This window comes from Centroberyx affinis, unplaced genomic scaffold (genome assembly GCF_046629955.1).
Source record: "Centroberyx affinis isolate AG114_WGS23_722 - 3 ecotype Tasmania unplaced genomic scaffold, CSIRO-AGI_Caff_v1 ptg001989l_1, whole genome shotgun sequence".
Lineage (NCBI taxonomy): Eukaryota > Metazoa > Chordata > Actinopteri > Beryciformes > Berycidae > Centroberyx > Centroberyx affinis.
The window spans coordinates 94,014-166,102 of NW_027280334.1; the positions used below are offsets into that span (position 1 = coordinate 94,014).

The 72,089-nt window shown below is 41.1% G+C and overlaps 2 protein-coding genes across 2 annotated transcripts; both read right to left on the bottom strand.

Annotated features, from left to right (window-relative positions):
* Positions 1-9,823: 9,823 nt before the first annotated feature.
* Positions 9,824-26,099, bottom strand: cnpy1 (canopy FGF signaling regulator 1). Its single transcript, XM_071530862.1, has 6 exons — positions 25,905-26,099; positions 22,104-22,206; positions 21,780-21,895; positions 12,873-13,085; positions 11,295-11,395; positions 9,824-9,998 (listed from the first exon to the last, which is right to left on the bottom strand). The coding sequence occupies exons 2-5, from the start codon at positions 22,195-22,197 to the stop codon at positions 11,360-11,362; spliced, it is 459 nt and encodes a 152-aa protein (XP_071386963.1). The 5' UTR covers positions 22,198-22,206; positions 25,905-26,099; the 3' UTR covers positions 9,824-9,998; positions 11,295-11,359.
* A 32,594-nt stretch (positions 26,100-58,693) lies between these two features.
* Positions 58,694-64,943, bottom strand: shhb (sonic hedgehog signaling molecule b). The gene is made up of 4 exons (XM_071530860.1): positions 64,927-64,943; positions 61,966-62,251; positions 59,953-60,214; positions 58,694-59,370 (listed from the first exon to the last, which is right to left on the bottom strand). Exons 1-4 carry the CDS (start codon positions 64,941-64,943, stop codon positions 58,694-58,696), a joined length of 1,242 nt encoding a protein of 413 aa, XP_071386961.1.
* Positions 64,944-72,089: the final 7,146 nt, after the last annotated feature.

A 72,089-nucleotide genomic window follows, 5' to 3' on the forward strand; every position in this document is an offset into this window, starting at 1 on the left:
GGCCAGTATTTGTTTGTTCAGCCAAAAACTCATGATCCTTCGCCAAATACATAATCATCTCAATGATGTATAGGTACTTAGGAACAGCTGGATTTATATTTAATCTAATGTTGGTTAACAGTGTAGTCTAAAGTGCATTGTGACACATTACAACCAGATTACAAGCCCATTAGAAGCATAAATCAACTTTTCTAACAATATAATCATCAGATAAACATGAGTAACATCACAAAATTACATTCAAATTAATCATATTCCATTAACTATAGAATTTCCCCATAACATATTCATTTTTTGCATCTTGTGTGTATTATATTATGCTGATTATAATAATTAATATGCACTCACAATATGCGTATAATATACTTATGATGCCTTATAATGCCAAAACCACTTTTTTTGGTTGACATACTGTAAATCTTTATGACCAATATTCATAGTATACATCACAGTAAGTAGTACCAAACTGCTGGAAGTTATATGAATATGGGGTCTTTGAAGGGGATAAAACATAAATGAATGCATTTCTGGAAATATAATTTATTTTTATATCGGTGGTTGTTTTGCTTATGATGATCACTGATCGGAGGTCATAGTTTACCCTCCTTTTTAATTACCAATTTACCACTAATACACTACTGGTTATAAATTGCATGAAAGTAGAGTCAGGTCGAGTTCAAATCAACAGATGAAGGATTACAGATTAAACACACATTTAAAACCATGTGTAAGGATCTGGCTCAGCAGTAGGCGAACCTCAAGTATGACCACAATTGGTTAAACATTGTGCTCCCAGTTGGGTCTAGTAGTGGGACCAGAGCATGTCCCCAGTTGTGAGCCATTGGGAAGCTCTTGGCCAACTTCACACATGAGAGGCCGTTGAGCATATAGGTACTGGTGACAGTAGCAGTATTATTATGGATGACTACCCCTCTATAAAAGCTGCTGACACGGTTTGCACCATGGACTTGATGTAAAAAAATTTTGAAAAATTTTTGTTCATGTTGTTTTTCAATCATCTATCTAACACGATGAATATGGGACTTCCCTAGAGATTTTATCAGATTTTCCCTGTCTGGAATACACCTCTCTAAATTCCATGATATTCCAGGAATTCCATGACCAGTGGGAACCCTGGACTATGACAGTTTTCCCTCTTTATTTTTTGATTGGAGACAAGAAATCGGGATATGACATGTCATTGCATGGTTGCACCTGATATTACTGTGAGGATGCTCTCTTTTTATGTAGTCAATGACATCCAATTATTTATTGAGGATTTTACCAACCCCAAACATAGGCAACTTCCTGATTGACCACTACTTTGCCACTAAATGGGTAGCCAGACCTTTTTGTGAATGCTGTTTCTTAAAGGGGGACTTGGATATAACTTCTCCTTTAAAATCCTAGTTTTGGTGAATTCTGTTTGACTACACCAACACAGTCTGAAAAAACAAACTGGAATAAGGCCAGAATGAAGACCCTAGAATGAATAGGGATCACTGGTTCCAATGAATAATAATTAGCAGTGAGTTGATGTCAAGCTCTACTGTAAAGATACTGTGTACTACCAGCAGCTCCCTTAGGCCAAGACTCTAATGGAAAAAGTGCAAATATTAGCAACAAAAACTGAAGGTTGTACACTTTAATGTCAGCAAACATAAACTTAATGCCCTGACACCCTAAAAAAACTTTAAAAGATTTAAAAGTTGTCGTGACTCAGTCAGGCAATGAACCTTGATAACTCTCTTCTAGTTGCACATTCTAGAAAAACAAACCAATTTACTAATCATGGGGAAAACGACACTGTGAGCCTTCATTATAAAATCAGATTTTTTTTGTTCTATGTATTGAATGGTGCCCTATAAAGTCATGAACTGGCTTTTCAAAGAAACTATTATTTGGAACATTTTAAGAGTGCAGGATCAACACTCAATGCTAGTAAAAGTTCCTGTCTGCAAGTCAAAAGCAACACCAACACCAGCCAAATGCTGCTAGGTCTGTCTACTCCACCAGCACTTGATTAACCATCATTTGGAAATTCTATTCTATTCTAAACATCATGAAAATGGCAGGTGAATGTTGGACACCACCAGCCACTTGGCCATTGGCTAGAAAAGTTAGCTTTCTACCCTGGATGGAAGTATCTTTGCTTCAGATTCATAGCCAGTTCATCCAATCAAGTTCACAAGTCATCTTAGAAAGGACTGCAACACAGCAGACCGCAAAACAATTCATTCAGTAGCTTTAACTCTTCAAAATACACAACAAACATGACTTCCTTCAACAAAGATCTAGCTGGATGTAAGGCCAAATCAGTCTGCACACATTTGCCATATTCAGGAAATACTGTACACTGAATAAATGTTCAGTAGATCATACTAGTTCAAACTTCAAATCCCAAATTATCTTGCAAACACAAACACCCTCCCCTTTCACTATAAGACGTGTTCAAGTGGCAGCAGCCAAATGAACCAAGTCCACCTACAGCGTACCTTAGAACGCATCAAAAGATAATCACGCACCTAAAAGATAATACCAGAAAAATCTCAGGAATCCCAGAAATTCAAGCACACGTCCATCCATTCCTAGGTCCGCTATTTACCTGATCATCTGAAAGAGGCGGAGGAACAGTCTGGGAAAAACAACAACAAGAGGAAAGCAAGGGAAATGCAGAGAGAAAACAGAGGAGGGATCCGTGGACAAAAGGGCAGAGAGTTATCTGTGAGGACTCTTCCATTGGCAGCAGCAGCAGCATTGACCTGGGCTCTTTGAATGGGCTGCAGAAGCCCTCATCTGCATTTCCTTTCTTAGCTGGCTTGTATGTGGAAGTAACGCCCAACGGTCACTGACTTGATGAGCTGAGCTACTCTTGGCTTGGGAGAGGAAGAGGAAAAAAAAAAAAAAAAAAAAAAAAAGCTACTAGCTGCGTTTCTGTGCACAGTCTGGGGCTGTTTGGAAGAGGCTTTCAGTCAGGGAGGTGGCGGGGGGGATGCAGGGGGGGCGGGAGGGGGGTATAATGGCCGGAGAACCTGGACGAAGGTCAAAAGGCTTTGGGTGTCCATGCACATAGCAGCAGGTGACGACACTTCGGCCAAGATCGGCGACAAATGTACGTCTGTTCCTCATTGGATCCCACTGTGGCCCTGATGTGACTTTTCCACGCCTTTCCAAGACTAAGTCGGAGCTCTTTCATTGGTTCCTACCATGACTCTGATGTGAAATTCCATAACTTTTCTATATGTAGGCTATATATATTTTTCTAAATGCGGACAAATTTCCCAAACTTTTCTCGACGTCTCCAACCCTGGCCCAGATGAAAATTCCATGACTTTTACATGACTTTCCATAAATTAGTCGGAGTGCTTCCGTGATCTAAAAATTTGGACAAAGTTCCCAAACTTTTCTCAACATCTCCAACCCTGGCCAAGATGAAAATTCCATGACTTTCCGTAAATAAGTTGGAGTGCTTCCGTGATCTAAAAATTTGGACAAATTTCCCAAACTTCTTTTTCTCAATGTATCCACTGTGGCCCTGAAGTAAAATTTCAAGACTCTCCATGACTAAAATCAGAGGTCTTCCATGACTTAAAAATGTTCTTCCTTCCTGGTTTGTTGACATTGTTTTTCTAAGAGGAATGAACAGTGTGGTTGCCACTACAGTTAGAGAATGCAAGTTAGAAAATACGTTCTGCTATTGACCTATCTGTATCATTCCCTGACTTTCCCACATAATTTAGCAAACTCCCTGACTTTCACTGTATGGAATACACCTCTCAAAACTAGATGACTTAAAGGGGAGATGCGTCCATTTCAGTTCCTGTCCTTTTTATACTTTCACAAACTTTTGATACACAAGTTGAAAAATATATTACCTGACTCCAAAGGGGGTAAAATAGTGTCTGGACCACAAGTCGAATTAATCCTTCCATTAGCTCATACAATACTGATGCTAGGTGGCTGAACTGTGCCACACCATCCTACGCTACACTTCTTCATTCGTGATCAGGAAAATATCTCCCTTTTCTGAATGAATGTTGTCTTAACTGCTGGAGGTATCACACCAACCCAGTCAGTAGCCTAACTGAGACCTCCTTAGGACACTGTAAGTCAGATGGCATAAGAATAACAAAAAGAAAAAGAATATACTGCCATTTCTGAATGAATATGCTTCCTCCCCTATATGCTACCAGTAACGTCAATCATTGAAACTGCAGTCATATTGCTCCCTTTGTACTTCTGCTGCTTTCCCTAAAGTTATGCAATCTTGAGAGGCATGAAGGCTGCATGCAAAAAGGAAATTGCTGTAGACATTAGTAACTTTGATAGAAATAGTGGGCAAGTATAGCAACCTGTGGGATAGCATTCGCTGTTCGTTTCACTTCAACATCAGTGTGTTGGTTGGCATGTAAACATTGTCATGAAATCATTTTGGGCAGCAAGCACCAAGATGCTTTCTTTGGATATGCATGCACTTCAGTTACAAGGTCTGTCATTTTGCCCATAAACAACTACATACCATATCATATCCTAGGCAAAAACATTGCAGTCCTTCATTATAAAATCTTATTTTTTTGTTCTGCTATGTACTAAATGTATAAAGTCACAAACTGGCTTTTCAAGGAAACGCTTTGAGGGATTATTTGGAACATTTTAAGAGTGCTGTATCAACACTCAAGTGCAAGTAAAAGTTGGAAATTCTATTCTAAAATCGTGTTGGGTGATAAAATGGTGAATGTTGGATGCCACCAGCCACTTGGCCATCGGTTATAAAAGTTAGCTTTCTACCCTGGATGAGAATCTTTGTTTCAGATTCATAGCCAGTTCATCCAATCAAGTTCACAAGTCATCTTAGAAAGGATTGCAACACAGCAGACCGCAAAACAATTAATTCAGTGGCTTAACACAACTTAAAATACACAACAAACGTGACTTCCTTCAACAAAGATTTCCCTGGATGTAAGGCCAAATCAATCAAGCACCCATTTGTCACACTGAAAACATGCAGGAAATATTGAGGAAACTTCCATACTTACATTTCTCAAAGGAGTGCAGTATCAGCACTCCATGCAAGTTAAAGTGTCCTGTTCGCCTGTTAAAAATACAAACAAGTCTGCCTATTCATTTCGGCTACAAGTCCTGTCATTTTTGCCTATAAACAAACAGAATATCAAAAGGGGGGAAAAAAAACTCATAAAAACATCTTATTTACCATAAGTTCACACATCCCCTTGTCATAAACTTAACCCCTCCAACAGGCAGAGGCAAAGGGCAGACGAGCAGAGAAAAGAAAAGTACATATCAGAAAAGTACTGATGTCCCCTGTGTCTCCGTCGGACAAAAGAGGGCCCATCCTGTCCCCCTTCCCCCCATTGAGTAATTTAGCCATAGTTCTCTAAAACGCTTCCTAGTCAAACTTGGAATATGGAATGAAGGGGACGGGGGCTTTGTGGCGGAAATATAATTACGGCCGCTGAAAGCTGGGGAAGGTGGAGAATGGGGGATGACATCAGACCAATTTCACACCCGGGCCTCGGATGGCCGGGCCAAGCCTGGGCCTCGCCGCGCTACGCTGATCAAAGCCTGCTGCAGCCGCCCCAAAAGGCAAAAAAAAGGGGAGACTTAACTATGCTAATCTCCAGGACAAATATATTTTAATCTTGTTAGAATACAAGTTAATGCCGCAGCTCAGTGACCAAACTTTATGGTATAAGAGTATAAGGATATAAGATACAAAAATCCCACTTTCTCTCAAATTGTTTTGCTATTCACCGAGCTTTGCCTGCATCAGTGCGCGTTGGGTGTAAGAAAAATAAGAGCTGGAGAATTATCTATAGCAGTCATGCCTCCTTCGTTAGCTTCTGAAGGCAGGGGGTATCATCCAAAGACAAAATCACAGAAAAAAAATCTTGAAAGATCAGTAGACTTGTAGAAGTCAAAGTATAGATGCTAAAATTGTTTGGCAAACCTCGCTGTAGCATATATTAAGTCCACAGATAATGCCTTAATGTTGTAAACCTGTAGAAATCCATAGTGTCCAGTGTTTTCATCATCATGATCCAACAATCTGCAGGTTTTCATTGCAGCCAAACCTTTAGCCTCTTGGGTCACATATGATTGAAAAACACTGTTCTGGACCATAATCAATAGGTAGTTTGTAGTTTAGTACTACAGACACTTCTCAGAGGCAGAGCTGCCCCGGAGGCAGAAATGATCTGACTCAACCACAGTTTTTCAGAGCGCAAGTTGGCTAACTGGCAAACTTGAATGGCAAAGAAGGGACTCTAGGCAAAATATAAATAACAGTGAGTTATTTTTTTCATTCATTCATGTCTATGGCATTCAGGATTTTAGGTCAGCAGCTAGCTAACTATCTTACCGAGACAGCTATAGGCTAGTATGGCTAGTTTAAACTTGAAAGGTCAGCTAGGCTAACTAGCTAACCTACATAAATTGGATTTAGTAGCAAGAGTGCTAGGCATTATAATATTACCTTCCTCCTCTCTTACAGTGGAGGAAGAAGTACTGAGATCTTTTACTTAAGTAAAAGTAGCAATACAACAATGTAAAGATACTCCATTACAAGTAAAAGTCCTGCATTCAAAATCTTAAGTAAAAGTACATAAGTATTGGCAGCAAAATGTACTTAGAGTATCAAAGTAAACATACTCAAACTGTCCCCATTTAGAGAGTTATATTTTTCATAAATTATTGGAATATTAATACTGATTTATTGACATACATGTACATGTAAGCAGCATTTTAAAGTTGTCAACGTGAAGCTAATCTTAACAATTTAGCTATACTTTTGGGTAGTCTAATCTATAACAATGCTATTTTATAGTTATTTTATAAAGATGATCAAATGTTTTAAATGTAAAATATTGATCTGAAAAGTAACTAGTAACTATAGCTGTGACATAAATGTAATGGAGTAAAAAGTACAATATTTCCCTCTAAAATGTAGTGGAGTATAAGTACAAAGTAGCATAAAATGGAAATACTCAAGTAAAGTACAAGTACCTCAAAATTGTACTTAAGTACAGTACTTGAGTAAATGTATGTAGTTACTTTCCATCACTGCTCTCTTACCTCTTGTCTTTTTCACTGGGCCTCAGCCTCAACATTACATACCCAGAAAAACTGTGGCTCTTTGGCTCCGCCCACTGAGGTTTAACGCGACCAACGAGATTATTTCTGCCTCCAGAGCCGCTCTGCCTCTGAGAAATGTTTGTTAAACTAAAACTCCAATCTGCAATCAATATGCTGTGGGGAAATTAGCATTTAGCGGGGCTGAGGGTTGTCTGTCACCCGGTAGCCAACCAGCACCTTGGTAACCCTTGATCTGTCAGGGGTGTAAGCTGGGGTGCCTGACATTTTGAGACAGGCAGCTACACAATGGGCTCCTACGGGTCCTACTGCTGCCTCATTCCCTGGTCAGAGAGGAAACTCAGCAGTCGGGGTAGGAGGGAGGGAGACACTCGGGGAGTTTTCTATGGGTGTAGTAATAGGAAAATGGGATAAGGGAAGGTTCAAAGTGGTCATCCAGAGCCATATTTATACAGGTTTCTTTCCAACCAAACAGTACAGCAGGTGATCTAAGTGATTAGTTCCTCCTTTCTGGTTGAAGGTGTGTTCATATTAATCAGTAAAATCAGTCACAGTAGCGTTCAGTTGGAATGAAAACCTATAGACTCTTGAATCACGGTGACAGATGGCAGAATCACTGGTCTAGAACATGAATTTGAAATGTATACAACATAAACGCATTAACTATGAACTTAATATATTAGAGCTAGGTTGGTCAGGCTATTTTAGTAGCGGTACTTCTACTAGAGTTCCACGGCTATGGGTTTTTAAAGTCTGCACCGATACCAACATTTTTGGATTCACAATATTTTCTGCTGTTTCTTTAAATTTGACCATTTTCATGGCCAAGTTTTCAGTGTTTCCCCCCCCCCTAATTTTTCTTTTGTCAGGGTGGAAAAGCCTCTGAAACAGCTTTTTAGACCATCATGGGACACTAAAACTCTCCATTGAAAGCCAGACTAATGAAATTCCTTTAGGTGGGTTAGCAACTCTGGCAGGGTGAGGCAGATTTCACCCCAACACCCCCTGAAGCTGTTGAGGAAAATCAGATCCTCATCTCCATCATACTGGCATTGGGCAACATTGACTGGCTGATATTCATTGAAAGGCCAATATCGTCTGATATATCATCAAAGTGATATATTGGTCTAACCCTAACTTCTACTCCTGGAAAGGAGGGTTTTTTTCCCCATCAGTTTGTTTTTGGATGATATTCCCATCTTTTAGCAGGCAATGAAGGAAGCCTTTGTAGGAGTAGGCAATTCATCCACATTATAGGGTTTGCTACTCTTTATTGGGCAGTTGAGAAAAATCAAACCAAAGATGACAGCAAAATAGGAAGAACCTCCAAGGAGATTCAGACCAACATACATAATGGTGCTCTAAAACAGGGGTTCATGTCAAGGAACCCCACTTTATAAAATTTAGTCCCAGGGACCCAGGAAGACTTAAGTTGTTGTTGATTTAGCATCAAATTGTATAACTATCTTGTAGAACTGTATAACTATGATCACAAAAGTCATTCTTATACATTCTATAATTGGGATTATTTCTTGTGGATTAAATTATAGTGAAATTAAACTTTTCCTCATTTTGCTGGGGGCCATCTGGAAACCCCTCAACAACCCCTGGGGGTCACCGGAAACCCACTTTGAGAGCCACTGCTCTAAATACGAATTGTTTTCTATATTATTACCAGCAAAGAACTGCTTTCGGGATCCACATAGATCTCTGGATATCAAAAGCAACTGGGAAGAATGGGCAGTACACCTTCCTTAGGCAACAATTGGATGAAAAAAAAAGTGGTCCAGTCAGTAGAAATCTTCTGGGTTTGAGTTGGAGTTTCAGTATGTGTTAAAATCCCACTGCTACATAACTTCCCTGCCATGTGGGAGCGCAGCCTTTAGCATATCAATAAACTCTCTGCAGATCTCTGGGGTGTTCTGGCCAATCGTCAACAAGCAGCTGTAATATCTGGTCCAATCAGACAACAGCTTCTTCGGCATTTTGTCCAACCAAACATGCTCTTCTGTAACACTTGATATTTTGTATGAGAAGACACTTGTCTGACATTCACCACGTGTGTATAACTGTAGGTTGTCTTGCACAGACTAATGAGACAGTTTTGAAATAATGCAGCATAGCACGACATCAAACCCAAATACATACTGTATATGCCAAGGTCATAAAGAGTTTTTTTGTTTTTCTATCTTTTTTCACTTAAATATTCCACTGTGTTGTCTTTATATTTGTCCGATTCACAAATCTTCATCCCCCCACAACATATTCCGCATATTTATTGGCTCAAAAGCTGCTTATGTATGACCTTTAGAATACAAGCAGTTGGTCCATTTTCATACTGCACACTTGCAAAAATATTACAATTCTGATATCCAAATGCTACTTTCATCTTTCGTGAATGACCATGTTAATAAAAATTGCAACACTTGTATCATTATGTCGTAGGATGCCATCTTATGATATTTCTATTTTCTCTTCAGCTCAATACTATGAATCCACGCCAACTAACAGTATGTAAACAGTTTGTGAAAATGTAATAATTGCTGCAAAAACATGCTCAGTTTTCAGCTTTGATTATGATCAGCCTAAAACCAAATAGTCGTTAATGTTAACAAAAAAAGTAATATAAGAACCAATAGCTACACAATATCCTTCTTGACATCAGAGAATGGTATGCCCGAATAAAAAAAAAACATGTACAAAATGTGTGTTTTCGATAAGACAGTTTATTTAAAAAGAATTCATTTATTCATTTCCAAAATATCATTTGTTTAAGGCCTCTTTTTTTTTTCAAACGTGTGTAACAATGCTGGTCCCATCTTCTTCTACTGAAAATATAAAATACTATTACAACTATAACTCCTCCTTCGTGGCGCCTTTACAGTAGTCTGAAATTGAAAGCAGGGAGAAAGAAATATTAGCTAAGTCTACTACTAACTCTGTCCAGGTTAATGAACTATCTGTTAATAAATAAGCAAATAAATAGATAAAAGAAATAACGTTAAGCTCGTGTGATGTTAAGGACGTTTAAGATTTGCCGGCAAAAAAACGAGGATTTCAGTTGCAAATTGTGTATTTGTTGCTTTAATTTGAGAAAATGTGACATTGTGGCGGAACTGAACACTAAATATTTGTAAAGCCACTTGCTCACCCTGAGGCAGTTTGTATGTTATAATAAATATCTCAGTCCATTTCGATCTTTGGAATAAACCTGCCTAACGAGACCGGCGTGTCGTACTTCTGCACAGCCAGTGGCTTTCAGCTGGTTCAGTGATTCTGACAAAATGGCGCCCTTCATCCACTTCTGCTATTACATAATGGTGTGGAAGCCAAAACTGCTGGCAGGCGAACGCGCGGGTTTATCGCAGCTTAGCTCATCTTTGCATGCCTTAAGCCGAGGTGTAGAAACCCCAAATCTCCAATATGATGCCAACCTAAAAGTGGTATCGCTTATGAATCTCCTCTGCAATAGAGCGCATGCGGTTACATGTTGAGGGATTATATCAACGTAATAAATATATCTCAATGGTTGGCATAGAACCGTTTTCATTCATTCATTCATTCATTTATTTAGCCGGTTACTCGATTAAGTGCCTATGAATGCGTCACTTTTTTTTTTTATTAAATGTAAAGCAATTCCCCTAATTGATTCCACTTAAATTTGTGCATTGATGCGAGTGGTAATAGATATCTTGTAGGGAAAGGGGGGGGAGGAGAGGGGATAAAAAGGGCGTTATAGAGCAGTGATTCTCAACCTTTTTCATATCAAGGACCCTAATTTAGTCCACATTAGAGCCACGGACCCCCGTGTGATGAGATTTTGTCTCTCAGACCCAAATCTGAGATTATTTTTATTGTCAGATATGATTTTGTCCAGAACTCATCTGTATTGTAGGTAGAGAGATAACAGAGAAACTATGATCAAAACAGTCATTCTTCTACATTCCCTAATTGTGTTCACTTCTTGTAAATGAAATAATGCTTAAATTTAATAATTCATCAATTTGCTGCGGACCCCCTGGAACCCCCTCAAGGACCCCTGGTGGTCCCCGGACCGCACGTTGAGAACCACTGTTCTAGAGAAAGCAGAAGAAACTGCCGCATCACGTCTGTGGTAGAAAATATATAAATAAGTACAAAAAAAAAAAGAAAAAAAAAAAAAAAAAAAGCCAAAGCCGGACTACCTGAGACTCGGTTGCATAACTCCTCCACCACATGTTCTGCATTCTGGCTGAAGAGAGAGATGATATCATCCTCCAGCTCCTCCCTCCACTATGGTTTCACACTGGTAGAAAAACACAAATGAATATATATAAAAAAAAAAAAAAAAAAAAAAAAAAAAGAGACTTGGCCAGGGGTGGGTGAGGGGGGAAAAAAAAGAGGACAGAAGGGTCAGCCATGCATACAGAACAGATATATGTTCGTCATGTGTTTTTCACACAATGGTGGGCACGGCGCTTCCAGGGCGGTGGCCATTTTTTTTCTCCCCCCCCCCCTCCCCCTTCTTGTTTGCCAAACCGTGCAGCCATCTTGTCACTCGGCGGCCCACACTGCTCGTCGCTACTTTCGCCCAGCGGATCAGCTGGAAGCCTTACCTTAAAATCCCTGACAGTAGCACAGATTTTGCGTATTTTATTTTCATCTTTATTTCTCCTCGCGGTCTCGTTGAGAATTCAAAAAAAAAAAATCTCATTTTTCGAGAGACGTGGCCAAGAACGCTGCATCCTGGCAAACGTAAATATATAAAATAATGTATAGAGGCTAAAATTATCACGGCTGATTGTAAACGCGAAGCCAGAATTCACTATATGAACAGTAGCAGAGCAGCAGCAGCCTTTATAGATCGATAAACAAAGCATAGAAAACTCACTTTTCAGTCTGTCTTAAGACCATTCATAATCATTTTACACTCACTAACAGCTTTATTGTTGCTTTTAAGTAATTTTGCAATGGCTGGACCTTCAGGACATTTAGCAAGGGACAGATAAAGTGACTATGAACCTTATGTGTCCCAACAAACCCAAATAAAATGAGAAAAGAAGGAGTTATTTGTCCTTTCCTTGGTTTGATATTTTAGTAAGTAACCCACCTAAAGAGCTGATCACAACACTGTATGAATCCAGACATTATTAGCAATAAGTTACAGGAGGAGTAAATGACATATTATGGATGTTATACAGGTTATGGTGACTACAGTATGAATAAAATGACAGTAGCACTTTCATTACGTAGAGTTTAGACATATAAATGAACACTGCACTCGGATGCTAATTCATATGATATGATCTGTAATGTTAGTGCGAAATTGCACTAACTTGCATGAAGATATGATAATGTACAATTCTGATTGTGAAATTGAAAATTTTGACGATTTAAAAAAAAAAATAATAACATGATCCAGGGCCATTTGCATGTTATATCCCAACTAAAAACAGAACCCAGATTTCAGTCCCATTCAGGAAAACACTGCTCCTGCTTTAGTCACATGACACAACATGGCATAATTTGGCAAAAGCTACCAGGGCAAATGTAAGCATTGCAGCTGCATCCGACCTAAAAATGTCCCCAAAATTTAATTACAAATGCAGTTAAATAGAGTTATTCTCATTTAAGATGTTATTAAGTAATACAAAAAATGGCTAAATGTAGAACAAACACCTCTTAACTTTTGAATCATGCAAGTCTGAAAATGAGATAATGTATATTTATATTGGGGAAAAAAATCCAAAGCGAAACTGTGTGATTCACTTGCACATGCTCACCGCAAATTTCAAGACGCTGGACGCCTCTGGCCCGTCGAATTGGAAGTTTTTAAAGTCGGGGAAGTCTCCGGTGTCCCCGGTGCCCCTGGGAGCGAACCTCCGGTACCCTTTCTGCTGGGTGTCGGGGTCAACGTGGAGGGCGTAGTCGCTCATGCTGCCGCACACTCCGTCCAGCAGCTCGCTGAGGTGAGTCTCGGACCGAGCGAAAGGGACCTGGCCGGGTAACCGAAAGAATAAAAAAAAAAATATAGATATATATATGAAAAAGAAACCTTGGGGTGTCGTGGTTAAGGCATGTACCATGTACCCACGATGTTGTGGGTTCCAATCCGGCCTGGGACATTTGTTGCATGTCATTCCAATCTTTCCTGTCTCAACTATCAAATAAAGCAACACTATGAAAAGAAATCTTCAAAAAAAAACCAAAAAACCCCCAGGAAATTTCAAAAATACTCCTCAGAAGTGGCCAAGCAGCTGGGTAAACTCAGGTGAGCCTCAGACCGAAGAGGGAACACAAGGTCTTGGGTTCCAATTCAGCCTGGGACCATTTGTGTGTCATCCCCCTCTCTCTCTCTCTCTCCATAACTTCCCTGTCTCTCTCTACAGTGAACTAGAAAATAAAGCAAAAATGCCCCCCCCCCCCAAAAAAAAACACAAAAAACATGAACCAGACAAAAAAAATACCCTCTGAATCTGACGTGGCTGAGCAGCTGGGTAAACTCAGACGAACCTAGGACCAATCAGGAGGGAACATATCCAATAAAATCTACTATCTACCTACAACGTCCTTGGTTCGAATCCGGCCTGGGACCTTTGTTGTAGGTCAACCTCGTCTCTCTCCCAATCAAAAAAAAAAAAAAGCTACCCTCCAAACCTAAAAAAACAGAACCACAGAAATCTCAAAAAATGCCCCTCTGAATCTGAGGTGGCCAAGAAGCTGGGGCAAACTCAGGTGGACTTGGGGACCGAAACAAAACGGCAGAAGAATATTAAAAAAAAAAAAAAAAAAAAAAAAAGTCAGAGATGTTACCTGGGCCAACTCCTGGGCGATCCTCATACCCTGGCAACCAAACAACCAAAAAAAGGCTAGCCTACGGCGGGGAAAAAGAAAATTGACTTAAGTAGATTATGTATTTTTGAGAATCCTCCTCAGTGTCCAAGTTGCCCCCCAGTTCCAGTCAAAGCCCCCCGCTCCGTTACACCGCGGGACGCCCTCCGGGTCAGCGGGGGTGACCCCTTGCTTCCGTTGCGTCTCCTCCATCCGCGCTAACTAAACCTTCACCCTGTCCCTCTGACTTTTAACCTGTGGGGAAGAATATCCTCCCCAGCTCTCCATCCAAACTCCCAGGTCTTCTTCCTCTCTCTCTCTCTCTCTCTCCCCCCACTTTTTTTTTTTTTGGATCGAGGACAAAAAACAGCGAGGCGGCAAGTGTCTAGACGGGTCAAGACAGGTGCAGCCCCCCCCCCCCCCCCCTTCCCGGCTCTCCCGCCCTCCTCCCCGGAAGGAGATAGGGGTGACAGGGGTGACGCCCAAGGGGTTGAAGGGGGCGAGGACGGAGGGCCCCGAGGAGCCGTGAAAGGGGGCGAAAGGGGGTTCTCTCTTTTACACCTCCGACCGGGCCTAGGGGGAAGGCCGAGGGAGGGGAGGGGTGGGGGGGGTTGATTTCCTGACAGTGCAAAGGGGTGGTTTAAGGAGGAGATAGGAGAACCGGGAGGCCTCAACAGAAGCCAAGTGCAGGGTAAACAGCTCAGTCTCATCCTTTCACCCCTCTCCCCTTCCCTTCCTCCTGTGCTTCTTTTTAGCCCATTCATCCCCCCCCCCCCCCCACCCCCTTCCATCCTCCAATGATCAAAGGAGGAAGTCTTCCTTGTCTTCTTTGGTCAAAAGGTGCCGGGGTGGGGTAAGGGGGGGGGGGGGGGCAGCGGAGAGAGAGGAAGGAGGGAGGGATAGAGGGCATCTTGCAGATGAACTGGATTTTGTTGCAATGTAGATACATCCCCTGACCCTTTTGTCTCCTTTCAGAATTGGCTATGTGGACCCTTCTTCCGGCCAAGCCTACTGATTACATTATACACACACACACACACACACACACACACACACACACACACTTTCAGATGTGACTAAGTGACAAAGGGTCTCTCTGCCATCTGTTTTCCGGCGGACGAGCTCAACCTTCCTTCGCTCTCTCCAGTTTTTTTTTTCCTCCCCCTTTTCAACAAATCACGTCTCCCTCTCTCGACCTTACGCTGGCTACTCTTTTTTTTTCCCTGCTATTCCCCCTCTCTCTCTCTCTCTTTCTCTCTCGTTAAAACCAACCCCACCTCTCGCTAACTTTTTTTATTCATTCAGGAAAAAGATCCCTTGAGCTTGACAACATTGTTGTGCGGAGGAGGAAGGAAGGAAGGAAGGAAGTCGGCAATAGAATGCGTTACAGCACGGGGCCAAAGGTTGAGGGGGGGCGAGCATGGAGGGATGTAGGTCACGTTGGCCAAAGACGATGAGGTTCACCTATCAATCAAAATCGGTTTGTGACAACTTTGACACGTAATCCGCGGAGTAGCTGAAATTGGATTGTTATATGCCAAGTGTGCGCCATATGTGAAGAAACACGACAATGTGGAAATTGGTGATCATCACGATAATATTGTACCTGGAAAAAGTGCGTAGCATTGCGTTATCTCACTTGTATAGGTCCTTATGTTCCGTCATTTTATTTTGTTTGATATTCATTTTATTTCCTATTTTGTTTCACTTCTTTTTGCTGGCTTAAGGTATCGAATCCTGGATTATCTTATGAAAGTGGAAACCTACATAAAGTTTAAATCATAAAAAAAATTGGAGATCCCATTATTGGTTTTGAGCCCAGGCTTTCTCACCCAGTATGTGCAACTAGGTAAGAATGTGATGAAATTCGGTCAGAAATTGAAATCAACATTGTGTGATTGGAAACCTTAATAAACTTGAAATCCTAGGAAAAAAAAACACTGTAGGACATCCATAATTATTTTGAAGCCTCTTTTCTCCGCCGATACACGCTATCAGATAAGAATTTGATGAAATTGTGTTTAAATCAAAACTAAATCCTCCACCCCCCCCCCAAAAAAAAAACAAAAAACCCCGCCACACAACAAAAACACGTCGGTCCATCCCCAGCCCGTGGGCTTGGGTCTTGAGTCATTATCATGCCATGCTGCAAAATGGTTTGGAATTAAACTCCTTCCTTGCCAGTCGGGAGGCTTCTGAAAGGGAGCTGTCACTCACGGCGTTGTTTGAAGAATGGGGGAGGAGGGGGGGGGGTGGTGCGGGGGGCGGGGGGGGTGCGACCGGGCCCGGGCCAGAGAATAGGCTTCTCAGGGATGCTATCCTCCCATTCAATTCCCATTGGACAGAGAGCCATTATTGCGCCGCCGCGGACGGGGGCCTTTCAGTTTCATTGTCCGAGGCGATATGGGCCAATGAAGACCCATAAATTAATAATAATAATATTGTCATCAAAGAGGCAAAGCCCGAGATGTCATTTTGCCCCGTGTTTTATTATGCCATTTAACCCCGTGGATTAGGGAATGAGAACGTGCGTGCGAATAGGTTTGATGACACAATATCGCTCCATTAGGACGCCGAAGAAGTAGTTCCGAGGCTCGCTGACAATTTCATCGTTAATTAGCTGGTCGAGGGCGCAACTCTCGATGACACTCATCCTCGGGAATGCCGTTATATATATCATAGCCTAGAGCTGGGTAATATTTTGAGGATGGAGAACAGGTGAGCCCGGTCGCTTTGCTTACTGGGGCTGGCTGTCAGTCCAAAGAAACCCGGGGATAGAAAAAGATCAGGAGAATAAAGAAAATAAGATCAGGAGAACGGACGTCGCCCCGGTCCGGGGGGGGGGGGGGGGGGGGGGGGGTGATATTCCGTGTCACCATGTCAGCCGTTTGCCATTGTGCGTAGGTCTCATTCTCAATGCATGACTTCCCACCGGTCGCCAATGAGATCAGCGCGCTCCTCCAACTAAGTTCAATGTCTTTAGGAGGCCTTAAAACGTTTCATTGTTCGCAGGCAGGCAGGTTTTCACTTTCGTGGCACCCCCGTACCCCCAGGAAGTCCTACTGTGAGGAGGGGTGGGGTGGGGGGGGGGGTGCAAAGAGCAGAGACTTAAAACCTGCAAATCCTCCCTGGTGATGGCATCTAAGCTGTGACATCCCCACCCTCTCTCTCTCTCTCTCTCTCTCTCCGATTCACGCCGGGTCAAAAGCCGCTGAAAAGGAGGGAGCCGGGAGGGCAACGGGGATCAAGGTTTTTTTTTTTTTTTTGGGGGGGGGGGGGGGGGGGCTTCTTCCTTGGGTTTTTGGCTCAGTAACGTTTGATTGACCGGACAATGCAACAGGTGGAGGTTCGTTTTTCGGTCGAGGAGCGGGGGGATCTCTCCGGGGTGTGAAGCGGGACTGTCCCGGGTCCGAGAAAAAAAAACCCCAGCCGGGGCGTTTTCGCCGAGGAAAAACTCGTCCGAAGAAGCCCCCCCCCTCGCTCTTTGATTCTGAGGGACTGACACCGGAACCGGACGTTTACTCGTGAAGTTTTAGATCAAACTCCATTGTAGCTGCACTGGAATATCTCAATGTGATGTCACTTTGTCTAGATTTGGCCATGGGAATTAGAAAAATACACCAAACAACAAAATAGACCCAGAAATGCAGGGTCTATTGACAATAGCTGTTTTCGGGTGGATTTTTCCTTTAATGCCTTGCAATTTCAAAACACTTACCACTTCATTATTTAATATGCTATAATTACATAATGTGATTACGGCAAGCAAGAGTTAGCATAACCTCTTCCAACATCAGTTTACCGCAAACCCCGCTGCTCTGGCTTTGGAAAGACGCACACACAGCTTGGGGGCAAACTAAATGGGATCTAAGCAGGACCCACAGGGGGGCAGAAGAAGAGTAATTAGCATTCATATCTAAATTAATCCACCTTTAGACAACTGCCTAATGAGAAGCGAGGAATATGACACGGATAGGAGCGTTAATAGCGACGTGAAGGACACTTGCCTTTGTTGTAGCCGGATGATACAAATGCGGCCTCTTCAAGGAGTGGAGCTGGGCCATTCTGTCCCCCGGTTAAAACATCTGCATCTCTTCTGTCCCATTTTCCAATCCCCCATTACCCCTCTGATATTGCCAATATTGCCCATCCGTGACTGAGTTTGATTCAAACTGAGGGAAAACATGAGATTGTACTTATTTTGCTGATGGTAGAACTTACAAGAAGACAAAATTGCGTACCCTTTCATTAGAGAAGCTGTCCATGTAGTGGATGGGTTGACCACTTTTGCTACATTCAGGGTTTCCTACACGTTTTCAATTAAAAAAAATTCCATACTTTTTCCAGACCTTGATTTGTTTTGAAGATTTTTGTCTGGTGGTCAATATGATTTACGCAGATAGACATCTTGTCCCTGCTAACTAGGTCATATCACTGTATAGATGAAGATTGTTCTTCACAGAGACAAATATCACAATATGTGAGATGATTGGCAGGGTTCCTACACGCTTTCCACTTTAAAATTCCATATTTTACCCCAGACCCTATGTTCTTGACTGGATTTGATTTTGATGTATTTGATATAATGCATGCTGACAGCGGCTGGGTAATAAGAGCGTCCCTCTATCTGAACATTATTCTGCACATCAACACAAACTGTGGACTCAAAGTGGCTCTACAACAACATAAAAGCTAGAATTATGTGTGTATCGGCCCTGAACTGCAACATTTTCCAGACATTTTTTTCAAATTCCCAAACTATTCAAGACCTGGAAATGATCAAATTCATTTTTAATACTTTTCCAGACTTTCCAGACCTGCGTAGGAACCCTGTACATTATGGGCGGTGCTGGAGTTCCTGATTTTGGTCTCATGCAGCAACAAAGTTTTGATTAGGATGACATCCCAAGGAAAATATAATTAACTATACATTCTCATATGTATAGTTATGCAAATTGATGTTAGTTTACACATTGTATTGTTATCCGAATTCGATAGGCTATGGCAATTACCTAGTAAATTAGGCTAAATTATTTCCCTCACCAAAAATAGTACACAAGACCTAACTATTAGCACCAGCAATAGAGGCCAATGTTGTCACTGTGTCGTCTTCCAGTTGTCGACACGTCGGTAGAAATAAAAGAGGAAGGTACAGAAATCTGATTGGCTGTTGATGGTCAATGACCTCCAAAAGTTCAGCTTTGAGTTTGTCAGGTTGATCAGCCCAATAGAGTTAGAATGGATCACAGTGAGTACGGCCTAATGATTGACAAAAAAAAAGGATATTTTTGACACTAACCCACTATAACTTTTATGGGCAGGTTGCAAAACAGTTTGATCAAACTAATGAACTTATTTTGAATTGATAAAGGCGTAAATAAAGACGACCAGGAGATGATGGCTGGTCGGGAATCTCACCATTTTCTTGCTAGCAGATACCAATCTGTTTTGAGCTATCAATGACAGCCTAAACAGGGATTAAGCCTAGGAAATCAATACTGGAGCTGGACACCTCATGATAGCCTGGTCCCTGGGTAGTAGAGGATGTCCAGGGCCCTACTGGGATGTGACCTCATTAGACCAGCAACAATAACCTGGATCCATAGGCGCACAAGCATCGCACAGAAACAGGCATAGCAATACCGGGGATCAATCTGTTCCTGAGGAGAACGGGGCTGCAATGATTCGCTGACGTCATCGATTACACCGTCTATGTGAATTCAGTTCAGTCCGGTTTTTGAGGTGGTGTTTTGCTTTGAATATGGCTGTGGCAAGCCCAAATCATAAGTGCACGTATGAAGATTTAAACTATGGGAATACTACATTCAAGCTTGGTTAAGAAGGAAACTCTGGGAAGTGCTACTTTTACTACTGACCAAATTATCATCAGATGCACTGTTGAGAAAAAGTTACATTTATTTATAGTGTAGGTTTTCCAGGAGTGTAAATTCTTAGGGGGCTGTCTTGAGTTTCCTGGTCCGCCTTAGGAATCAGCTCTTTGTCTCTTTGTCTTTGTCTTTGTTACATGAGTTACAATTTGAACTCTGAAGTGTTACCTAAATGTAGCAGCAATAGCCATAATGCAGTCTTAAATGGGTCTGGAGTCTATAATATTCTGAAATGTAGTTTGATTATAAGGTAGTTTGGTCTTGGTGACAAGAAATGTAGTTTGGTTTTGGTTATAATGACGTAGTCCCCATGACTTTTATGTTACTAAACTGAATTTATTTTGTTTACTCGCCAAAACAAATGTATTAATACTTCCAAAGGGTGATTTTCCTCATTACACCTGCTGTGTATCTCTTATTTTCCCCGGAAGTACTTCTTGGTGGGGCGGAAAGAGCTCTGAAACAGCATTTACAGTCTATGATAATGAGGCAAAAATCAAGGTGGACAGATGGCTGAACTGATGTAAAGATACTGTGGTTGACAGGCACAGGAAACAGACACGCATACACAACACACACACACAAGCAAAGTACCATATCATAGAGGACACAGACAGTGTCATCCCAGGCAGCTAGATGGCGCTAGTGTCCAAAGTGACTAATTCCTTTCAGAAAGAAAGAAGTGAAGAAAGATAGAAGTAAGCAACCGCACAAACAAAGGGAGAGGTAACCAGGAAGCAGGCTTCATTCAGATCTATTTTCATATTGAACTTACACTACTCTTACGGATGTCATTGTCAGCTCTGCTCCACTTTTCTATGTTTGAAAAGCAAGTGTAAATGTAAGTAGTGCAGCAAACTAGACTGATATGTATATTAGAGTACTATTTATAGTTCACTGAGGAAGTCATCCAATAATGCATGTCTTGAATGTCATGCAAAATGTATCACTTGCTCTCTTTTTTGTACTAAAAAGTAACATTTTAAATTGGAAAAGCCGCATGTTTTGAGTTTCCTGTTTAGCTAAGGCTACTATTAAAAGCTAGTAGTCACTGAAATTTCTTTCTTCCCCCCATTCTGACACAGTTATTACAACTAATAGTACAACTAACCCTAACCCTATGACAGGCACGATAGCCATCAACCCTAACTCTAACCCTAGCCAAAAACAGTGACCTGACATATGCTAAATGCTACAGAGATCTAGTGAAAAGTAGAGGTAACTGCCACAGATATATGTGAATGTAGGGCTGGGCGATATGGACAAAATCAAATATCACAATATTTTTGACCAAATACCTTGATATCGATATTGCGACAATATTGTAGGGATGACTATTGGTGCTTTCACAAAATATTTACACAATGAGATTTTTGATAAATAATCATCAGTAATGTGGATATGATGACTAAGTGGGTAAAGGCAAATAATAGAACAGCTAGAACAGTCTGGTAAGTTCAGAAAATGACATCACTTTACTGTAATGCAGCCTTTAAAACCAGGAAAAGACACTTATGCCATATCACCATATTACAATATCCAAAATCTAAGACGATATCTAGTCTCATATCACGATATCGATATATTGCCCAGCCCTATGTGAATGAAAGTGAAAGAGCATCCAAAACGAATGGAAGTCTATAAACAATGTCCCCCAAAACATTGCTCTTTATAGGCAAACTAACATACAGAAGCTCTCCACCTTGTGGCAAGTTTTATTCTAACGATATTAAAGTTGCACAAGGCAATTTCGCACATTGGTGGCCACAAATGGCAGCGAGAGGTAACTGTATTTGAGGACTTCATTACCAGAAACCCTGTAAGGTTGTAATGTCAGTAAACTAAATGTCTTGTTCTTAATGTGTTGTGGGGGTGGAGGTGGTGAAGAGGCTTTAAATCTTACTGGGAGTTCTTCTAGGCATTTCAGTGGTAAGGAGAGTGCATCTTTACATATACTGTAACGTACTGTACCTTTTTGTCTTTGATGGTTCCATCAGGGTTGAGTCTGAAGCTGCCGATGTTGATGGTTTTCTTTGGGTCCACCTGACTGATTGAGTAGTTCAGTTCGTCCACAATAGCCCTGCATGCTGGAAAACACAGGTCAACCTCACTAGCGGCACCAAGACCAGCTTTAGTTGTTCATTCGTTAGCACGCGATCCGATTTCAAAATAAGAGTCATATTCACATATTCATTACTGCAAATTTGTGACTATTCTGAATGACCTGAATGCCCCTGTTATTCTCTTGTATATTCACTTACAGCTTGAGGCAGTTCAGAGCCTCTACTGACTTACCAGAGCAGTACACCATCGTGTCCCTTTTCCCCTGGCTGCTGTGGATGAAGACAGATAGCACCACCACAGTCATCTGAATAATCCATGAGGCCATATTGATAACCTAACAAGACAGAGATAGAGTATTACAGGGTTAAGAGCTGAGAGCAGGTGCTTCGACAGCCAACAGTAAAAACAGGCCTGCTGCGTTCACACTGCAAGATTTAGTGCTCAGTTCCAGATCCAAATTTTTCTGTGATTGTTTGCATTCATTTTTGAAAGTAATCCATATCTGATATCAGTTTGAACGGACCTCCATCCTGAAATGACCCACAAGAAAAAACAGAAACCACATGAATGCTAATCTGACAGTTCAGACTGCAGTCACATGGCCATGGGTCAGACATGTATGAATGTGAACATAATAAATACATGTTTTTTTTTTCTGTTCACACTGAACAGAAAACATTACATCCGCGTCACATAGGATGGAAAAAAAAATCAAAATTGAGACACTTTCAACTGCAGTGTTAACGTTGTCTAAGAGCCTGTAGGATTTTCATTAGGTCCTTGTTGAACTGCCATGTCTGAAATGCCTGTGGTAGTAACCTTTATAGACCAGCTGATGCTAGTTTTCACTGCAGTTGTATTGGAAGATTGAACTTTTCCATTTCACATTTCTCTACAATTCAAATTGCTTGTGGAAGCTTGAAATGGGAAAAGGGAATCATGGCATTTTACAACATTACATTGTTTGATTTAGGTTTTGCATTTGGTTTGTTAGACTTCATTGTAAGTTGGCTTAATCCTTTGCTGAGGATGTAACATTAGCATCGCAGGCCTTTGCTAAGTGTATGTTCACAGTAGCATTAGCTGTTAAGTTAGTAGTATTATTGGTGATTTGATTTGATTTTCCGCCATTATATTTCATTTATATATAGGAGGGAAGAACAGTTTTAGGTCATGGAGGCACTCTGACTTAGTTATGGAAAGTCATGGAAAATTAATGGAATGTTACATCAGGGCCACGGCGGGAATGTTGAGAATTTGAATTTGGGAAATCTCCAGGTTTAGAAATCTCCAAGATAGACCGATGTATAGGGCCAATACTGACAATATTTTTTTATTAAAACTCGAATACGGTCCAGTCAGTGTCGTCTACCTCTGATCTGATGGAGATGATGCATTACATGATTTGATTGATTACACATTTATTGCAGGATTAGCCAGTAATACACTGGTTGTCTATGGGAAGACCTTAACCTGAATTGATTCTAATGTGACATTTTGATCAGATTTGATCGATTTGATTTTGATCAGAGTTTTAGTGTCCCATGGTCTAACTACTTTTTGAGGTTTTTCCACCCTGGCAAGAATACAATTTGGGGAAAACACTGAATACTTAGATTTTTGGGGACATTTTTTGGCATGAAATTTATCAAAAATATCCATCGGCAGCTTCAGTATCAGTATTGGCCTTTAGAAACTGATACTGGTTGAACCCTATCATATCAATATCAATTACTGTGGTAGTCACTAGTTGGTAGGTCATCACTTGTAGGCTATGTATGAACCATATATAAAAAGTTAGATGTGCTCATATATGTTGGGGTCGCTCACTATGCTGTGGGTTCTGTCAACAAAAAATTAATAACCAACAACAACATCAGACAACTAAGACTAATGCTGGAGTTTTACTGTCAAACAAAGCATTCTGACTTTTGAAAAAAAAAAAAAGCAAGAATTTCAACAGATGAAAACCAGTGTGGAAACAGACTTGGCAATATGCCATTAGGAAATCAAGTATTTGGGCCAGACAAGGGCTCAAGCAGCCGAACACTCCACATCATATGTTGTATGTTGTAATATCCTCACCTAACCTACTGGCGGTCCGGTGTGGCCTATCAAGACGGTTGGCAACTTGACAAGGTCTGGTGAAAGACGATGAAGCTGGGTACTTTATTTAATTATTATGATTGATTTTATTTATTTGCACCTGGGGAATTTGCAGCAAAACTGTGCGGTAATCAAAAATTGGGAGAGAAAAAAAACAAAACAAAAAACGGCCGGAGGAAGAGAGGTCAGAAGAAAGTCGACTCATCCTCAAGTCTTTATCTGACCCTGAGGGAAGCTTGTTTCTCTCTGTGAAAACTTGGAGATGCTAAAAACAGGCTTGCTCCTCTGCCTGCCCCCCCCCCCCCCCAACACACATGAGAGAGAGAGAGAGAGAGAGAGAGAGAGAGAGAGAGAGAGAGAGAGAGGGAGGAGGAGGAGGAGTGGTGGTGGTGGGTGGCAGAAGGGAAGGACAGTTCAACCCTGGTCTGTGCAATGCTATTAAGTATATTTAATTAAAAATCACAAAATAGAAAAATTGAAAATTTTGTACAATATTCTAAAATTATTTGCTGAATTTGTGTTTTTGATCGATTTTTTTTTTCTTATTTTTGTTTTCTCGTTTGAATAAAATACAATTTAAATACTGGTTTGTGGAACTATAGTGAGGTATTTTTCATTTCAGCATCCACGCAATGAGTGACATGACCAAAGTGATTGCTGGACTTCTGGCTTCTTATTGGTCAGCGCGACCCATCGCCTTGTGATCATTTTCCAATTAGCCTATCAGTTATATTCACGCCGATACAATCAATCATGTTTGTGAAAAGCGAGCAATGTCTGCTGTTGATCGTTTATGGTTGACACAAGTTGTCGCGACGTCATCCCGTTCTTCCACTTCTTCCGATATGACGGGTGTTACACCGAATTTGGTGACCCATCAGATTCTGTGACCTGCCCTGATATTGTTACCCTAATCCCAACCATCTCACTCCACATGCCTAAACCTACGCAGCATTACACTGTTGGAGACCAATATATATTTTTTTCTTAAAATAAATAAATACGTAAGTAAACAAACATAAATAGATTAATTATGACACTACATTTTATATTTTGAATAGTGAACTGCTATGCGTTACACGGGCCGACTATCCACCAGTTCCCCCTTCAAACCAAGTTACAGCTAACTACACAGCCACATAGCCTTGGCCTGCATTGCCACAGACACTCAGACAGGTGTCACAATGAGGCGCGTGCCAAGTCTGACTCAACACCTGAGCGCCTCCATTCATTTACCCAATGCGATAGTTCAGCCTGGCTTTCGTCCTCGAAGGCAAAGCCAGGCAATATAACCCATATGGTATATACACAAGTCATCAAAGCAGAAGCAAACTATGTGCTTCTACTTTGCCGACCTGCAAAGTACAAGCAAACGAGTCCATCTCAGGTCTGCGAACACCTGTTAAATCGGCTGTTTGAGGGACAGCTAGCCCCCTCACGCGAAACTACGTTCAAACATCTGGTAGTGTAATGTCGCTTTGCTTGTGGGCGAACCTGCCTACCTGATATGACATAAATTGAGATGTTTTATGAATCGTTACGAACTTCTGGTAAAAACGGCATACAAGTGATTCACCAAGCAGCATTTCGTTTCAAGGAAAACTATTTTTTCCCCCAACTAGTTCACTCTGCTTGCTACCACCCAACACAGTGTATTTAGGTCGGAATAACAAGTGAGCCATTTCTAAAAGTTTACATTTTATTCAAATAAGTGCTGCTTAGTATAATTGGCATATGCCGAATTGAAGACTGGCTCCTATCAAATCTTAAAATGTATTACATCGTGTTGTAACTAGTATGTGCGTTTGCCGATAAGCAAGGCCACATTAAATTGCTATATTTTTGAGTGGAGTTCCGCGTGACGTTCTGTTCATTCTTATCGGGGCTAAAGGATAACTACATCAGCTAGCAGGCAGCTTGTCTTACCTGGCGAGGATAGCAAGCTAAACTCAGCTAGCAGCAGACGTGGGGTCGGTCAGACTCAAATGACAGCGGAGTGTGAATGACTACACTACCGGAGAGGCACGGAGGAGTTGTCATAAACTATTACTTAATCTGTGCATGCTTTGAATTTCAAAACAATTATCGATCTGTACTATCAGTCACTGGGACTGAAACCAGTCAAGGCAACCAGAATACAACAATACAGCTTCCGGTCACAACCTTCAAAATTAAACCCGTACTGACGAACATTTTTGCAATGTTTTGAGTAATGCGAAGTGAGGATAAAGACTATATTTAGGGAGTAATCCGCAGTATATGAAAATCAAGTTTATGTCTTTACTAAAATGTTCTGCACACCCCGATACTTAATTATTTCCCCCCTAAACGCAACATTTTGTGCTTTTATCTTGAAGGCAGAATCGCCGTACTTCTGGTCTACACTGTTCAGCTTTGTCTGGCTGGACGCAGCTGACAGTAGTGAAAGCGGTGTCTTTACGTGCCTGGCTGTGGCGTCGCCACGTTCCCACAGGCAGCGGTCCCATCAACCAATCGCGTTCTAAGCGCAAAGAGCGCTGGCCAATCAAAGGGCTGGCTGCGTTCCAGGGCTTCTTTGTAGAACAGGAAATCTCAGTTTTTGTGTGTCGTTGTCTGGGGCGTTTAATACCCTCCAGAAAGTCACACACTGGTCTGATTTAGCATTCTGTTAGGTTCACAAATATGAGACATGGCATAATTATTCTTACACATGACCAACACGTCAGAGTTCAGGAAGTATTCAAAGATAGTAACACAACTAAAGATCATTTAGGTATAAAATTCAAACAAAATTGTACAAAATATTAATTCATTATGGATGGAGCACCTTCATACTCAACTTCATACATGTGAATGATGGCCTCAAGTTAGTTCTCTGGTTTCTGCCTTTGGGAGAGAGAGCTGTTCATGTTCATTTCTAGGACAGTTCAGGAACTGTCCTAGAAATTATGTGAATTCTTTAATTCAGCCGTTTGTACTTTAAGTCCTGGACCACTAGACCAGCAGCTCTCAAACATTTTCATGTGACAGACCCCCAATAGACCACAAAGTCCCATTTGATCAGATTTAGGAAAAAGCATTTAAATTGTTGATTCAGCATTGAACTAGAACTGTCCGTACACTGTACACTGGGAGATAATAGCGATGAAAGTGGAACCTAGGATTAGAATAGTTATTCTTATACATTCTCTAATTGGGATAATTGCTAGTGAATTAAATTATAGTGAAATTGAACTATTCCTGGTGTTGCTGGAAACCCCCTGGAACCCCCTCAAGGACCCTCCCGACATGAACGCTTTAATAGCTTTATTAAAGTTTTCACCTCTAGGCCTACCTACAGTAGGGTAGTCAAGCAGTACAAATATAACCCGTTCACAGTGTAGTGTTGGATTTGAGTGTTGTGTGTGTGTGTGTGTGTGTGTGTGAGACAGGCAGCTGGTGTCTTCACAGGGGGATCTGACCTGGTTTCCCCTGCTACTAATTGAATGTCATCTATAACATCAAGGTCTTCATCGCCCAGGTAGATGAACATGTTGACAGTACTGCATGACTTGACATGGTGTGAGAACCTGAGCCTGGTAAGACCAAGAACCTTAAAAATTCTGGCTTGAGTAAAGGGAAAGTTATACTTCTGTGTCCAATCAGGTGACAGACATATAGTTCCTATCCAAATAGAACACAACTATGGACAGAAAGCTTGTTTTTTTTAAAAATAATTTCAAGATAACATACTGACACCGGTATGATTATACTGTGAGCGTCGTGTTTTGTAAAACAACGTTTATCACTCTTTAACAGTACTTTAGATTAGATTAGATTCAACTTTATTGTCATTGCACAGAGTACAAGTACTAAGACAACGAAATGCAGTTTAGCATCTAACCAGAAGTGCAAAAGAAGCAGTAAAAGTGCAGTGCAATGTAATGTGCATATGTATAATATATAAATAGAATAAGCTGTAAGGGTAATATGAATGTGCTAAGATATATACAGTATGAACAGTATTAACAGTATCAACAGTGGATATGAGTTTGCAAGATATATGAATATGCAAGATGTATATAATAATAAATATATAGTATATGCAGTATGGTGTATATACAGTATGAACAGTATTAACAGAATGAACAGTATCGTATGAGTGTGCTAAGATAAATAACAGTATGAATAACAGATAAATAACAGTATGAACAGTATAAACAGTATGAACAGTGGATATGAAATGCAAGATATATACAGTATATATAGTATAAACAGTATGGTGTATAGTATATACAGGATGAACATGTATATAGTAAGTATTTAAATAAGTATTATGTTGTTGCTACCTACTCTACACAGTCCTAAAAGTAGGTACTGTCTATGTTAACCATTCTCTGTACTGTATTCAACATGACAATTTCAACATACTACCCCCCCCCCAAAAAAAATAAATAAATAAATACATAAAAAATAATAAGAGATAATGCTAGTGGCCTACTATCACTCAACACAGTGTACGCTAATGTGTTAGCATGGAGCACCACCGGACCCGAGGATCTACCGGGGACACGTGGATGACGTTGGCGTCCACGTTCTCATCAGCTAACGGCTAAGCTGGACCAACAGGACAATCTACCAAAAAAAAACTCAGTGTATTATGTAAAACTGTGTATTATTTTAAAGCCTACCGACCAGCAGGAGCCTACTGATCAGCCTCCAGGACTGCTCAGCCAGTGTTGTCAGATGAAGAGCCGCGTGCTGACCTTTAGCTGGACGTCCAGACCCAAACTAAGAGGTTAGTTGAACTTTCCCACCTCATCACCAGCTGTCAGCACTGCTGTAAGCGTGAGCGGTATATGTAGTGTGTGTGTGTGTGTGTGTGTGTGTGTGTGTGTGTAGTATAGACAGTGAGGTAAAGGTTGCTGTTGTTCCGCACAAGAACAAGGTCAAGGTGAACACACGAGTGTGATGTGTTATCCATCTACTGACAAATGGGCAAACAAGAATTACGTGACTGTTTTGAACAAAGACGAGGAACACCACGCTGTTATAGTCTGGTCACACGCACGATAATTATCCTTCGATACGATACATGCCCACAACTCACTGGGTTTCGCCTGGAATTGTTTTTCCTCATCTATTTTAAAGACGTGTTACAAATTTCACCGAGTTCTGTCTTTGGAATCACGGCCGAGTCGATTCCTGTGAGCCTCTACGGTGGAACGGCGATGCTTTTGGAATAAATGAATGCGTTTCATCTGCTTAGGGAGAATGTAAAAACGGGGAACATCGCTATTCATCACATCTAAGAGAGGTTTTTTTTTACCGTTTAGTCGTCGGAAAAGTTGAAACGGTTGACTGAAACACTGAAACCAAACCAAATGCGGAGGACGGCAACTTCCACCCGGAGTGACACGGAAATCAATGGCTCTTGTCAATGAATTTTAAAGCGAGTCTGTCCTCCTAGCGTATCTATCGGATCTGTTTCGATGCCCTCGGCCCCCGGAGGGAGGGAGGGAGGGAGGGAGGGAGAGCGAGATGGCGGGATAGCGGGAGAGAGAGGGGTGAAGGGAGACGGGGAGTTTTTGGGATGGGATCGGCTTCATTATCTCCTCGTGTGCAGCGTGTTTTACCGCCTAGCAAAGTTTGTGCTGACAGCTTGTTCAGCCTCAGTTCTCCTAATGCCCTCTGGCTGTGTTTGTTTCGGTGCTCTTTTTGTACCAACACACACACATGCCCATGGATAAGTACACACATGCACACACACACACACACACACACAGAAATACACTGCTGTTAGTATCAGAAACTCTGGTTTGACTGTAGTGGAGTTATTTTATTAATCATTGTCATGGCATTTCTTACAACTGTTAATATATTAACTTTACATTAACATATTAAACCATTCATTTGCAGCTAATAGTGTCATAATCCTGTTAACCTAATACATTACTTACCATTAACGTGATCATTTTTTCCTGTTGACATAGTAATTACATAATTGGGTTGCAGGATATTTACCTAATATATCATTTCTCAAATTAATTTTGTTAGCATAGTATAATGGCTGTAGCAAAATGACACCATCACGGTGAAAATTGGCTTATTCTGTGTTGCTTTCTATGTGTCTATGTGTCCTTGGGCATGATTTAGTTGGTGAACAAATGGGCTACATAGACAAGTAGACAGGCTATACAGTCTCATGGCGCCTAGCTAGGTGTGCAGTATCAACTGTTGCTGTAGTTGTTCCTACAGTAATAAGGAATAATACTGGCATAAGCAGGATAACCATCATTCACCACTGTATTATCAAGAAGAAGATTCCTACTCTACTGTACAGCTGTGCTCCAGTAGGTTAGCTTGTTGTTAGCCTGTTAGCCAAAACTGTTTTGTTTGTCTTGTTTGTTGGACTTCCTCACTTCCTTCACTCCTCACTTCACTCTCCTTTACACCCTATTTAGTGCACTTTGTGTTTCCTCAGCACTCCTTAGAAGCACCTTAGGGTCTCTGCCACCAATCGTTAGCCTGACTGTGTTCACCTGTGCTGCTGCAGCGCTCTCTCATTCCTTTTGTACGGTGGCCGAGACGTGTCGAACGAACTGCATATCCAAAACGCTTTGCAACTTCGAAAAACACAAGCGCATTAACGGAAAACACAAACGCAAAAATCACAACACAAATGCAAAAGCCACAACATAACAACGAATGAAACGGGCCAACTATTATTGCCAGCGGGCTATTATTTCCTGCACATGTGGAAGAGGAAAGGTCTTGCCTGTTTGAGAAGTGAGTGAAATGTTGTTCGCTAGCTAACTATGATTACTATCGCTATGTTCAGCAATGTTGTGTAAATAGTTAGCTAGCGAACGTATCACTTACTTCTTCTGTGATTTTTGCATTTGTGTTTTCTGTTAATGTGTTTTTCGAATTTGCAAAGCGTTTTGGATATGCAGTTCGTTCGACACGCCTTGGCCACCGTACGTTTGGTAAGTACCACTCCAAATCATCTGTGTTCATCGGCCCACGTGTGTCTGTTGTTTTTTCATATCATCTGTGTGTTAAATTAATCACCGTTCACCAGACTTCATTGAGCCTCCTCATTCATACTGGCATTCTAGCCAATGCCCCATGATGATAGTCACCAGCCGGCATGGCCAAACGTAATTAATTCCACACCTGTAACACAAAACTGCTTTGCTAGCTCAAGCTAGTTGTAGCTTAAACATTTACTGGATACATATTCATCCTTTTTTTAAGCACAATGTCTTGACAGTTGCGTATTGATTTTTGACTGTTATTACATTACATCAGTTCAGTTATAAAATATTTTTGAACACTGAAAACTTCAAACTTCACATCAATGTAATAAAACCCAATGAACTAATTCTATCAACAGAGGGAAAAAATTAAACCTACAATAAGACTGCTGTTGCAGACTCTGGCACCTTCCAGTGGTCAAACATTTTCGCATAATGCAGCTTTAATGGTAGGTAACTTTTCTTACATCAATGGGAAATGTATTACATTACAGGATTATTTCACTATTAGCTGCAAATTGTGATTATTTTAATGGTTTATTACGTTAACGGGAAGTTATTACATTGGCAGTTCATGAATTTGGAATTATAAGGTACCAGCTGACATCAAAATTGAGTTATGCACATATTCATGGTCTATGAATGTTACTTTATTCTTGTGTGGTGTTACATTTAAAAAAAAAAAACCTTTTAGGGTTAAATATTTAAAAAGATAGAAAGTACATGCCAGCTGGGATGTCAAATATTTGATGCTCAATATCTCAGAATTGCATTCCACCCAGTAGAACCTTATAATTCCAAACTCACGTAACATTTCTGCTTTATTAAACAGCAAACAGTGGAGACGGTAAAAAGAGGGTGATATCTTGTGACGCAACCTGAATATGAATCCATTACACTGTAAGCACCTGGCATGTATCTCCGTATACGGATCTTCCCCAACAGTATTGTTACAGTATGACCTTGACAGCGGCGTCTGCTTTGTGTACCTGAGATCTGCTGTGACAGCTATCAGTGACAGCTAATTCAAAGCTCCTCAGTCCAAACCAAAGCCTGGCTCAGATAAACTCTGCCTTGTTGAAAAGATTATTGACCTCCTCAACAGCCTATAATGAGGCACTGACGTGACAAGATAATTGTTTCTCCTCCCTTGTTTGTTTAGGCGTTGCAGAAAGGAGACTCGATTGGCCTGGCAGCGGATGTTGAAGGGCTGTAGCCGCGCTTTGATCTTTGGTAGACGTATAATAAGATAACTGTTTGTGTGTGTCAAAATATAAACCAGAGCGAGAGTTAGCCAATAAACAGTATCACCCAGGACAGTAAGTGAAGTGAAATTTTGTCTCTCCGGTATGGTACATGGAAGCTAAGCACAACCACTTTGCTACATGTCATTTCTGTCTATCAAAAGTCGTCACTCGTGGGTGTTTCACTGGGTGTGTTCCAGGGCAGTGGTTCTCAACGTGGGGTCTGGGGACCACTGGGGATCCTTGAGGGGGTTCCAGGGGGTCCCAGGCAAATTGACGAATTGTTAAACTTCACCATTATTTCATTTACAAGAAGTTAACACAATTGGAGAATGTAGAAGAATGACTGTTTTGGTCATAGTTTCACTGTTATCTCTCTACCTACAATACAGATAGTCATGGAAATCTGGAACAAATCATATCTAACAATACAAATATTCTCAGATTTGGGACTGAGAGACAAAATCTCATCAAATGGGGGTCTGTGACTAAATTAGGGGTCCTTCATATGAAAAAGGTTGAGAATCACTGTACAGTGTGCCAGTGTGGTACAGCACCAAAGTTTGTTTAACACAATTTTTTTATGTAAACCTATTCTGTATTTTATCATTTTCTTCATTTTGTCCATAACCTTGTGTCTGGAAAACATAATTTTGAAATTATGCTTTACTCTAGTTTTGTGAGCTAGCTAGCGAAGTGGCTACAGCTATTTGGATGTGATGGGATAGGTAGGCTAGCTAGATAACATAACTTGTTTATCTTACCAGAGCTAAAGTTAGCAGCTAAAATATTTTAGGCTACTTCAGGTAACATTACACAACACCACCAACAATCTCTTTTTTTTTTTTTGTTAAACCACTAACAATCTCTGCCACTTCACTCCATGCATTATTTGAAGCTGACTGGCTTTCACTTTACTGCATCAGGCGAATTTTTCCCTCAAGTTGACAAATTTCAACTGCAACCAACTCCTCTTTACCTCAGTTCACGCCACCCAGAACAGAGTTGTGTCCATCTGACTCCATTTCCATTGACTTTGCAGCATTCACACCAGCTCCAGATTGGTTTTCACATTCTGTCTGAAGGAAGGGTCAGGGCAGGGAGCTAAGTAACAAAGTCTATTGGCCACAGTGGCAAATTGATTCAGAATTTCATTAACTTCCTTTTGGTTTATTAGATGTCAGTCATTTTTTGAAAGGTAAGACTGATTGAGCACTGCCTGTCTGGCTTGTTGCATTGACAGACTTACCACCCAAAATTCACCCACATTTAATTGCCAAGTATTAATTAATGCAATTATGCATTATTTTATAATACTAGATAAGGACTGAACTGATCCAAGCAACTCAAGATCTTGGACTGTTTGATTGTATCTCTGGTAAATGCTGCTCCATGCTGTAATAGAGTGATATGCAAGGACACCAACAGATAGTGTGTTGCTTCCTCTTGAAAAGATAGACATTTCCGTTTACTGTCAGACGTGTGAGATCCTTAATCTTCATGTACGCCAATGCAAACTCACCACAAAACAATGAGGTGGTTCAGTAAACATATAGTAAATAGCTGTCACTTTTCTCTTCTATCCATATATTTCTATTAAAAAAGACACTGAAGATTTCAAAAGTAGACATTGTTAAGCTCAAACGCTGAGAAGGTTTTTCTAGGGATAGGCATCCAAATTTTGCAATGAGTCATATATGTCACTCAAATATAGCTGACTCTACCTATGAGCTAGCATTGATACAGTGCTAGATCAATTTGTTAGTTTGTTTCTTCAGTCCAAAGCATGAAAATGTCCAACATTGGTAAAAGAAATAAGCAGAGAAAATAAAGGCGCGTTCTTGTCTTACTTGTCATCCATTTACTGGGCGCCAAACACAGAGTTGCCTCAATTTATAGTCACACCAATACCAAACTCATTGGAGAGTTTCTGTGTCCCATGGTCTAAATGCTGTTTTAGGGACTTTTCCACCCTGACAAGAATAAAATTCTGGGGGGGAAAAAAATAAAATATCAAAATCCCATATTGGTTGAACTGTACATAAATACAGGTGCAGCGCCAACGAGGCTGGCTGCTGGCGACATTATCTGTCTAATGGCACTGAACACAAAGACGTGGGGGTGAGGAGAGAGGGAGTGTCGGGACGGGGGGGGGGGTATTTGGGGTGGTTTTGGGGGGGGGGATGGTCCGGGGTAAAGGGGCACTGGAATTGGTGGAGCATAGACGGGGGGGGAGGGGGGAGTAGGGAAATGGCAGACAGATTGGTTGCCACATAAACATGACAGCTGGCATGCTACCATATTGTATTTACTGTGTCTCAACGACCAAATGTTACATTTTGACATTCACACTTTGGGCATTTTGTGTATATATTCTTATCCAGACGAAATGAAGGAGGTCAAAGGTGGTGGTTTTACAGTATTCCTGTGATTATAGAATGATCATGCAAGTTCTAGGAAAATATTTTTTTTGGTGAAAATATATGAATATAGACCTGGGTGTTTTTTTTTTTCTTTTTTTCCCCAGGAGAGTGTTGTATTTCTTCATTTTTAAGAACAGTTATTAATGGTTAGTAATGTCTGTGTTGGCACATTGCTATTTCTGCACCACCAACAATCAATAATAAATCAACAGAGAGCTGCAGGGATTTCTTTTCTAACAATAAAGGCAATTTTTCTACTGAATTTACCCCTTGCCAATTTCATTTCCATGTTGTCTTTATTTTAAAGCCTGTGTGACAGGGAGCTCTTCTGGTGGGCAGGCCTCCAACGGCACCAATCGGAGATGTCATGTGGAATCATTTCATTACACTGTGTGAGGGAATTAACCTTGACGTTCAGTAGCAGGGCTGTAATTTGGGATTCACAGCATTAAGGAAGATTGCCTGTCAGGTTTGATCCAATGCCATTTTTTTTTTTCCACTACACGCACTCAAAGGTTTTCCATCTACCATTGAGGACCTGTGTTCAGTCATTGAGATTATTGCCATCAAACCCAGTGTTATTGATTTAAATGGTGTTCAACGGGCACCCAATCACAGGTTCTTCATCAGTAATGAAGTCGACCTGCAGTCCTTATCCTGTGTTAAACATCACAGCCTTCTTGACAAGCTGTGTCCATCTATGCCTGCCTAACAACTATATTCCGTCTATAGAGGCTTTGCAGTTACGTTAACGAATCTCCCAGCGTCTATGGCTGGCTCCATCATGGAGGAGCTAGTATCACTTTGTACATGCTGCCTTTGAGGAATTAATTGTGAAATGCAGTCTGGCAGGTCAGTGCTACTTTTTTTAGAAGCCTCCCACAATTGTTAATATTTTATCAGTAACAGAATATCACTTTAGTGTTTGCTTGTTAAAATGCTTGTTAGCATTTTGTGACTCCCAGAAAAAAAACCCATTTTATAATAATGCAGTTCTTTGATAACTGTGAAAAGGTAACGACAAATTGTTTACACCATATGCATTTCACATAAATTTGCAGAACACAGAAAAAGCAACCACAGAAAATGTAGATTTTGGTTTTGCTTATAGAAATTAGCGGGCGTATCACGTACTGCACTTTGTGCGCGTGGCCCATTTGAAACGTCATGCCATTCTTATTTATGTATAATCACCATACTTAGTGATACAACGACCAGGGTTCCTATGCAGGTCTGGAAAAGTATTAAAAATGAATTTGATCATTTCCAGGTCTTGAATAGTTTGGGAATTTGAAAAAAATGTCTGGAAAAGTATGGAAAATGTTGCAGTTCAGGTCCGATACACACATAATTCTAGCTTTTATGTTGTTGTAGAGCCACTTTGAGTCCACAGAGTTTGAGTTTTGTTGATGTGAAGAATAATGTTCAGATAGAGGGACGCTCTTATTACCCAGCTGCTGTCATCATGCATTATATCAAATACCCACCAAAATCAAATCCAGTCAAGAACATAGGGTCTGGGAAAAATATGGAATTTTAAAATGGAAAGCGTGTAGGAACCCTGCCAATCATCTCACATATTGTGATATTTGTCTCTGTGAAGAACAATCTTCATCTATACAGTGATATGACCTAGTTAGCAGGGGCAAGATGTCTATCTGTGTAAATCATATTGAACACCAGACCAAATCTTCAAAACAAATCAAGGTCTGGAAAAAGTATGGAATTTTTTTAATTGAAAACGTGTAGGAAACCCTGAACGACTATTTTTAAGAAAGAATCATGTGAATTACCAGCACTTCTCCAAAATGTCAGCTGCTAGGTTAGCTAGCTAACTGCTAACAGAATCACCATGCGGCTTATCACTTGCGGTTGGCTCATTGCAGACAGAGGCGTGCCTTGTAGGAGGCCGCTTGCCTGACAGGCCTTACTGAGGGAACATAAGTCTCTTGGGCGCTACCCAAGAGCTGAGGACCTCCAATATGGCCGCCAGACGGTGGGGTACGTCAACTGAACGCGCTCTATAGCCTACCCTCTGAATGTCAAATGCCAAATTTACATTAACTCACCATGTTTGACATTTACCTTAAATGTCAGACAAATTTCTACCTGCAGCATATACAGTATATGGGCACTACTGTACTGTATTGTGTGTTTGTGTTTTAGTATGCGTAGGATATGTGGAAAGACAAAATTCTAATTTAGTTGTATAGCATGGCCAGTAAAATATGTAATCTTCCTCTGATACACTACTCTGTAACACTCATGCTTATACTTCAGGGAGTGCTTGAATCCAGCTAGAAATGATTACACCCTAGTCTTATCCAACCGACATGCCATCCACTTTTGTTTGCTATACGTCGAGTTGTTGGTTTTCACAAGGCTCTTATCCTTTTGTTGACAAAATGTCCTCATTGATGCTGCAAGAGTTTGCTTTCCACAAAATACCAATTAACCCAGTCCTCAGCTCGCTTTATCCGTGTTGGTACATGGGATTATACACTAGATGACTTGGCGGCGCTCCTATTGTCAGAGCCTACGACAGGAAATTTAAAATCTGCCTCGACTGATATTTAGCTGGTTTTGGTTATCCTGACTGGAATACAATATGATGGATTACAGCGCAAAGCACCGCCGCTGTATGCAAGATACTACTATTTACAGGAGCTTGCATTAATGCTACAACGGCTAATAAATAGCTTATACAAAATGAAGAAAGGCGAAGTAGTAGTATTCTTTTCTTAATCCGTTCTTTGTTTGTTGTGTGAAACGTTCATATGAAAATAGCTCGTGATGCTTGCCATCTCTTTATGGAGCAGAGGTAAATCAGAGGTGAAGAAGGGAAAATGCTCTGTTGCAATGGTTAAAGTGATATATTGTGTTGATATTGGCCTTTTCAAAAAAATAAGATATTTTCCAGTTTTGTCTACCTCTGATATGATGGATATGATGATTACATATTTGTTACAGAATTGATCAACACTACTCTGGTTGTCCATGGGAAAACCTTAACCTCAAGTGGTCCTAATGTGATACTTTGGTCAGATCACAAACATTTTGTTCTTATTCTTACTCTGGGAATTTTAGTTTCACATAGGCAGAGGCATTTTTCAGGAATAAAACGGAAGACTGAATATATTTTGGCACGAAAATGTTCAAATTTAAAGACATTGAATATGGCACCAAATATCGGCCGAAATAATATTAGCGTGGCCTTCAGAAAAAGCCATATCAGTTGAAGTCTACTTAAAAGACAAGAAGTATAGTAAATGTAAAAGTAATTCTGCTTCCGAGCCAGAGGATGGTCAACTCGAATAAAATAAAGAACGAAAATAAAGTGTAAAGGAAGGTCTGGATAGGGAAGACTGGGGCTCTGCTGGTTCTCTACCAGTGTAGGGATGGATCTTTAACTGACATGGAACCAATCCACACCATCCATGCATCCCCATTACTACCAACACAAGGACTATTTCTCACCTTCATTCCACGTTTACGGTGAATTGCACCCCGTCCGACGCTCAGATCGTTCGAACAGAAAGCATAGAGCCGCAGAATGCAGAGTGGCTATGCAGAATCGAATACGTACCGAGGGAGTTCGGTTACCATACATACCAGGCATTCTCCACATTCTGCCCCTGCGTATGCCAGAGACACTATCCCAGGCATTCCAGGCTAAACGCTGCAGTCTGGCGAGTGTGTCTGGCCTGTGTTGCTGTCAACAGCAGAAGCCGCACCATGGTTGAGCAGCCCAACATCTTCATTCACTGCCTGTCGCAATAATCCGCCACACTCCTTCACCTGAACACCAGAACATTTCATTGAGGGCTGTGTGTCTGTGTGTGTGTGTGTGTGTGTAGTAGGATGTAGTTAGCTGCATATGGCCTGAGGACTGTATCCTGTCACGGTCATCAGTTTGCTTTCAGTACTGCAGGTGCTGGACGCTGCTGCAAAGCTTTTCTTGGTAACAGCTATACCATATGTCTGTATGTGTGTGTGTGTGTGTGTGAGAGAGAGAGATAATGACAGAGAGAAATATAGAGAGGGAGAGAGAGGATGAGACAGACTAAAAGAGATAGCGCAGGTAATACAAATGGGGAACATGAGATGAAATTGTGTAATTGCAGCAGCAAAATATTAATAGGACACAGCAAAGAAAAATAGAATATAAATCAGAATATAGCACATGGTGGTTATATAGGCATATGCAACTGCAAACTTCCAACACTAGAAACGTGTCAAGTAGTATGAAAGAAAAGTATGGATTATAGCTCTATAAGTGTTCAAAAGAACAGCGGTAGGATTGACTGAGGCAAGGAAAGAATGAGGGCAAAATATGCATGGTATGAAAATATACCAAAAATTTGCTACATGTATACGAATATGCTCTGTATATGACAATATGCCAAAAAAATAAATATATTCAGTATGAAATTGTATGAAAATCACGTTAAATAATCAAATTAATGTTCATCTCATTGAACCGAATGGTAATGTTAGGTGTGATGTCAAACAGAGCAGAAATATTCAAATAATATTCCTACCATACGTCATTTTATGAGAGTTTTTAAGTAAAATTTGCTTGTCATCATCAATTTAGACGGCAGAAATGTGTCTCACGATATTAAAATATCTTCATATCATCACGATATGATTCCACTGAAAGACGATGAATGATAATATTGAATTATTGCCCAGCCCTACGATATTAGCACCATGTCATTCTGCTGTATTAATCACACATGAGACGCTTGACCATCACAATTTCACAAGCTCTCCATTGAAATTATACTGTTTACACTTTGTAATGACATTTTTAAATTGTTGTTTACATTCTAGCAGCCAATGGCATCGCTAGAAAGATTTGCATCTCAGAAATAAATAAATTCTGCACAGTCAGACTTTGTTGTCACTGAACTTTTATTTATTACATCGTATCGAGTTGTATCGAATCGTGAACCTCATATCACGTATCGAATCGTATCTTGAGATAAGCACATTGTCCCATCCCTAGTATGCAGTATGGAAAATATTGATATATATAAGAGATATGTAGCAATGAGAAGGCTATGGGGATGTGAAGAAAGCAGTTGTGTGAAATCACAGCCAACTCTGCTGGTACCTCGGTTCCTGATCTGATCTGACGTCTGGACTTCTGCTCTCACCCCGGGTGGCGGCCCGCTCACCTCAGGATCAGGAAGTGGCTTGCCAGGATCGCTGTGTGTGTGTGTGTGTGTGTGTGTGTGTGTGTTGGGGGCTTTTAATGAAGGAATACACAGAGGTTTGTAGCCGTGTGGGAGATTCTTTGATTCATTTAAAGGCCCACATGTGTGTATATTACTCAATATATAGGAGTGGAGATGAATAAGCATAATAATATCTGTAACCAGGCCATTCTGTTCATCATGTATCCAGCATGATACATTTCTCAGTTGAAAGCTGTCTCTGTCTTCAGTAATTTTCCATTCTCCACCGGTTTGTGATAAACAAAGGTTCTGACCAGAGATGGCCTTGAGTGTCCGGTTGAAACTGGATTTTGTTATGCAGACCATGCACTCTGCTCGCATAATGTTCAAGTTCGATACATAACATAGCAAATACATCATTATTTCTTATCAATGTTTGAGGTCATGTCGACACTATTTTTGCTGGGAAGAAGAGAAAGCAGCAATTAAAAAAGTTAGGTACTTTTGCAGAGAGGTGGTACCTGTGTTGAAGACGATTGAAGACGTGTGGCTGAAGACCTGACGACATCTGGCCCATCTGAAGGTTTTTCTCCCGCAGCCGTTAAAGCTGCACTAGGATTGAGACACTGTAGATGAACCTTATTTGTCCAAGTGATGAATCAAAACTTAAAGGAAAAAAATTTGCCCTCGGATCCTGGGATTCTGGGTGCCAATACAATAAACCCTAAGTGTATTCTGTCATTTGTTCTCTCCTTTTCAGGGTAATGGGGGGGGGGGGGGGGGGGGGGGCTGGAGCCTGTCCCAGAATGCATTGGGGGCAGACGGACAGGTCACCAATCCATCACAGGGCTAACACAAATAGATAGGCAGACATTCATACCTATGGACAATTTAGAGTCCACCCAACAGGCATGGGTTTGAAGAGGGAATGTTGATCCTGGATTCTCCCTGATGTGATTTTATGATATGATATAGCTTCCCCAATCCGTGTATCATTCGTTCTTTTCATATTCAATTGAGAATCCAAAATCGGAAAATGAAAAAAGGATTCGTTATTTCATTATTTGTTTGTGAATCTGATACCAAAAAACAAATAACGGTTTGTTTTTCGTACTTTTGATTTTATGCTCAGATCAAAAATAGGAAATGAAAAAACGGGCCACGGGCCGAACTTGATTTTGATGTTTAATTTGTCCGATTTGTGTGACCCGGAAGTTATTGACTTCTTCGTGTGTTTTTACAGAATAAATATGACGTATTTTTAGATGAAACTACAATACCTGGAAGATCCTGCCGATTTTTTTCGGTTGTCATGTCGTCTTCCTTGACAGTGAAGCGTTTAGTTCCTCTGGACAAGATGAAACTCTCCATGATTGATCGTCAAGGCTAGCAAAACTGAATCAAGCTAACGAGACGGTAACTTCCGGGTCACACAAATCGAACAAATTAAATATCAAAATCAAGTTCGGCCTGTGGCCCGTTTTCTCATTTCCTATTTTTGACTTGAGCGTAAAATCGAAAGTACGAAAAACAAACTTACTTGTTTTTTGGTATCAGATTCATAAACGAATAACGAAATAACAAATCGTTTTTTCATTTTCTGATTTTGGATTCTCAATTGAATATGAAAAGAACGAATAATACACGGATTCTTTCCAATAACTTTCTGTCAATTTTTGCTTGATCTTTGCGCTCCATTATAATGATAAAAACTACAAGAACGGATTTGGACTCACTTCTATGTGACCTTACCCTTTCTACGTTTCACAGAGGTCGAACTAATTTATTGTATTTCGTGACTGAACTGATGCTTGATACCATCAAATGGCTTTTGATTGGCTGTCACAGATCCAAAGTCATGAAACCAAAGGAAACCAAGTACCAAGACTGGAGTTATGAGGTTTAGACCCAATGGCAGCGTTATGTTTTCTTATCGAAGGAGTTTTCAAATTTCTCACCCATGACTCCCTATCCATCGCAGCAAACCCCTTGAGCAGAATGTTTCCTGCCATCCACCATCCATCCATCCATCCTTGCACCCATCTATCCCACCATCCCCCCCATTGACAAAATAAATCATTAAAGCCTGGAGGCTCATATCAGACAATACCAGTTGTGTGGAGGGAGGCATATCAATGTTTACCAAGCCTTACAAACAGCAAACAGGCATGGTAGAATGGTGTGTGTGTGTGTGTGTGTGTGTGGGGACAGACAGAGCAGCTGCTACGCTCTGGGAGTCTCTTGGGACCACAGCAGGCCCGTGAACGTTTGTAGTGTGTGTGTGTGTGTGTGTGTGTGTGTGTGTGTTTGCTTAGAGAGGCATATGAAGGGCACTTCAATGAGAGGGCCAACAAAACCATGAGACAATGGCTTGGAGTGAACACACACACACACACACACACACACACACACACACATACACACTTGTGTTGGTACACTTGCGGGGACATTCCATTGACCCCTTAACCTAGCTCGGTTTCATGAAATTTCGTAAAATGTAAATACGTACACAAAAAAAGCTATTACTTAACCGTGATCAAAACCTTAACCCTAACCTTAACCATAAACATAAACATAACCATCAGCTAACTTTCTCATGTGACAAACAGGTGAAAATGCTGTGTCCAATTCACGCTATTGTCACATAATCCAATTCATGGTGGAGGAACATAATCTTTACATAATTTGTGTCCACAACACGGAGTTTGTCCTCGTTTCTAATCCCTGCAACTAATAATAACCAGTTTTCCAAATGAAGTCCAAAAAATGTCCCCAAAAGTGACTGCAATACAAAAGAAGCAGAGAAACAGAAATACTATTTAGTCCACATTAGGGCCACAGACCCCCATTTGATGAGATTTTGTCTCTCAGACCCAAATCTGAGATTATTTTTATTGTTAGATATGATTTTGTACAGAATCCTGTATTGTAGGTAGAGAGATAACAGTGAAACTATAATCAAAACAGTCATTCTTCCACATTCTCTAATTGTGTTAACTTCTTGTAAATGAAATAATGCTGAAGTTTAATAATTCATCACTTTGCTGGGGACCCCCTGGAACCCCCTCAAGGACCCCTGGTGGTCCCCGGACCCCACGTTGAGAACCACTGCCCTAATATACCAAACCATATACCACCTAATAAACCAATGTCAGTCTACACTAGTGAACCATCAGTGTGGCTTGAAGCTGCCACACTGTCAAACATATTACATGTGTTCTGGCTTTAATGAAGAGGTTTAGGTTCACTCCACAAAATAAATGAATGAATAATGGAAACAGTGCGGTACAGTGTTTTTTTACTGTCTCCTGTGCAATATGTTCAAAGCTAAAGGTCTATCTGTCTCTGTCAAGGTAAGTAGGCTGTTTCATCTTACTGTAATTGTCTCAGAGCTATGCTTCCCTCTAGTGTTGAGTATCTGTCAGCAACTGACAACTTATCCACCTTAGAATACAATACAATTGACTAGAATGGAATAGAACAGTGATTCTCAACCTCTTTCATATCAAGGACCCCTAATTTAGTCCACATTAGAGCCATGGACCCCCATTTGATGAGATTCTGTCTCTCGGACCCAAATCTGAGAATATTTTTATTGTTAGATATGATTTTGTCCAGAACTCAATTACTGTCTGTACTGTAGGTAGAGAGATAACAGTGAAACTATGATCAGAACAGTCATTCTTCTACATTCTCTGATTGTGTTAACTTCTTGCAAATTAAATAATGGTGAAGTTTAATGATTCATCAATTTGCTGGGAACCCCCTCAAGGACCCCTGGTGGTCCCCGGACCCCACGTTGAGAACCACTGGAATAGAATATAGTTGGTATTCTCTTGGTACCGTACAATTACTGTAATACACATACACCAGGTAATAGATTACTTGCTCATTTTGTATCTACAGAGTAACATGAAAAGCCATAATTAGGTGGAGAATTTTTCTATCTTAAACCTCTGTATTGACCTAACTAAATGTTTTGTTTCTCTGTTTAGCTTCTTTTCTCTTATGGAGTGATTACTTCTATGGGGAGACCAGGTTTGGGGTCAGTTCAAGTCAATTAACAATGTAAAAAATAAACTCATTTGTAGATGATTCAATGTCCTACTTGGTATGAGTCCCGGTTGGAAGGAGCTGCTGTTTCAGAGGTGAAACCATCCCAACATGGTTGTCAAGGAGCATTCACAGCTCAAGGTCAGGAAGCGCCTCTATTCAGAACTTTATCATTAGAGCTGATGATTAGCTCTGACAATGGCTGCGAGACAGATCAATACACCTGGCCGGGGCTCTTTCACTGGCCCGCTCTTTCAATCAATAGTCACTGTCAGCCCCAACAGTTCGGCTACAGCATCCAATCTCCTCTGTCTGGCCTCTCTCTGATTGAATGTCTAGTAAAGGTATCAATACATTGCTGAAATTGTACTTTAAGTTACAATGTGTAGCATTTTAACATCAATATACTAGAAGGGCACTCGGAGAGTGCAGACCTCCGCCAAGGTTCATGCTATTATTGCTTGTTCGTGAGTCAGATCCGGATCCGCTCCAAAATTTAATGGGTTCTTCCTTGGCCCATGCTACATCCTTCCAACAAGTTTCATGAAAATCAGGCCAGTAGTTTTCCCGTAATCCTGCTGACAGACAAACAAACGGCACCGAAAACATAACCTCCTTGGCGGAGGTAATAAATCACATTCGTTTTGAGACATTAGTATAATTACTGTAAGCAAATGAGACTCTTGCTGAGATTGTCAGTCCTCTACGCTTCATTTTACATTGTGTGCCGCTGGGTCAGATTTGGTGGGAAATCTGCTGGATTGCTTTGTGGCACAAAGAATATTGTTTTATGGCACAAAACACGTTTGTGAACAGATTCAACAACAGATCCTGCTTTTAAGACAATAAAGCAGTAACTGGTCCATCCTCATTTTGCATTTCTATTCATGGTTTACGCTAAAATTTGTATTTAAAAATAAAAGTAGATCCGGTCTCCCAAACAGGAACTATCTCTCCTAAATGGTATCCCTCCGCTATGTTCTCTTATATCAATAAAAATGCTATTTGGCGAAATTATGTTCTAAAACGTTGGACCAACAGTCAAGTGAAAATCACAGCAGCAGGATCTGTTGTTCAATCTGTTCACCAACGTGTTAAATGTCAGTTTTCAGTCTATTTTCATGGCCTCATTCAAATAAATGGGAAGTAAAAATCTGAACACTACAAACTCGTCCAGCTGCATCTGATCTTGGTGATTAGTTTATATTCTGGTTTTCATGGTGGTGAAGTGCCAAATAACCCCCATGTTAAAACTAAGTGGAATGTTGCTTTAAGTAAAAGTAAGAGGTAGCTCATTTAAAAAGCATAAAGATGCCAAAAAGAATAAGTAAAATGCACTTTTACCTTTTTAGGTAGGGAACAGAGAGTTCAGTTCATTTAACGCAATTTCCGAATGGCCGTGTCATGTGTACCAGTGCGTCTCCACCGTTGAACAGGTATGATGAGCCGACCCATCTAGAGCAGTGGTTCTCAACGTGGGGTCCGAGGACCACCAGGGGTCCTTGAGGGGGTTCCAGGGGGTCCCCAGCAAATTGATGAATCGTTAAACTTCACCATTATTTCATTTACAAGAAGTGAACTCAATTAGAGAATGTAGAGGAATGACTGTTTTGATCATAGTTTCTCTGTTATCTCTCTACCTACAATACAGATAGTCATGGAATTCTGGACAAAATCATATCTAAAAGTAAAAATATTCTCAGATTTGGGTTCCGAGAGACAAAACCTCATCAAATGGGGGTCCGTGGCTCTAATGTGGACTAAATCAGGGAGTCCTTGATATGAAAAAGGTTGAGAACCACTGATCTAGAGCAGCTTCAACCCTGCCTGAGAGACGTTTTCTATTGGTTTCAGAGCCTCGGCAGCCTCTCTCTCCGCTCCCCTCCAAGGAACGAAAAAAAAAATTGCGGAGGAACACCGCTGCGTCTGTCTCCGTATCTCCGCCATCTCTCCGTTTGTCAGTATGTGTAGGGATTAAACGCAGTCGACAACAGAATCAATGTGCTTCCCCTTTGACATGGCAGAGCGCGATGATGCCTTATTGCCCTGGGACCTCCACCGGCTGTCTTGGCTGTCTCTGAACCGGGCCTTTAACAATGTTATCTCCCGCTCTCTGTCTCTCTTTCCCTCTCCCCCTGCTCTTTATCTCTTCATATTGCTCCGTTGCCATCCCCCCCCCAACCACTTCAATTTCTCTCTTTCTCTAATTTCTGACATTTCTTGACTCTCGCTCTCATTTATCTCACCCCCGATTTGGGCTTCTACAGGTAAACAATGCACGTCGCTTTCGAGACGGCTAATTAATCTTTTATGTATACTCTGTGTGTGTGTGTGTGTGTGTGTGTGTGTGTGTTTTGTGTCAGAAAATAAAGAAACCCCTGCCTATTACCAGGGGGAATTTGGTTTTGAGAAGCTTATTGTGACAGACAGCAGATGAGAGGAAATTAAATTTCATCGCGAATGATAAATAATAATACCTAAGAGCTTAAGCAAACGCCTGAAAGGGTGTGTGTGTGTGTGTGTGTGTGTGTGTGTGTGTGTGTGTGTGTGTGTGTGGTGACGGGGATTTGTCAAGTGTTTGTAATGCCTCCACTCAGTGTGTAGGATGGCTACCCTATAATCAAAGAGTGTGATGACTACAGATAAGGGATTATTAAAACATTTACCAAGTAATGGTCCCCCATCTGAATGGCTGCTGTGGAATTTGTGGAGGAGTTAATGGAATTTGGGGAATTAAGGGAATATTATGGACTAAGCCGGGCTGGGCGTGTGGGGAAGATTGGCCGGGTCGGGGAGAAATTCTGCAAAATTGAAAATGAAGAGAAAACCTTGTATCTCCGAAAGGTCAGCTTTTCAGGAATCAAGGAAAAACTTGATTGATTTTCCACTTTATTTTAACATTTTATACAATAGTTTGTAATATCGGTAGTTTGTAATATCAGTAATATCAATAGTTTGCTTTGGTCCCCTGATCAGGCAAGAACATAATTTAATGTCTGCTATCAGTTACTGTAAAAAAAGAAAAGAAAAGATAATTATTGAATAAATGAGGGTCTTCAATAGGTTAAGGTCAAAGTGGTAATCTTTGAGTTCCTTATGGTTTTCATTTAATCTCTGTCTTTGTTGCTCAGCGCTCATCGCTGTGGTGTTTCTGCACTGCACTTCCCGGAGATCACCTGTCAATCAAACAGTGTGGGCGGAGCTTGGATTTTCTGTTGATGTTTATAAGGAAATGTTTATTTATATGAAAATAAGGTCAGGGTTAGTTATTAGCAAGATTAGGGGTCCTCACAAATGCAGTTATAGGAACATGTGTGTTCCTGTGTGTGTGTGTGTGTGTTCCTGTGTGTGTGTGTGTGTGTGTGTGTGTGTGTGTACATGTGTTCTGGGGCTGCTCATTAAGCCTCTGTAGTGGGGGGCTCACAGTAAGAAAATGTCAGGCCATATGCAGCTTATCAAGGTTAAAGGGACACACATGCACACACACACTCTCACACACACACACACACGTCTTCAAGGTCAGATGGACAACATGCCGCTTAGACTACAGGTTGTCTTAGCTCATAAGGTTCAATGGGCAATACTGGTGTAGTAGTAACCTTTACAGAGACCAAGCCATATTGTATATATATATATATATATATAGGGTTATTGGTCTTTTATTAAAAAAACAACAACCGGATATTTGCAAGTCAAGTCCACCTCTGATATGATGGAGGTTCCTATCTGACCACAGCTACATAAAAACAGTCTGGAAAACCTGACATGACATATTTTCTTTGCGCATTTTAGTCATTTAATTGTTCATAAATGCATTTTGTAAATTAATTATTCATTTAAAGGCCCAATATATCAGAGTTGAATACTTTCAGTGGGTCACTCTGCCTTAAAGAGCTGCTAACCCTAAAAGAATTTCATCAGTCTGGGTTTCAGTGGAGAGTTTTAGTGTCCCATGATGGTCTAATGGTCATCTATATTTGGGGTATATTCACATATGTAGCCTAGTTGAGGAGAGTTTGGAAGCTCATTCACAGAAATATGTGCTTTTATGGGCATCCATAGGCCTACAAAAATAATACAAACACATATATACTTATCCCATTCATTGGTGGTATGTAGCTACAAGCTCAGTTGCAATATGCGCACCCTCTGGCAGCCATATTGGAGGTCCTCAGGTCTTGGACAACGGTGTGAAAAGCTGATTTGTGTTTCTAAACAGATGACAAGTTGGTTGGCTGGCATCTAAACATTGAATACATTGTAAATTTCTGTGTTGTTTTTGACTGATTTAGTGTTTAGATAATGTCAGCTTGTTAGCTAGGTAACCATAGTATCTGGTCGGGAGCGTATCTACGGTACGTTCCCAGGGTCCTATGTTCCCAGGGTCCTATGTTCCCCAGTTCAATATTCTGTTAACACACATTAACCCTCCTATTGTGTTCGGGTCAAATTTGACCCGTTTCAAGTTAAAATATTTCATAAATATTATCCAGTTTTTTTTTTATTGGAACAAGGCTTCAAAACAGCTACATAAACACAACAAAACCAATGGTTATCATTTTATTTATTTTGAAGGTCTCTAACCCTAAACCCTAACCCTAGAACTGGGGAACATAGGACCCTGGTAACATAGGACCTTGGGAACATAGGAATGACTCCATCTGGTCAGCTAACCATCACTGTCTTGTTCTTAACACATCTGATTAGCACACTAGCTAACGTATCTAGTAGAAGCTAGTAGTGGCTGGCAGTTAGCCTATATATTAGGCTATTGTTAATATCAACTGTCTTTGCTAAATGAGCCTGTTGGCTAGTTAGCTATTGCTAACAATTTGTTCAGGTTAACTGAGCTGACTCTTCTCAAGCTACAACTCAATGTTAAAGACTAGGGCTAAAGACAAGACAGTTATTCACTTTCATGGAGAATGTTACTGAATGGGTCTACAGCCACACCACCACAAGCTTTTTCAGCTAGCTCTCTGTTTCTAGCCTGGTTGCTATAGATTTCGGCATTATTTGCACACAGCCAATTCTCCAAACAACCTCCTAGTGTATAGGTATATATATATTTTTCAGGAATCTCTTCTTTCTTCTTCTTTGTATCTGATATTTGATATTTAAATTCTATTTGTAAAGCTTGATTGCTGCTTGTTTGTCTGTCTAAATGTCTGTATATTGCACTGCCCCAACTTCACCAAGTCAAATTCCTAGTATGTGAAAATGTACCTGGCGAAAAATAAATCTGATTCTGATTCTGATTCCATGTGGCTGCCTCAAAATTTGTGACACAACTGCAAATCCTCTACACAGGGATAGTCATGACCAGGATGAAGATGAATATAATAAACCGCTTCTGCTGATCATGACCTTAATAGTATATGATCTAGTATCCACAATACTGTGTGCATATGCAACACACTTTACTCGCATCTCAATACTGTTAATGAAATGACCTAGAGCAATGTGAGCCCCCCCCCTCCTCGCCCACACACACACACCCTCGCCCCCGACACACACCCGTCTTATCACTCATGAAGAGAAGGTCTCCTATTGAAACGTCCCAAGATGGCAGCAGAGGGGCAAAGTCAAACTGGTTGGCTCAGCAGTAGCGCGGCTTTTGACTCCGGTGGTCGGCGGTGGAAGGAGGGCAGATGGGCAGCAAGAGCCAACAGAGAGATGGGGGGGAGGAGGGGGTGGGGAGGACGGACGGACGGAGGGAAAAGAAAGGGTAAAGAGAGAGAAAAGAGGAAGTACGTACGTGCTGTTGATGTGCCGCTCCTATCCCTTCATAAAAGAGGGGAAGGAGGCACCGATGGCGAGCGAAGGGAACCGAGCCAAACGGGCGAGCAGAGCGGACAAGGGGAGAGGAAGAAAGGAGGAGAGGAAAAGGAGGGGAGCCGGGGGGAAGGACAGGAGAGCGCTGAGATGGGGGTCTGGCCCGCTCTGTGCAGTTCCGTGTCAGTTGAAGGGCTTTTTCCATCATCTGCCAGCGTCCTGGAGTGAGAAACCTGCTGACGCCAGGAAGATCCTCTCAGTCGGGTCAAAGTGGCCTCGGCGCGTTGCCTGCAGTCAGTGTCAGAGCCTGTTAGAAGACTGGGAGGCAGGCTGATGGCTGATACGATCAGAAAGCAATTTAGTGTGAAAACGGAGCTGTTGCAACCGCCACACTTGTGTCAGAATGCGGACCGGACCCCGAGAACGACGGGGGAAAGTAATGGATAAGGCTTCGGCTGTCAGGTGCAACAATTCCAAGATAGGAAGATATCCAACTAGTGGGTTCATCTACATTATCAGGCTTGCTTTATTAACTTCAGGTCAGCCTTTATTGGTTGTGGAATGATGCACTACTGTAATGATGGACAGAAAGACTGGGCACGAATTAAAGGAATAGTTCACCCAAAAATGAAAATTCTGTCATCATCTCCTCCCCTTCATGCCAGTTGAAACACAGGTGAAGTTTGTCCATATAACACACAGGGAGGTTGCCAGCACAACTCCATAGCAGCCTTCTCCAAAACAACTGAAGTCAGTGGGGACCAGTTCTTCAGAGTTCCAAAAAGACCTACAGTATATTTACACCATCATTTAGTGCAAATCTTAGCTACAGCTGATTGATTTGCAACAAATAATGGTGTATAGGTCTTTCTATTCACAGTGTGATTGTTTGGCTGTTTTTGTTTTGGAACTCTAAAGAACAGCTCCCCATTGACTTCAGTTGTTTTGGAGAAGGCTGCTACCAAGTTGTGCTGGCAGCCTCCCTGTGTGTTATATGGACTAACAAATTCCACCTGTGTTTCATGTGGCATGAGGGTGAGTAGATGATGACAGAATTTTCATTTTTGGGTGAACTATTCCTTTAAAAAACTAGAAGGGCGCTCCAAAATTTAATGGGTCCTTCCTTGGCCCATGCTACACCCTTCAATCAAGTTTCATGAAAATCGGACCAATAGTTTTTCCGTAATCCTAACAGGCAAACAAACAGACAAACAAACAAACGGCACCGAAAACATAACCTCCTTGGCGGAGGTAAAAAACATATTGTAGATTTTGAAAAGCCTCACCTCACAAAGCAGTTGGACATACAACACTGGATTCAAAACATGGTTGTGTCCTGCCAAAAATAAAGCAGAAATGAAAATAAAGTTGCATATGAAGGAAGAAGCTTTTATGACAATGAGGGATTACATAGATATGGAGAACATCTTGTTTCTGGGAAATTGAGATACTGATTTGTTTGTTTTTCACAAAGTTATAGTTGACAGATTATGGCTCCCACTGAAATCACAGTATTTTACACCACAATGCAGGCTTTTTTTTTCAATGGCTTGATCCCTGAATCGTGAAACAATTGCTATATGTAAATGGCAATGTCAGACTGGAATCTGGCTCATGGCCTGTGTTTCATGTTGTTGATTGTTTTTTTTTTTGGGGGGGGCAGAGAATTGTATACACAATCCATATTATTCCTACCCAACCTAGTGCATATAGTACTATTTAGTATAAGCAAATACAGCATGTGTAAAATATCAGCATGCTACACAACAGTTTCAACATATTACATTCAAACCATACTGAAGACAAAATACTGATGTATATAATGTGTCATGCTGCTGTTTTCCATGGTTGGTCAATTTTATCATGGTAAGTTTTAACTCCTAAAATTCCTGGATAGTATTTTCCCAATGTCTTCTTTTAACAATGTGGATTTGGGAGAAAAGGAATGGCATGTATATGACTGACTTTTCATTATGCAGAAAAAGATGATCAATTAAAAGGTATTACACATAGTTAGTGACCTTGGATGCTTTTCTGGCATTTGTGCATTTTGTCTTGGCAGGGTGGCTCAGCACACAAATTATACTCCATTGAGTGAATGGCACCACCTTCTGGTTGTCATATCACACTACCAGTGGGTGCACACACACACACACACACACGCACACGCACACGCACACGCACACGCACACGCACACGCACACGCACACGCACACGCACACGCACAATCAGCTTTTCTCAAATGAATCCCCACAGCTTTCCATGGCAAAAAAAAACAACTAATCATGATCATGATCAAAAACCTGAGAAAAACTGGCTATCGTAAAAATCTAATTCATGTTAACTCGTCAACTGCATGCGAGTAAATCAAAAACAAATTCAAGTACATGGAAGAGCTCCATATTGCCAAATGCATAGGATGCAGTCGCAAATATAGAAATGAAGTACAGTATTTCTTTAACCTATAGATTATGGTTCAAATAGCTAAATCCATTGTTTGGAAATATATAACATTTAAATCAAAAGGTAATAGTTTAACCAATCAGAACTACTGTCATAGATAGATCATATCATAGATCAATTATACATAAAACAAGTAAATTATATCATACCCCAACTGCTTAACCCCCAGTCAAATGTGTTTTAATGCAACTCCAAAAAGAACCAGTTTTAAACTGTATACACCACAGGTACTTAAGCCAATAAAATGGAATTATGGACATAAAACACTGAGACAACATTAAACCAGCTGTGAAACGGTTCTCTATATGCTGTAGAGATGGGTCTGTGAGTCTATGGGTGAAAAGCCAGACTGGGAGTGACAACAGGATAAAAGCTCATCTGTCCTTCAGTGACATCTAGAGGCGATGACAGGGAACTGCAGGAGGAGTTTCTGCCCAGATTCCATGATTTCCCCATTTTTCCCTGTGAGGTTTCTGCCCAGATTCCATGATTTCCCCATTTTTCCTGTGAGGTTTCTGCCCAGATTCCATGATTTCCCCATTTTTCCTGTGGCCCAACTGATTTTTTGTGATGCAGCACGAATATATAAGAAAAAAGAGGAAATAGGAAATCTCAGTAACACTTTAATGGCCTTAGTATTAAGTATGAACCTATGGAAATAATAATAATAATAGCCTATAGGTGTATATTTTGAACACCAAGACCATACTTTTTTATTTGTAATACCTTAGGAAAATACCTCAGGACAGTACTTACTGGTTACTAAATTGGAATGTCTTCATTAAAGTGTATCACTACAGTTATACCTGTGTATTTAATTGTACTTACGCTTCAGTAAAACTCCAAATCCATTGACAAAATATACAGCATTCAACTTTTTATTGTAAAACGATAACATACACATATAGGACAAATTCAAATCAGTAGTTGTATATTGTAAACTAAGGATTTACATGTATCTAAATGTGGATTATGTTTCTGTTCCCTCAGTTGGAAATGATCAGCCCATGGATTGGTATTGTGTCTGTAGATTAGTTTTACTGTAGTCTAAGCACAATGTAATTCCACAGGTATAACTGCAGTGATACACTTTAATGAAACCATTCCAACTTACTAACCAGTAAGTACATTGTACTGTCCTGAGGTATTACAAATAAAAAGTATGGATTAAACATGCATTAGTATTTCTATTCTCATATTTTGTATTTTATGGTACGTTTACCAGTGTTTGTCACTGACTAGAATTTGTAAATGCATAAGATTAAAGTTAACACTTCACTAAAGTTCTATTAAGTTTAATTATCCTACAACTAGTACTGCATTGTGCTGTGAACATATCTGTCAAATGCTGCTGAACTTGGGGAACAAAATTGAATAGAACGCTCGGTCCAATTTACTTAATTTTACATTTTGAAGAAACTCATATTGTTTTGATGTTTCTGAAGTGCTTCTCCTGCTTGCCAAGTCTGGATCCAGAGTGAATGCTTTAAAGTAGAGGTAGAAGTAGGCTACATATCTTTAAAAGTACTCAAAAAAGTAGTCTTACTATGTCCTTAAGAAACTCAGGCAGCCTTCATTCATTCATTCATTTTATCTTTGTGGCTGTAAATGTGTGTAACAGATTCAAACCTGGGTCTTCTGAATGGAAAACCAATTGTCTTACCTTTGGCTCTGGCCGAAATTTGGACTTCTTCAGGCTTCAGGCATGACTTCTTTTGTTACAGCTGCTCGTCTGTGCTTCAATTAAAGGTGCTGTGTATATCATTGTCAAACTCATTCTGATACCTTGGTATAATTACCGTAAACGTATGAGACCATGGTGGAGACAATTGGTCACCTCTATCTCACACAGTGGTATTGTTGATGCCAGCTGTTTCTCAAAATTAAGACCACATTACCCACAAACACTTCTGCTTCCTGTTGTAAAGAGGATGTTGCTTCTCTGCGTGTGTCAAGTTGTTCTCTTCTGTGTTACTGAAGAGGATGAATGTGTTGGAAGTGATTTTTCCATCGGTCTTTGACTCCTTCCACCATCTGCCATTGTCAACTCTAAAAGGATAATTCCGGTAATTTTCAACCCGGGCCTTTTCCTAGTTCTTGCTATCATGATTATTGATTGCGTTCAAAGTTTCCTCACCTGTAGTTTGTAGGAAGCGATGCTTTCCAATACACTTCCAGAGGGTCAGTGCAGTCTCCAGCAGTGAACCCAAAAAGGTGAAGCCTGACACCCAATGGTGAAAAGTAGGATACTGAACTCGCCATCTGCTATTGGCTGGTCTTTGGTGCCAGGTGATGTCACCATCTATAGTACTCTATAGTGGGTGACATCACCTGGCACCAAAGACCAGCCAGTAGGAGACGGCCAGTTCAGTACCCTACTTTTCACCATTAGGTGTCAGGCTTCACCCAAGATTTGGGTTTGGGGTTTAGTTACTCTTTAAAATACATCCTTTCAATACAATAACACACACTGCAGTTACATGTCTTTAATTAGCATGACATTTCAGTTATAACAGTCCATTTGATGCTGTTTTCCATTCGACGTTGCTCACACACTTCCTTGTTCACTTTGCTGGCTGCCGGTCCTCTGCTGTTTTCATGTCATATCGGAGGAAGTGGAAGAACAAAATTTTGTTCATTCAGCTTGAAAGCATTCATGTGTTTTACTCATTGGAGCACCCTTGGACTGCCAACATTGGTGGTTTCCCTACATTTACTGCTTGTGTTGACACACGAACGTAATTCATGATTCCAGGTGGTGATATTAGACCCCGCAAAAAAAGGGCTCCGATATACTGAGCACTTGATCAGAGCACTTGAATGGTCTACTTGCTAGTTAAAATAATATATCTAATACCACAACACATGTTGGAAACTGTTGGAGATTGCTTTGGCCCTCTGGCTATGTATTGGACAGCAGCGCCCCCTATGAACTGGAGGTATGTAAAGCTCTACAATGAAATTTTGAACACAATCAATCGTCATGATGGCAAATACTAGGAAAATAAGGCCCAAGTTGAAAATAACCAAAATTATCATTTAAAGCTTTGGCTCAGTTTGTACTGGAAAAATAGTGCCTTCTTCCTGTTTTGCATCATAAAGCAACCTTTGTACCGTAAATCAACCCAGCAGATTTCCTTCCACATCCCACCTGGTGTAGAGGCCTGTAGAGGCTGTCAATTTTCTTGCCGATGGTCTACAGTAATTATAGCCTACTAATGTATTAAAATGAATGCGTTAATGATTTATTGATGATAAAATGCTACATGTGGTACCTTTAAGTCAGTTATCAGACCAAAACACTGTGATCATATACATCAACTGTATGGTGAAAAATGGACCCTGACATATGCAGCCATGCATGGAAACTACTTCCCTAAGTTTCTAATTCCTGTCAACTCTCTTTCTCCTGGGACTGAAATGCACTAGAACTGTGAAGAGTATGTCTCTCAGGCAGCCACTAGAGGCTCTGCTTGCACCATAGGTTGAGCCTCAGTGAAGTAGTCTTGGACTGCAGTTGGCCCCTTCTCTCTTGTATGGAGAGACCGTCATGCCAAACTCCCTTCAAAAAAACTGGCAGTTTAATGTTCCATTGCTTATCAACAAAAATATGTAACTGGCATAACATGACTTAAAACCATTTACAAATCGTGAGAGAAAATTTAGAATTGGTTCACATTACTCGCTACCACCCACTACTGTATATTCTGGTGGAACAAGACTGTGAGAATATCATGCGAGGTTGAAACTTTATTCAAATAAGTAGGCCTACTACTTAGTATGCTGGATGTATGTACGTATGTGAATTGAAGAAACACAGGTTGCAAAAGTTCGTAACTCATGTTCTACCATGTATACATTTTTGTCAATAAGCAAAACAACATTAAATTGCCAGGTTTTTGGGGTGACGTCCGTACGAGAGAGAACATAAATCAGGGCTAGAGTGCAATCATACACAGCCGATGATGATAAATTGTTGTAGCCTAAACAAACGCGTAAAAATAAGGTTCAGTGTGACTGGCCATGTCCATGTTGGCCTGTAAAACTGTGTTTTCCCCATTATATGCGCTTAAAATAGGACAGGGCATTCAAGAAAAAAGGAACCCTATTTAAAAGGCTAAAATGATGAGTGAATGACCCTTTTCTGTGATTCCCTGTCCCCAAAAATGTGTGTGCATGTATCTAAATTTGAAAGATAATTCTAATATCACTACATGGACAGCGGGTTGGTTGCAGATTGGAGTATTGGTTATTAGCATTAAGTTAAACCACAATGGGCAGAGCTAAAGAACTACGGTTTTCTGGCTAAGTAACGCTAGACTGAAGCCCAGTGAAAAAGGCAAGGCGTAAAATGAAAAAAAAAAAGAGAATGAAAATCTAGCCATACTAAGTTAACTAGGTTAGCTAGTTAGCCTAGCTGACCTTCCAAGTTCAAACTAGCCATGCTAGACTATAGCCAATCTCAGAACCCATCGTCTATCGGTCTGACGACGATTAGTCTCTGGGGGCGATGGCCAATATTTTGGGGTTTCCAGTGTAGCCAGCGGACATCCGGGCCAAGACTTCCTCTTCCGTGCGCCAGTTGACTTTTTGTAGGTGTTTTAGGTCCAGATGACATTTCGGCTAATCTCTATAAACAGATATCTGCATATGAGACGTCGTCTCTCAACTCCAACTCCATTCTCACGTCTCAAGTTGCTAATCGGACTGTAAACAATGACCGGCGCACGGAAGAGGAAGTCTTGGCCCGGATGTCCGCTGGCTACACCGGAAACCCCGAAATATTGGCCGCCGCCCCCAGAGTCTAATCGTCGTCAGACCGATAGACGATGGGTTCAGAGATTGGCCTATAGCTATCTAGGTAAGCTAGTTAGCTAGCTGCTGACCTTCCAACATCATGAATGTCATGGTCATGAATGAACAAAAAAATACGTCATTATTACCATTTATGTTTTTATTTAGGCCTATATTTTGGCTAGAGTTCCTCCTTTGCGATTCAAGTTTGCCAGTTAGCTAACATGTGCTCTGAAAATCCCATTGAGGTTTAACTCATCCAATAAGATTATTTCTGCCTCTGAGAAATGTTTGTAGAACTGAAACTCCACTGTGCAGGTTGGTTGCAGGAGGTCCCTTCATACCTAAGTCAACAAACTGGTACTGATAGCCTACCTAAAAGCACCACAGTGCTCCTGAGCAAGCAGTAATCTCCATGTACAATAACCTGCTCTGAGGACAGGTAGGCTATGGAAAACTACAGTGTCTAACATTTGCTCAAATGCAATCAACATTGTATTTTCTGTGTAAACCTACAGTCTACAAAATATATTGATGACATATTGATGTTCCATAAGCCTTGAGTCAGTAGTATAATACATTTAGGGAGATTGAACTGTGGGCTCTATGCCTGGGAGGCTCTACCAAAATGAAGCAATGATTGCCAAATATTTCATCAGGCCACTTATTAGTTCGAGGTCGAGTTCCAGTGTATAAAAAATATAATTTATTGATGTCATACTCTATCCATCCATGAAAATATAATAGGCCCTAACAATCAGTTATAACAATCACATTTGCTCTGCATTCATTCAGTAGGCCTACATGAATCATTCAGCATGGTTTTTATACTCAAAGAAAAAAAAAAAACATTCAAAAATAAAACATTTTCATGCCTCACACAGGCCACTATAAACACCTTCAGCCTTTCTGTAAAGAATACTGAAGAGAATAAATAAAGAGATATAAATTTTATATCTCTTTATTTATTCTCTTCTGTATATCTATACAGAAAGGTTGAAGGCTCTTCATGGTCATTTCAGTGTCCGTTCATTGAAGAGGACGTCAGTGTCTTTGAAAGCAAAAATAAGAACATTTTGACCAGGGACATCAATCCACTTAAGTCCTAGCATCTAATATCATTTACCATCACAACCCACTTCAATCCACTAACTTTCTGGGGACAAATTGAAGCGATGACTGATGACAAGATATTATTATGTGGGATATTTATCATTATTGCATAGGTCACCTAGTTATTAGCATAGAGGGAACACTGGTCCTGAATGCTCCCTGATGTGACTATATTTTAGATATGGCTTCCAAATAAGATTTCTGTTTTTGCTTCACTACAAGATAATGTTTGGACCATTGGACTCACTAGGGCTAAGGCTTAGGTTATAGTGCCACACCTGGTCATAATCATTTGACACTGGTGTTGGGTGGAGTTCAATAGAGGTCAACACTTCCAAATGCTGTTTATGTTAGACAGGCAGGCAGACAAGTGACATGTTGCCTTTATTTAAACAGGGAAGTCCCATTGACCATCCATTGATCCTGTACTTTTTAAACAAGGCCGCCCTCGGCATAGACTCCATTATAATGATAAACACAAGATCAAATTTGGACTCGCTTTAGGCTAAGATATGGAGAGTGCCACACCTTGACGTACCTCACTGATGCCCATGCTTCTCTTACAGGCCTAACAGAGGCACAAAACTAAATCAGACTTTTGTTGTTTAACCCGGGGGTTAAACTATGATTTCTCTGCTCTAGTGTGAATCCACAGATAGCGTGTATATCTCAGCTTAGCGGGTGGAAGGAGCTGCTGTCCAGAAGCCAGCTCCCTATGTGGTAGAGGAGGTCCGGGTACCAGTGCACGCCGTCCCCTTGGTGCGCGCCGCCGAGCTCCTTCACCATCCCGACCAGCGACGTGAACGCGCGCCCCAGCCGGACTGGCGCGAAAGCCCAGTGCGCGAGCGCGTGGTCCTCGACGACCGCGTAGCAGGACGCCAGCACCCGGTCCACTAGGATGGTTCCGTGCGACGTTACCGGAGCGTACGAGCCTTCGCGTTGCTCCACGTAGACCCGTTTCACCGTCGCGGGGGTCAGGCGTTGTTCCGGTCGGTCGTCGCCCATGATGAGAAGCCGCTGTCCCGGTGTGACGTTGCTGGCGAACACGGCCCGGGCGTCGCCGGTGTCGGTGCCGTTGTCGTTGGCGACGAAGACGAGGTGAGCGGGAGTCAGCGTCAGTTTGCGGCGCGGTTCGTCGGTCTCCAGCACGTAGAACTCTCGCGTTATGTGCCGGTCTCTGTCCATGAACATGAGGAAGTCGCTGGGGACGAGATTTCCCCTCCGGTCGGCGGCCAGCACCCTGTCCCCCACCTGGAGCTCCTTCATCGGTTTCGTCCCTCCGTCCGCCAGGATCACCGAGGATGAACCGGGGAAGCAACCGCCCGATTTAGCTGCAACCGAGTTCTCTGAAGGAGAATAACAAAAAAACACACAATATGAACTATGAATCTTTCTCTGAGGAATAATTCGTTTCAGTTTCCTATTATAAACCATTGGTGGTCAAGAATTTGGCTAGCTTTCCCAAAAAACACTTTAAAGTGTTGACTAATAAACAAATAATTCGTTTGTTATTAAGCAGTAGGCTATATTATTTTAATTATTAGGCTATTATTCCTATTATTATTGTTGTTAAATATTTTATAGGCTAATGCTTAGCTACTTATTTTATTTTGTTTAATTTAAACTAAAATACATTTTCCTAAAATTATTTAAGAATATTTTGTTAGCAATTCTTATTGGTATTCTTATTAAATAACCATAATTTATTATTAAAATATTATTAAAAAATAGCCTACCAATAATAACAATCCTGTTGTTTTGAATATTTTCTATTATTTTATTTAATGCTATTAAATAGCCTACTGTAATTAATACATAGGGCCTACATAGCCTACATACACACATACATAGCCTACATACACACACACACACACACACTCAGACAGACAGACACACACACACACACACACACACACACACACACACACCTGCTTTAACAGAGCAGTGGATGTGGGCTTTGGACTCGTAGTAGACCCAGTCGAAGCCCGCCTCCACGGCCAGCCGGGACAGCATGCCGTACTTGCTCTTGTCCCGGTCGGAGGTGGTGATGTCCACCGCCCGGCCCTCGTAGTGCAGCGACTCCTCGGAGTGATGGCCGTCCTCGTCCCAGCCCTCCGTGACCCGGAGCTTGACCCCGGGCCACTGATTCATGACTGAAATAGCCAAAGAGTTCAGTTTGTCCTTACATCTCTGAAAAGGGAGAGACAGGTTCGGATAATAAGCCTTATAGGTTAGAGTGAAAACCGCTTTTTTTGTTTTTGTTTTACCACCAAAACTTCCAAATCTGCTGATATCCACCAAATTTCCATATTTTTGTTTGATCTTTGCTCTCTGATAAAACAAACCTACAAGATTATAGACTTTCATAGGCTAAAGGATGGAGAGCCACACCTTGCCATACCCACCTGGAAAAAACTGACCTAGTTGATATTCATGACTGAATATTTCAAAATACAGACATTTCATAAGTGAGATTCATTTCACTTATGACTCCAATATTCGACATGGAGTTTACATTGTTTCTTTCTTCTGTTGACAGCAGGGTTGCGTTTCATGAAGCCTTTTTTTTTTTTTTTACCAGATGGCTGCCCCCTTGGCTTCAGTAGGCGAATATTCAGAGTTAGGGAGTAACGGATTACATGTAACTGGATTACAGTAGGCTTAATCTGATCGTTAAGCAACCGATCCGTTACATTTAGGATATTAAAAAAAAAAAAAAAAAAAATCTGATTACACCTGAAAAGATCTTTAGATTAAGATAGTTTAGACACATATCATTTTAACTCGAAATAACGCATGGTGATAAATAGCATACACGGTTATAATAAATTATAAATCTCAATCACAAGTAACGGGTAGGCTACCGAATTACCGAGCTTTGTGCACGTGTAAAATAAAATAAAATAATAAATATGAAAGCAAACAAATAGCCTACACATAGCCTAAATAAATAAATAAATAAATAAATAAATAAATAACACATCTAATAAATAGCCCTATTCCTAAACGAAAATAAATCGAATTTGCCAATTTCTTTCTTTCTTTCTTTTTTTAAAATCTTTAATAGGCAACATCAGCCTTTTTAGTCAAGCACGATATATGGTGCAATCTCAGCTAATGGACTGAACTTTTCAATGTCCGATGCCACCGCTAAACAAGCCTTTCTCTGTCTAAATGAAACGCTGTGGATACTTTGCAATACAAGCTATAGGCTGCGATCTTATTTTGATCGGAGCAGATGCTTCCCAATGGGATCAATAGACATATATGGGGAAGACAGCATGCATGAGTTGAGATCGGGGACACCGCATTATAGCCCCAGAATATGTGTGCGTTAGCGTGTGTGTGTGTGTGTGTGTGAGAGAGAGAGAGAGAGAGAGAGAGAGGGAGAGAGAGAGAGCGCTCACGAGTGCGTAAATACGCTTCTAAAAACGCTGTGCCATCTTCAACACATTTGCTTCCAGTTCGTTTGAGACAGCACATAGGCATATTTGCGTCACTTTTCAACACACACATTAAACCAACAACCGACATATGCTGTTCTTAACGTATGTGCTGTCGAAAAAAAAAAAAAAAAAGTGTCCCAAAACTAACCAGACGCGCAAAATGTGCACAAATGCCGCATGCACTGGGGAGCGCTAGTTATTCAGTTATAGGACTTGATATTTCCTTATGGACTCGTTCTGAAGTCATCAATAGGTTTATTCCAGTAAAGAGAGCCGCACTGGGCCGTGTCTCCCTCGTTATTGACCAGTTTAATTTATCATGGTCGGCTGGAGCCAACTGGAGATGTAAAGCCCGCATCACGGTTCACTGGCAAGAAAGAGACCGATGCGCTCTTTTGTCGCTTCCAATCCAACTGTCATTCATCACTTCTTCTGCGCCACATTAACGACACAAAAGCTATATATATATATACATTTCCCCCCCCCCCCACCTACCTGTGTCATGAGCCGGTCGGCGTTGGTGTTCTCCTCGTCTTTGAAAATAATGTCGGGGTTATAGTTGGGAGTCAGGTCCTTGAACCGGTCCGAGCTCCGGGTGATCTTCCCCTCGTACTTGCCGCTGGCCCCCAGGGTCTTCTCCGCCACGTTGGGGATGAACTGCTTCAGGGCCAGCGGCGTCAGCTTCTTGGGGTGCCGCCGCTTCCCGTAGCCCCTGCCCGGTCCGCAGCCCGAGCCGACGGACGCCAGCAGCAGCAGGCAGGCGGACACCGGCAGCGCCACTCTCATCAGGACCACCGTCATTGGTTTAGCTCGAGGATGTTCCTGGAGGATGTGACGGTGTCTGTCTCCCTTCGGATAAGGGGGGGAGTTTCTTTTCTTTTCTTTTTTTTTTGTTGTTGTTGTTTTTGTTTTGTTTGTTTCTCTCAAGCCTCTTCTTCCTTTCCTTTCTTTTGGGTATTTTCCGCTACAATACCACCGGTGCAGGTGCCATAACTACTGTAGGTCTCTCTCTCTCTCTCTCTCTCTCTCTCTCCCTCTCTCTCTCTCTCTCTCCCTCTCTCTGACCGCCCTGAGCACACAGATGATGGGAAGAGAGGAAGGGTTGATCAAGGGTTCTCAGCCCCACTGCCTGTGTTAGCAGAGAGAGGGGGGGGATGGGGGGGGTGTTGGCAATTCATTAAACCCTATGCTACAGTATGGCAACATCCTCTATCTAATTTTACTTACCGCCGAAACTTCCAAACCTGCTTATATCTACTAGATTACTGGGGGGACAAAGTGGAGCAATGACTGATGACAAGACATTATCATTTGGTCAGTGATCCATTAGGATGTGCTTCATGAAACTATCAGCCTAGAGGGAACATTAGTCCTGAATACTCCCTGATGTGATTTTTTTCCCCCTTCCAAATAGATTTCTGTTGATTTTTTCTTGATCTTTGCTCTCCATTCTAATGCTAAGGATATGGCAAGTGGGCAAGTGGGGTGTGTTACATTGGCCAGTATAGCTCCAAAGAGTTCAGTAGAGGTGAAAACTTCCAAAATACCAAAACACCAAATTGTGCCACTACCATCCTATGACATTAACACCTTAATTTAAACAGGGATGTCCCATTGACGATCATTGATCCGTCAACTTTGAGTCCAGGTCACAGACAACGCTAAAACGCATTTCAGTTAAAGAAAAAGGAGAGAAAACGAAACAAAGTGACAGTCAAAGCTGTCTCCAGAAACAACTCCACTGATTTTTTTTGCGCGGTCTCCTGACGTTTGTTTTGGCCTGGCTTGGATTGGTTCCTCGAAATGGCACGGACACGAGGAAAACCTCACTCTGACGCCACATTTCAAAGACTAACCCTTTGACCAAACCACATCCAAGATGTTTTTCCTTTCGCCTTTGCTGATATGAAATTCTATTTGGCTGCGTCACCAAGTGCCATACTGGCACTGATGTTGATGAATAACAATGATGTAATTTCTAAACTTCAGACGGACGGAAGTGGATTGGAGGAAGTTTAGAGCTATGCATGATACTATGATGAGTGGACCTAGTCGAAAAACAAAAAGCTATCTGTGCTCGTTACCAGAAAGCACCTTCCTAAGACATGAGAAGCCTCTGGGTCACACGGTTCCCCTCCTGAAACAGACAAGACATTGTCTTTGGACAGCAGGGTGGCATAGTGAGTAGCACATTATTGTCAGCCTTACTAGATATGCACTGATAAGTATGCTGGATACTGGTATCGGATGTTGTGTGAATATACCAGGTCAAAATAGAGTACTGGTATCAGAGAATTTACCCACTATACTAAAATCCCAAAAGAACATTTGTACATCACGCCAGAAGCAGGAAGCACTGGATTACATTTCACCCAAAACCCCACAAGCCATTAAAACACACCCTTTCAATACAATAACACTCACACTGCAGTTACATCTATGACTGAACAGCTGTGATTGCGTTGTGTTTTACTCGCTTTTGGGTTTGACTGTTTGAGTTTCAGTTGGCCCCTTTGCATTGTATTGGAGAACCGTGCTTCCTGCCTCCTACCTTGAAGTAATTGCAGACATTTTGATCAGAATCCATCTGCATGATGGCAAAAGGCAAAAACTAGGAAAATAAGGCCCAGGTTGAAAATAACCACAAGTATGGCTCTTTTCAGAAACTGAATTTGATACCTCCACCATTGAGGAGGTTAGGGAAGACACAATCTCGGAACCCATTGTCTATCGGTCTGAGGACGATTAGACTCTGGGGGCGACGGCCAATATTTCGGGGTTTCCGGTGTAGCCAGCGGACATCCGGGCCAAGACTTCCTCTTCCGTGCCGCAGTCATTGTTTACAGTCCGATTAGCAACTTGAGACGCGATGAGTCGAACACTTCTCCACACAATACACAAACATCGATACTTTTTGTAGGTGTTTTAGGTCCAGACGACATTTTGGCTAATCTCTATAAACAGATATCTGCATATGAGACGTCGTCTCTCAACTCCAACTCCATTCTAGCGTCTCAAGTTGCTAATCGGACTGTAAACAATGACCGGCGCACGGAAGAGGAAGTCTTGGCCCGGATGTCCGCTGGCTACACCGGAAACCCCAAAATATTGGCCGTCGCCCCCAGAGTCTAATCGTCGTCAGACCGACAGACGATGGGTTCCGCGATTGGGGAAGACATAAATCAGTCTATATGCAAAGACACAAAGGACACCATTGGCTTCTCTGCTCAATTTAGTCAAGATGATTTGTTAGAAATGATGTAGGTCATGGCATTGCTTGAGGAGAAATGGACATCTTAGAATTATGGCAATACATGGGCAGTACCTGCATTGCAATCTCAAAAATATATCAGAGAAGTGGAAAATGAAGCAACAAGATATCTGCAGGGACCAAGCTCTCTGTAACTCATTCCACTAAGATCCTCATCATCTTTGAGGACAATCTGGCCATCAAACAGTGCTGGAAGGAGCATTTTGAAGGCCTGCTGAACCAAGAAACATGAGTTCATACCTTTTGTTGGACACACTTGCAGACCCTGGATAGTAGAGGAAATATGGGTGGCTGTTGAAAGCTTTCCATACTTTATGTAATGGTTTGACGGGGTTATCTGGGGTGCCATTCAGGTCTATTAATTACCACCACTTGCACCCATGTAACATTGTACTGTCCAATGTGAAATACATTGAATAGCAGTAAACAATCCCAAAAATTCAGATTAACAAATAATGACAAATAAATCCAGTTTAAATTACTTATTACTCACACTTAAATTACTCATAGATTATTGTATCCTAAGAGATGTAATAATCTTAATAGTCAGGTACCATGATCAGTATATTCCAGTGCAGTTTTTCCAACTTGCTTGTGGAGACAAATTCCCAACAATGTAGAGCATGTAAACCAAACGTGAGTCACATGTTTTTGCAGTAACGCTCTTCCAACTGGATTAGAATTGGAGTAAACAGACTCAACAGCAAAACGGAATTAACAAGGCATAATAATCATGAACTGCAACCCAACAACACATGAAGGACTCGCCTGCTTCCTGATTGTAGTTATCTTTATGGTAAGGATGTCCCTTCATTCAAATCCCTTCAGGTAATTGCGCTATGGGAACCAGTGAAATGGTTACTTGGGAATGTAGTGCTTAGTGAGTTGGTGTGACCTGGCAGTGCCTGAGTTGTCACAATGAAGAACAAGAGACATTGTGCTCTGATGGGAGCCCAGCAGAGGTTCTAAAAGCTAGGGGAGACACTGTGGATAACAAGCATAACTCACATCTACTCAAAGTCTTGAACATGGAGCAATTCCATGCTCACCTACGAAATCCAACATTTATCATCATATAAGAACCACTGACATGGCCTTGGCTGAAAGACAGTTATAGGAAAAATGCCAAGAACACCAAGAGGTATACATGGCTTTTACTGATTTGACAAACATCTTCAGTAGGTCAACTGTGAGGCACTTTGGAAAATCCTGGCCAAGTCTACCCTAAGAAATTTGCAACCATCATCAGACTCCTCCATGATGAGATGGTAATCATTTTTGTTAATCATCATAATTTTGGAAATCATCATCATGAACATAATCATCGAGCCACAGCAGAGCTATGTGGTCTGGCACCAGTACTCTATACATCTTTCTTGCAGCACTCCACACACTCACCTAGCATCATCTGGGATCATCATTCACTACAGGAATGATGGAAAACTTATTAACCTCTCCCCCTTTCCATATTAAAACTAACATGTACAACATGTAAGATCAAAGAACTAACATATGTGTCCTGACTGAAGCCAAGACCTTCATAATAGCCAAAATCATCCACCACGAACTCTGATGGGCCAGACAGTGGGTGCTATGCCAGATACATGTCTACCAAAGTGTCCTCATATGGCCAACTGGCCAACAAAGAGTCCAGAGGAAAAGATATAAGGACAATCTGAAACTGTTCTTGAGTAATAAGACTTGGTATGCCCAGGCAATGGTTTGAGACAACTAGCAGCAGCTGAATCATAAGGGAAAGCTGTGTGTTAAGGATGAATGCGTCACTTCTGCGTTTGATAAATGACTCAACAAAGATTGCTGACCCATCCCTTAGTTAAATCCATGATACCTATGGCTGGGTCTGCCACTCATTAATTTGATCCTGACAAATCACCCACTCCCAACTTGAGGAGGTGGTAACAAAAAAATGAGAACACAGGATTCTTTTGACTTCGGCCTTGGAGTTGAGCCGCTGCTCCTCCACATTGAGAGGAGCCAGCTGAGGTGGTTTGGTAAGAACGCCCCCCGGGTGCCTCCCTTTGGAAGCGTTCCGGGCACGACCAACTGGGAGGAGACCCCAGGACACGCCGAAGGGACTGTATTTCCAAGCATGCCTGGGAGGAGGAGCTGGAGGGACTACATCTCCCAGCATGCCTGGGAACACCTGGAGATCTGAGCTGGAGGAAGTTGCTAGGGAAAACGACATCTGGGCTACTCTGCTTGTCCTTGCCCACTGTGACCCTGACCTGGATAAGCGGCTAGAAAATGGATGGATAGATGGACGCTTCTGAGGCCCTGTAATTGGAATGAGTATACTTTTACAGGTGTTTTGGATTTTTGCTACTCATTGATCTATCACAGGATCCAAAAATGCCTCAACCCTAATCAAGACCAGTGAGAAATCATCTCTGTGGGATACCTTTGACTGCACCTGTACAACCATGATACCCACCTCCTCAGCTATAATACTACTGCCTTGTCCCTCGTCTGCTATGCCACTCTTGACTATGCTTGCCCCATACATCAATTAACAACAAATACAGAGGCCCCCTGCATGAATTGTTAAAATGTTGGGATTAGAATTAGCATTTCTTATAATCCTGATCCTCAAACTATGTTAAGAGTCTTAGGTAGGGAATCAGGCTGGTTAGTGCTTTCCAATAGGCACAGTCACTTTGAGGCCCTGGCTCTGAACTGATATGTAAAAACACATGGGACAAAGGTCACTGAGGAGAAGGGAGGAACTAGTCTTTGGCTATTAATAGTGGTGAGGGAAGGTTTGTAAAAATGTACGTGTAATCTGTTGTTTTATTTGTATCAATATGACTAAAAATGATATTTGACCATTATTAAACTTTATCATTAAACGAGTACCTCTTAAAAGATAAGTAAGTGAATCCCTGTACGTTATCTGGTAAAAACACATTTATCAGCTTTAACAGTGGCAAAATGTTTCCCTTAAGGTGAGTCTCTTATAATACTTGGATAATTTAAGGTAGTTCAATTCAAACTTTATTGTCCCATAGGTGAAATTTGGTTTGTAATTGTGGACTATGATTGATTAAACTCTGGCTTCAATGTCTAGCTCAGTTCTTTTCAAATACACCTTAACAAGCTTTTGGCTGTATTCCATTTCAGTGTAGTAATACTCTGGTGGAGCGTTGAGTACATTGTGGCATTGATGGCTTGATTGGCGTGATGTCCAAATCCATAGCAAGCCAAGCCGCTAGATGAATTAACTATGACTGATGAATTGCCCATTGTCAACTTGAACTATGATGGCCGTAGGGTAATAGTTTTGTGCTTTTTGTGCTTGCTCAGGACCATTAAATAAATCAGTTAGACAAAAAGTATGGCACAGTCAAGCCTCGGTAACATCCATTGGAGAAACCTGATGTGAGCTATACATGGATGAATGCTAAACTCAAACAATTAGGTTCAAGAATTGTTTCCAGAAATAACAGTATTTCTATCATTTTTATATTGAGTTTATGACTTTGCTAAAGTTACATCTGTTGGATGTTTTCACTTGTTACTGAACATGAACGTTAAGTGAACCTGAAGTGTTCACTTAATATTTTGGTAATTTTCTATAAATGGTAATGAATGTTTTGTCTTTTTGTTAATAAGCTCATGAAAAGTTTAATGTTAAGTTTCTTTATCCATATTACCAGTCATATAATAATTAGGTGTCACTGGGTTCATATACTTTGCCTTGGCTATAAAGTATCACGGACCCTGGGCATTACTTTATTATTTTTACAGGGACAATTCAAACAGATCACCATTTCTTTAAATATAGCAATATAAGCTAGCCAGTTCTGGCTAATACTGGCAGTAAGTGAAAACTAGCTTCATGCTACTTAAAAGCTTGCCAGCTGCAAGCGTCCTGGCAAATGAAAATATAACAATGAATAACTAGAAGGGCACTCGGAGAGTGCAGACCTCCGCCAAGGTTCGTGCTAATTGCTTGTTCGTGAGTCAGATCCGGATCCGCTCCAAAATTTAATGGGTTCTTCCTTGGCCCATGCTACACCCTTCCACGAAGTTCCATGAAAATCGGGCCAGTAGTTTTTCTGTAATCCTGCTAACAGACAAACAAACAGACGAACAAACAAACAAACAAACGGCACCGAAAACATAACCTCCTTCGCGGAGGTAATAAATCAACAATAATAGCTCACTACTACAACTTAACAACTAACATCACTGCAATATAAACTTAGCAAGGCCTACTAAGCTAACATTACATCTACTACTACTAGCCAGCAAAATGCTTCCACAAGCAATTTGTCTTCTAATACAACTGCAGTGAAAACTAGCATCAGCAGGAGCATCAGCTGGTCTATAAAAGTTACTATCACAGGCAGTTCAACAAGGACCTAATGAAAATACTACAGGCTCTTAGACACATTAGCACATGGACATGCTGGACCTTCTGGTGAACCTGTTTTTTTCACGGCACTTCAGCATTTTGGCACTGCTGCTACCAGAGATCAAAACAGCAACCCTTTGACTTCCAGACAATACCGTCCCAACTTGTGCAACTTGTTTCAGATCTTAACTTAATCACAATATTACTGTGCATATCGTGTAAATGGGAATTTCTTTCTTCACACATCCCTCTGAAACACATATCCATGTATACAGAGGGGTCTGATTGATTCTGGGGTCTGATCCTGGTTACAGGGCGGTGGCTCTAAACACCAGTCCCAACCCCACTGCCATTGTATGACACGGTTACATATTGTTATTATGCTGTTATTATTGTGAGTTGTTTCTTTAGATGAAGGCAGATAGTTGTTTTTTATTAAAGTCACCTTTATTAAATACGGCATGTTTTTTGAATAAGGGAAACTGAATTACGTCGCCCTCGTCTTCACTCAAGGCAGACAGGATAAAAAATGGGGATGACTTCACCTCAAATGCTCCAAATACAACCCTCTAATTAAGACTGATCAATAAATGAGATGGAGAGGGAGACAGAAGAGAATGTGTGTTGTGTGTGTGTGTGTGTGTGTGTGCACGCGTAAAGGGGCAATTTGCAAGATTGAATATTTGTCTTGTAAGAGTGTGATTTAAACTGTCTGTTGGCTTTAGCGGCAGCCTCTAACGGAGCTGCCTCGGTCCTTAGAGACTGAGCCGTGTCTGGCCGGCGACTGGATGCAGACCCTCGGTTCACACACAGCCGTCGACAACATGGCAGTGGCACTTACAGTAACGTTTACCCTCATAAAGGCTTTGTGAACTTTTCATTAGCCAAGTTAATGACCAGCAGTTAGTGCTTACAAGGCCTGGATGTCATTGATTTGCATTTGAAATCTAGGTAACACTTTACAATAAGGGTCACTAAGTTAAGGGTTAGTTAATGCTTAATAAGCATTAACTAACCCTTAATTAATAGTTAACTAATGTGTCTGGTAATCATTTACTAATGGTGTTCATATTAACTAAGGTATTAATTTATACATGATTTAATAGTCATCTTTATAAACTATTAAATAATGTATAAATTAATACCTTAGTTAACATGAACACCATTAGTAAATTACACATTAGTTAACTGTTAATTAAGGGTTAGTTAATGCTTATTAAGCATTAACTAACCCTTATTAAGCATTAACTAACCCTTAACTTAGTGACCCTTATTGTAAAGTGTTACCGAAATATATTCACTTTACATGTAGATAACACATATGGGACATAACTGCACTGCATTCGAATCACACTCTAACAGATGACATTTTCAGAAGTAGATTTACCCAGTTACCAATACTGAAACCGCCATTCCCGACACGAGAAAAATTCCAGGCAGTCGGAATCTTGTCTGAGTGTGTTTTGAGACGCCTTCATCCACAATGAAGGGCAGAATTCCACACTGTCCCTAACCCTTATTAGCAGGTCAGAAATGTTAAGCAGTTTCCTTGTTGTTTTTCCCCCCCTTCTTTACAGCAGGTCCTTCTAATCCCTGCAGGTTTAAGTTACACACCAAACCAAGTGGGCTGCAGGTCCTGGAGAAGTCTTAATAAAAAAAAATGTCTGAACTCATAAACTCAAGGCCTTGAAAGGTGTCTTAAATATGACGAAATATAGAATTTAAGTGTTCAGTTGTGTAAATGTTGTGGTTTCTTGATGAGAAATCAGCGAGAAAATCGGCCCAGTCATACACATCTCCATTCTGATTCTGAATTCTGGACAGTTGTTTTCATTTTCAATGTTTAGAACAATTACAAGTCTTCTATTTCATTCTAACTGGCACAAAAAAAAAGTCTTATATGTAACCTGATGAAACTTGGTGACACCTGGTAATAGAGGGGTTAAACGGCCTTACGCTGATACATTCCTCCACAGGTTGAAATGAGCGAAAGCCTCACACTGCTGTGAAATGTGTGTCTGTGTGTATGTGTGTGTGTGTGTGAGAGAGAGAGAGAGAAAGAGAGAGAGAGAGAGAGAGAGAAGGTGAAAGAGAGCGGCGAAAGAGAAAAGCCACTTATTTATCAGGGTCTATTTTCATCCATCACAACTTCTGTGGTCAGATCAAACTGTCTGTTACCGTGGCAACCCCTGGGAGGAGACGAAGGTGAAAGGAGGAGAGGAAGATGAAGAGGTGGGACGAGACGAAAGGAGAGGCGAGGCGGCGAGGAAAGGACAGGAGAGGAAGGGAGGAAAGAAAAGGGAAGGGAAGGAGGACAGGAAAGGAAAAGGAAAGGAAAGAAAAGGAAGAGTGAGAGGGGGAAAAGGAGAAGGAAAAAAATGATTTATGTTTTTAGTAAAGAGGCGAGGAGACGGGAAAAGAAGAGGAAAAACAAGCTGAGGGTACGAGAGGAAAGTAGAGGAAAGGAGGAAGATGGAGGGATAGGAGAGAAGAGGAAAAGAGAGGAGATGAGAGGAGAAGATAGGATCAATACCAGACAGCAAGCTTGGAGATGACACGTCTTCAGCTCTTCTGCTCTCACCAATCCTGTCTGAAGATGAACTATACCTAGCTGTATAGTTAGAAGTATCATTCTTGTTAACTTAAGTTGAAAGTAGTTTGAAAAAATTATCGTCTGCAATGTTATACAAAATCACATGACTGCAAAAAATACCACTGATGAGGAGTTTAACAAAAATAGTATTCTATTTGAAATAAAGTGGAGGAATGTTGACTGTGTTTCTAATGGCCACACTCTGACAGCTGCCTGCCAGAAACAGGAGTCCAAACCAAATAAGCCTATGTGGCTTCATCACAGTGTGAACTTTATGTTGGATGTAATGTCCATCACTCCTACATTTTACACTCAGTCTGGACCTACACCCAAACCAACAAGTGAAAACTAGCTTAGTGCTACTTCCGTGCTTGCTAGCT

What these genes read in the sequence shown, in the direction of transcription:
- cnpy1 (XM_071530862.1), bottom strand. Translation starts at nt 22,197, where the DNA reads ATGGCCTCATGGATTATTCAGATGACTGTGGTGGTGCTATCTGTCTTC. An exon ending in CACGATGGTGTACTGCTCTG is followed by an intron (nt 21,896 to 22,103) that starts GTAAGTCAGTAG and finishes TGTGTTTTCCAG; the next exon opens with CATGCAGGGCTATTGTGGAC. An exon ending in GAACCATCAAAGACAAAAAG is followed by an intron (nt 13,086 to 21,779) that starts GTACAGTACGTT and finishes TTACCCGGCCAG; the next exon opens with GTCCCTTTCGCTCGGTCCGA.
- shhb (XM_071530860.1), bottom strand. An exon ending in CCGACCGGCTCATGACACAG is followed by an intron (nt 60,215 to 61,965) that starts GTAGGTGGGGGG and finishes CTCCCTTTTCAG; the next exon opens with AGATGTAAGGACAAACTGAA. An exon ending in CCACTGCTCTGTTAAAGCAG is followed by an intron (nt 59,371 to 59,952) that starts GTGTGTGTGTGT and finishes ATTCTCCTTCAG; the next exon opens with AGAACTCGGTTGCAGCTAAA.